Here is a 72089-nt window from a genome sequence, read left to right on the forward strand (position 1 = left end):
TCATTTCTCCTTTAAGATCTTTATCTCTTTACTTTGGAATTATTCAAAAGGTAAAAATCAGTGGTTTTACAGACCTATTGTTAATATTTCCACTTACAAAAACTGAAACGAATTTCTTCCCATTCTTACCCCAACTCTTAAACTTGCAATTAGGTTGGTTGAACTTAGTTTCCTGTCGATGGAGGAGCACTTCAGAGTCACAAAGCATAAATTAACTTTTATTTTAGCAAGAGCTTTGTGACGGTATGCATAATTAATCAGGGTATGGCTGTCATATTTTGATGATAGATTGTGCAGCTTTGCGAGCAGGAGACCGAGTAAGTACAATGACAATTTCTGTAATGATCTTTAGTGCAAAGACTAAATTACCATAACGCTGTGCAGTGAACTATATCCAGGTCTGAATAATCTGCAGAGAAAGAGCAATCAAGATTCAGCTCCCAGTGAAAATTTTAATGTTCTTTCATTACACATTTCAGACCGGTATCGTTCTTGAAATTGACAGTTTGCAGTGAGTGCCAGTCTCACCAATATATGATGCTGTATTACATGGGACTGTGATTGCACCATTGAAAAGGTGAACTGTGTCAAAGAGTTCAGAATCTGCTCGTTAATTAACAAGTAATGCAAATTTCACTTTAGCAAATTCCTTCAAAAAAATCATCTTGTAATTTAATTCACATATTCATGCAATTTCATCTTCCTGTAGGTGATTATGGGCTGATCTAATTGGGATGTTAAGATGATTAAAGTTCACAGGTTAAACAAAGAAATCACTTTCTCTGGAGATCGGGATATAGGAACATAATCTCACAAATTGAGTCGAGCTGTTGGGTGGTGACATCGAAAGCATTCTTCCTCTAGGAATTTGGAACTGTCTCCGACGAAAATCATTTGCAAGATGGAAGTCTATTGAACATTTCAAAACTGAGTTAGATGGAAGTTTTTTTTTGGGGGGGGAAACAAGTGTATTAATTGTTAGAACACCAAAAAGCAACAGATCTAAATGAATGATAGAACAGCTACTTACTTTTATGTTCCTGTGTTCAATGACTAGACCGTGAATAACGTGAAGCATTAGTGAAGATGATATCTAGGTCTATTTAAAATTACACCAACCATATTGCTCAATCGTTACATGCCAAGTCGTATGACGGAGGCCATCACGGTCTTCCCATGATTGTCCTTGGCAAATTTTTCTACAGAAGTGGTTTGCCATTGCCTTCTTCTGGGCAGTGTCTTTACAAGACGGGTGACCCCAACCATCATCAATATTCTTCAGAGATTGTCTGCCTGGTGCCAGTGGTCACATAACCAGACTTGTGATGTGCACCAGCTGCTTGAACAACCAACCACCTCCTGCCCCCCGTGGCTTCATGTGACCCTAATCGGGAGCTAAGCAGGTGCCACACCTTGTCCAAGGGTGACCTGCAGGCTAACAGAGGAAAAGATTGCTTTTCACGAACACACCAGCATGACTTTTATTTCAAATCAAAAGTGTATTGTCATCAATATTAAAACATAATACAGGTATAGCAAATGCCTGTGGCTGGGAGCTTGGCCAGGACACAGAAACAACACCTTAACTGCAAAGGTTTAAAAGTTCATGCTAAACTGGAGACTGAATTCCGTAACCTAAAAATGGGATATCAACAGCCTTGTATTTAAAACAAAACTTAGCAGAATACAGCCAAGTCTCCGAATGGGGCCATCAAGACTTCTCTCAAGAAAAAGAGTATTTTGAGTCTTATGGCATGAAAACCTACGAAACACAAAAAATTCAGCACAAAAATTCAATTTATCAGAGTGTAGAAATTTTTCTTGCTGCCTTAGTATATACATATGAAAAAATGCCATGGCTTATTTTAATGAAAACAAATTATTTTTCCTGGATAAGGTGTCTGTGGAAAGAACCAATTACTTACCTAAATGCAGGTACTTCTGGGCATTGATTCTTCAACAACGGTGACAATTATTTTTTTTGTCACATAGAATGTAGTTATCCTATTCCTAACTGAAAAGATGATAGTGATATATGCACATTCATTCAATTGAATATTTTAACTCTGAACAAACACTTAAATTGATCTTGGTAATTTGCTCTGTGGGTGGTGATAATGAACTGCCATGTAAGAATATTATCTATATTATGATATGGTGCAGTGATCTTGATGTTTTGAGTACATTTGTAAAGATAGTTAATGTTTGCAAATATATCATGCTACACCGTTCTGCATTTCTAATTGGGACTTAATTCTACATTCTACATTCCAGGCAATCACCATGTTTTCTCCACAGATATTTCGGTAATATATATATCTCCCTCCCTCCCTCTCTCTCTCTCTCTCTCCCTCCCTCTCTCTCTCTCTCCCTCCCTCCCCTCTCTCCATCTCTCTCTCTCCCTCCCTCCCCTCCTCTCTACCCCCCCCCCCCCGCTCTTTGTCTTACCTAAGCAATTTGGGTCTGCACCCTGTTACAATCATTAATATGTTTTGTCACTTCCTCAAAGGATATAATCAGGCCCGCGAGGCACATCCTGCCCTTCATGAAGCTATGTTGACTATTCATAGCATGAGTACACTTCTACAAATACTTCCAAATCCTGTCTCAGAGAATTCTCTCCAATCTGTAGAAATCTGTAGAAATTTGCTAAAGTTATTGGTCTTACTGCTCTTTTCCTCATCATCGTTACATCTTTAAGCAGAAGATACTCGATGGGCCAAATGGCCTTATTATGCTCCTATGTCTTATGGTCTTTATGGACATTCTACCCCTCCTCCATTCACAATTTAAGACACACTTGCCTTCTTACTATTTCCTGGTTCTGATGTAGAGTCCTTGACCTGAAATGTTGACCCTGCTTCCCTCCTCATGGATATTGTTTGACTTCTGAGGAATTCCAGAATTTCCTATTTTTGTTCCGGAATTCCAGCATCTGGAGTTTTTGTGCTTCAACAGCGCTTCTACCGTTCATCTTGTTACAGGATCCAAAATATTTGATGATCAATTAAACTCAAGTTCCCTCTTTAAGTATTTAGGTGCGTTCACTACATCTAGGATTTCAAATTCAACACAGTAACAAACTGATATTATCCGGATGTGGTCGACTCCTGATAAGTAACCCTAAAAAGCTGTTCTTCTAAACCTCATTTCTCAAGTTATTTATTCATCAGTATATGGAATGAAGTAGAACTTAAATCATCAACTGTTACTTCTGGTAATAACATTTTAGTAGAAGTACGTTCACACCAACAATTGACATTAAAGTATGATTACGCTATAGTTGGTTCTTACAGATCTTCTTTAATGCCGAAATAGGTTGGGCGCCAGAGTTTGATCACTTAAGGCCAAACGCTTGATCTCAGTCAAATTGCATTTCACACATTCGGGTATTGGAGGCTAGGTGGACTGAATACTGTACCACTATGAGGGCAACCTCGGTAGTCGCCACAAACCTGACGATGGACTTAGATCCTTGTAAACAAGATGAACGTACAGATAGCAAAACCCTCTCCAGTTTACGGGCATCGCAGCAATATGCGAGAGCTTAGAAACGCACAGTAAACCTCATGCATCTTCTGAGAGTGGGAAGAATCTGGGGCAACAAAAATATGCAGGTGTCAGTGAAATCAAAAGGTCTCTGAAAGTGGTGATGAGTTCATGCATGGCGTCCCCAGTTACAGAATGGTCACATTTACAAATTTGGCTTTGACGAGAAGTCTGGCATGTCACAGAATCTTGCTGGAAGTGGAAAAATAAACTGTTTCATGCACCAGTTAAAATCACGGAATCGCTAATGCTCGGCAGTAGACTGCAAGAAGTCCATGCTGGCTCCCTACACTAGCAAGTTAGTCAGTCTCTTTCTCCAGCTTTGTTTGTATGCATCTCCGATCATTTTTCTCGAGTATCTATCCAGTTCCCTTTGTGAGCAGTGACTGGTTGTGATGCCACTACTTTTCTTTTCAAAATCATAACAAGACATGGAACATAGATCAGTGAAGCAAAGGAGCAGACTCTTTGATCCGTGATGTCAGTGCTGAGCATTATGGCAATTTAAACCCGTCGCATCTGTATCCCAGACAAGAGAAACTCTGCGGATGCTGGAAATCCAGAGCAACACACACCAACTGCTGAAGGAGCTCAGCAGGCCAGGCAGCCGCTATAGAAAATAGTACAGTCGGCGTTTCAGGCCGACTGCCCTTCATTTCCTGTTCGTCATGTGCCGGTCAGAATGCCTCTTAATCGTTGTCCCCTGCGAGCGCATTACAGGCTCTTCCCACTCCCTGTGTAAAGCAAAATGCCTCATAAACCTCCTTTAAACTTTTCCCCTCACATCCTCAATCTACGTCAACTATACTTGACATTTCTACCCTGGGAAAAAGACTCTGTCTACCCTATCAGATTACAACAGCTTTAAATCTATGTCCGATGGTTCTCAGCTACTGTATCAATGGAAACAATTTAGCTTTTTTTCACCCTGATAAGGTCCTTCATGATTTTGATCTCTTGATCATATCAGCTTTCAACTCCTGCTCCAGGAAGAACAATCCCAGATTCCCTGGTCTACCCATATAGCAGCACAGGCTCGTCCCTGGCAATATTCTATTACACAAACAGCAAAAATCGACAGAAGCTTTAAGTGTTGAATAAATCCAGAGAATGCTAGAATTACTTAATGTGTGAGGAAATATTTTAGGAAAAGCCCAGTCTTCAGTTGAGGGTTTCTCCCAGGAATGGGAGATGGTGGAGAGTATCCCTTCCTGGCAGTGGAACTTTGTGACTCACAGGAAGATCAACTCAATCAGAATAATGCAGTTTTGTTCAATATATCACTTCAAGGTATTGGACAAATACCACCAATGCAATTTCTTCAACATCCTCCTCTGGAAAAACAGGCAAACTAGCATCTCCAGTCCTAATTACACTCAGTCAGCCTCACTTGGAGGCCACATAACTCACATGCCGACATCATTCTCACAAACCAGACATTCCAGTCCCCGCTCTGTCATGGGAAAATGTTTATCATGCAAGCAGGGGAAAGGATTCGAGGGTGTATTCAAACCATCTTTGAAGAAATGCAGCCTCCATTGACTCCAACACATGAGGGTCCAAAGTGAGTAAGGCGCTTTCGAGATTATATTGAGTACCTTGAGGCCATACATCAGGAATTTACAGAGGCCTTGCAACAGCAGATCATCTCACAAACTATCCCTAAGATATCCTGCTGAGCTGCTAAAAGCTTTAATATAATCATTAAGAGGTCCTCATGAAATCGAACAACAAAATTGCTGTTTGCCTGATCTCCAAATTGATGCACGTTCTGCAGTCAAAAAATATTTTCAAGAAAACTCATTCCTCTATTCAAATTATCTTTAGAATACACAAGTGAAGAAAGTTTGAAAGCCTCTACCTTGAATTACGCTGGGGTGCCCCAGTCTTCTAAAGTGAACGGTGAGATAGACTAGAGTATAGAGTACCCAGAGTAAAATTGTGTTACTATGAGTTAACACCATATCTCTACAAAATAATCCGTATGAACCATTCCAACAGATTTAAAGATTCTATCTTATATTTTTACATTGAATGATTCTACATTTTAGTTCTCCCGGGGAGCCGGTATCAGTTCCCTCATCTTCTGCCATGTCTCCACCACCCCCACCACCACCCACTCATCCACCCACCACAAGTGCTGACACAATATTTCATTTAAGTCTGAAGCAGGAACTGAACTAAGTCACAATATTACATTATGCAGCATGCTGGTTGGCTTTAGCTTCTGTCAATGTACGCAATACATTACTAAGCTCATTTTAATACAACTGGATAAACAAAGAATTAAAGATGCAATTCAGTCATTTTTGTGCAGATCACATACAAACGCAATGTACCTTCAATACATTTCAGCTTAATGTTTAATGAAAAAGTATTAGAGTGTAGAGTGTCTTCCTACTAATGACACATGGAACACTAACTCCTAACCCTTGGAGACTTTCAACTATGATTAAAATAATTCATTCGCTCCTTAAATCATCGACATTTTTGATTTAGAAAATTATGTTTGTCTATCCTTAATACACAGAATAAAAGTTAATAAATAATTTTAATTCAGAAAGATTGATTTAATGTTTAGAAAGATAAGTTTTAACTTTTACAACACTACTTAAAAAAGTGAACACAGGAAACTACAATAACTAATTAGAACTTGTAATAACTGTGATCAGACAACTAATTATCTGCCCTGTAATTAAACTGATTTTAAAATCAACTATATTCTTTGCAGCTAATAGTTTGCTCAAATTGATCACCTTTCTGATTAAGAACAAATACAAAATTCCCTCATTTTAGTTACAAATGAAGCAAGCATGCAGCAGAAACTTTGGAATTCAATGTAAATAGGATACTTGGACAAGACGCTTTTGATCTCAGCAGTCTTAAGCAATTTTAAGGGTATAAGACTTCTATATTTTCAGGAGTAAATAAAATCTGAAAACACATGGATTAGGAACAGTGACGTATAAAATAGCCACATAGATACTAGTTCAAAATCATTCATATGTGATGTCACCGACATACTGCAGCTCAAAGCAGAATAGTTAAATGAAATAGTAATCTTGCAATTTGGTAGAATTCTTTGAGGAGTAACCTACAGTATATTAATTGATGTGACATTTCAGTTCCAAAATCCAAGATACTCAAAATGTAAAAACAATTCCACATTAGAGGTCAGACATTAAACTCAATAAAATCATTTTTTGAGGCTTGTGCTGCAGGACCAGCCACTTCTCAGTACAGATCCCCCATCCTGATAAACGCAGATACACTATCACCTCACCATGAAGTTAATCAGCTGTGATTTGTTTTATAACGGAGCCTGCCCAGCTCAATCTTACCTAAGCCCAAGAAGTTAGAATTGTTTTTTTCGAAGCCCACCCAATCCAAAACCACATATACAGTATAGTTGACTCTCATTGGGCTTGGTTGGGTAGATCCACTCTATAACCTACAATATACCCTCCAAGTAATACAATTTCCTGTTTTGGAACGATATCTGTCCTCCTCTATTACTGGGTCCAAGTCCCGGAACTCCATACCCTATGGCAACATCAGAGCACCTTCACCACATGGACCACAGTAGCTTAACCCAATATCAGGACTTTCCAAAGAATAATTAGAAGTACACAACAAACACTAGGCTTACCAGCAACACTCACGTCCTGTATCTAAATACAAATAAACTGATGATAATTTAAAGAGCTAGATTAGAGGAACCATTTAGAAATGGAAAATAGAACTTGCCAATAAATGTTTAATAAGAGGTCTAATCCTGCAACATAATTGGTAGTTACCATGAACTGTACTCTTTCCCCTCTTCCTGACTTCTTATTCTGACTTTTGCCCACTTCCTCCCCAGTCCTGATGACGAGCCTTGGCTGAAATGTCGACTGTGTATTCCCCTCCATAGATGTTGCCTGATCTACTGAATTCTTCCAGCATTCTGTGTATGTTTACCATGAATTTCTCCTGGTCCTCTATTGTGGAGAAATATTTCTTGTAACAGCTGAAAACATGATGAACCTCTTTGTTTTTATAGATACTTTATTGATCCCAAAATAAATTACAGTGTCACAGTAGCTTTACACGTGCACGGATACACAAATATTAGTAGAGAAGTAAGTAAGAATAAAAAATAAGTTACCTCATCACTTCCCCAGCTATAGGGTGACTCATTTTCAAGCCTAATGGCCAAGGGTAAGAATGATCTAATGTAGCGCCCTTTGGAGTAGCACAGTTGTCTTAGTCTATTACTAAAAGTGCTCCTCTGTTCAGCCAAGGTGGCATGCAGAGGGTGAGAAACATTGTCCAGAGTTGCCAGGATTTCCTGTTTGCTCTACCATAGCCTCCAATGTGTCCAGTTTGACTCTGATAACAGAGCCACCCTTTCTAATCAGTTTATTGAGCCTGTTGGCATCACCCGTGTTGATGCCATTGCCCCAGCACACCGGTGCATTGAAGATTGTACAGGTGACAACAGACTGGTAGAACATGTGAAGGAGAGGCCTGTATACTCCAAAGCACCTCAGTCTCCTCAGGAAGTAAAGGTGACTCTGGCCCTTCTTATCCACTCAAGTCTGTCAACCAGTTCTCCCCACCGCCCCCCCCCAGGTACTTGTAGGTCCTCACCACATCCATATCCTCACCATCAACAGTACCAGGGAGCAGTGCAGGCTTAATCTTCCTAAAGTCCATCACCATCTTCTTTGTCTTACTGATGTTGAGCTGCAGATGATTCAGCTTGCACCATTTGACAAAGTCCTCCACCAGGGCCCTGTATTCATCCTCCCATCCTCCCTTTATACACCTAACTATTGCTGAGCCACCAGAGAATTTCTGCAAATGACATGATTCAGTGTTGTATCTAAAGTCCAAGGTATACAGGGTAAACAGGAAGGGAGCCAATACAGTCCCCTGTGGGGCCCCAGTGCTGCTTATAGCCATGTCCAACATACAGCTCTGAAGCCACACAAGCTGTGCTGTGATGGTCAGGTATGCTGTGGACAAGGCAGAATATACGAGCGATGGTATGAAGAAATCTGTGATTAATTATGTATATTTTAGAGCTCAGAATTAGGCAATCTGGCCCAAATGTTCTGTTCTGTTGCTTGTAATACTCCAAACAAATTACCTTCAAAAAAACTCTCCCTCAAATCTTAATCAACATGCCCCTCATACAACATCTACAATACCGACGGAAAAAGAAAAATAATTTAACCACAGTTAAATATTTTTATAATTGCAGAGCCTAAAACTTCCAAACAAAATGAAGTCAGAGAAAACATAGTCCTATAACTTTTTCAAAAGCAATGCTTATTTTCTGGGTAGACTGAACGAAATCAGGAACATCCAAGTACTGTGACATCAAGCTGAGTTTCGCACATATGCTAATGGCAGCCATATAATCACAAAAGGTGATTTGAGAATTGGATAACAGATTAAATTAAATTATTTGTTATTTAATATATGTTGTTTAGAAGGCGGTAGAGGCAGAAACATTAGGGACATTTACGAGACTCTCAGATGGGCACATTGATGAAAGAACAATGGAGAGCTATGTGGGAAGGAGAGGTTAAGCTGATCTTGGAATCAGTTAAGAGGTCGGCACATCGCAGGCCATAGCACTGGTACTGTGCTGTACTTCTCTATTTTCTGTGTTCTATGATTGCAGACGTTTTGTATGTACTCATCCATAGATATAGCACAGCAATAAATACATGTTTTTCTGAGAACGCTCTCTGAATAAGAGTTGGCTTTATATTTCTGTTTACACTGACCTTTGAATTAAAATAGGCACTACATTTTTCTAGTGTTTCTGAGCAAATGTACTCTAATTACATCACCAACACAGCAATTGAGCAGTGAGGCACACTTAGTGTCTGACCACTGAATATTCTGACCACCGCATATTCCACTTAATAAGATCCAAAGGATACGAATAACAGCATCAACCTACACACTATCAATTTTCAAGAAGCTCTCCTGAAATACAACTAGCGAATCTTCACTTTGTGGCAATGTTCCATTATTTACATGGATATCAACATCTACTTTCACATTTTGCACCTTAAAGGTTAGCAATAAAATAATGGCATTAGTAAAAATGAGACTTTTTGTATTAGGTTTCATAAACATGGGGATTATTTAACATTTTTTGAATACTGCTTTAAAATAACAAAACTCTTGCTATTATTATAGGAAGTACATTTAACACATTCTCTCCACAATTCATTTATCAAACAGCTCACCATCATGCGTATTTGTGGGTAAATCATTTTTATATGAAAGCTTCATCGTCGTATTTCTGTACTTAGAAATTTCTAATATCATTTTCTTGTTAAATTGATGTTACTTAATTATAATAATTGGTTAACTTAAGTATATGTGCCTTTTTAAAGGAATTACAATTACTTGGTATTTCAATTTTTATGAGTAAGAAGAATTTTCTTTTATCACAAGGGTTAGATAAATTATAGCCGCAGATGAGACAATGATAAATATACTAAAATTATACAGAAAATGTAGCATAATGTAGGCTATATGGTTCAATCAATACAAGTTATGTTCAACTTTCACCCCAATGGTCCTGAACTAGCACTATCCATATGAAAATGTATTTTCATCAAAGTACATACAAAGTTAATTTATTTATTACCAAAGAATCTGCAAGCTAAACAACTTTGAGATTTGTTTGCTTACAGGTAGCCACAAAACAAGAAACCTGAAAGAACCCAATTAAAGAAAGAAATAAAAAACAAAAGTAAAAGACCAACACCCAGTGTGCAAGAGAAAGGAAAAAAACCCAAATCATGCAAGCAATTGAGGTGAACAACGACGTTCCGTACCAAAAATTGAGTCCTCAGATCTAACCCTGGAGCAGCCCAGAGTCGGCCCAAAGCCTCATTTATCAATTATTCATATTAGCAGGCATAGAGCATATGTTAAACTGTTATATTTTCTTTATTTGCTTACTTACTGCCTTTTACGTTGCTGGCATTTAGGGCAGCAATGAAAGTCCTCCATCTCCAGTGTTATTCAGGGCTTCCTTCTTCATGTCAGTAGTTTCCTCTCGGTTTTCACTACTGTCAGTCATGCAAGTCCCGAGTGGACACTCAGCTCAGCTGTAGAGGGATTCTTCTTTGCTGTTTCCATAACAATGTTATTTACCAGTCAGGGTTGCTAGCCCTGAGCTTAACCCCTGAACCTGGACCACTTTTAGTCTGATCTTTACCCTTTGACCTGTTTGGCGTGGGTGACCCGACCAAGAGCCAAAGCACCAAAGCCCTGACTCCTGCCAACATAGCTCTCCAGGTCATTGAGGCACACAGCTTCTAAACCATGGTTTGAACTTCCTGGAGGTTGCAGTCCTCTTGGAGGTACATATTCCTTAACTTCACATTAAATACATTCGTGTCATTCTGCTCACTCATTCTTGTGGAATTCCAAATTGTCATGAATATTTGGGTTAAGAAGTTGCTTCTGCATTCCTTATTTCATTCCTTGGTGATTATCTTACATTGGTGGCTTCTTACTTTTCTCTTCCCCGGAACTGGAAAAACAGGCACATTTAAATATTATTGGTGTTGGGTGCGGGGTTATAATGGCAAAGGTTCCACGTGACCAGAAAGCCAGCTCCAAGGCTCCGATTTTCCGGAGACAGAACAAGGGTTTGACAGGCAACTAACAGCCAGAAAAGTTTCTGACACTTTAAGTATACTGTATAAAGCTATATTGTAAGTCTTTGATTTTACTGACTTTTTTATTGCAGATTTCTGGATTTCCATGAATTTTGGAAATCTGAAGCAAAGTATATTTTATGAACTATGAAAAGTATTCCTTTTAGGCAAGGGAAATGCAGGTGTTTCTTCCACCAATCTTCTACATATTCACTAGACACTCCCATAGAAAGATCCTCAGGATTACAAATATGATTTCCTACACTTCATTCCAATTCTGCAATTCCCGCACCATTCAGACCCTTCGCCCTTAAGTTGCTGATTGATGTCAGTCTAGATTTGTGGATCTGCTTAACTAGGTTAAGTTAGGCCTTCATCCAAAAGAGAAGTGTAATAACATGATTAATAAAACATATTTAATTAAAAGAGCTAAGTTAACATCATTATCCACTCCCAATTGTCACAGGGAAGATTGTCATTTTCTTTAACCACTGCAAAGTGTAGGGCACCTATTCCCATAATGCTCTTACAGACATAAAATTCCCAGACCAGCACTACTTATTCTGACGTTCTGATGTTCTGGTCCATGGCTTTCTCTTGTGCCAAGATGAGGCCTCCGTCAGGGTGGAAGAGCAACACCTTATATTCCATCTGGGTAGTTTCCAAGCTGATGGCACAAATATCAATATCTCCTTCCAATAAACAAACTTTCCCCCCTCCCTTCTTCTTTTTACCACTTTGTCCTTTTGCCTCTTCTTACCTGCCTATCACTTTCCCTTGGGTCCCCTTCTCCTTCCTTTTCTCCTATGGTTCACTCTCCTCTCCTACCTGATTCCTTCTTCTCCAGCCCTTGACCTTTCCCATCCACGTGGTCAATGAATAAATTCTAACAAGAAAAAATTTCACAATAAAACTTACTATGCCCATTTTTAAAATGTACACAACTGATGCTAGTTGGAAATTGTTGCACCCCCCAGATTTTCATTTTCATTGTAGCATTCATGATGATTGCCAATAGCTTCAAATTCTTCATACTTCCCAACTTGCTGAAGGAGTGAAGTTGTTTCATTTTCACTCCCAGCTATTTCTCACACCTCCAAGCATGAATGCTTATACCCGCAGAGTTCTGAATTGTATTACAGTACTGCTTATTTCCCATCAACTATCTGTGACAAAAATCACTGCTTTTTAAACACAAGCACACGTAACTAATGCTATTTAAAAACTGTTCGCTCTAGGCATTGTGTAGTTAATAGCCACACAAATGCACCTGACTGACACTAGTTCAAAATGTTCAGCAAAGTCTCCTGTCCCAATTAAGAGGCATAGTGTCCCAAATAAAAGAAGGAAGTCCCGGCTACTCTCCTGATTAGTTTTTGTTCTTTAAGATTTGTCCCAAATAGGCAGTTGCCCTGATTAACTGATTACCCAATTAACCTGAATCCACTGTATTAAACATTTAAAAATACAATTGAAAACTATCATTTCAAAGTAGTCTTGTTATTGTACATAATAAATATGAATGGGAAATTATGTATAAGCTTTGGTACATATTCATAAAAGATCAAGGAAAGGAAAATAAACACATTTTACTCTCACTGAAACTTTTGCTGCAGTAATGGTGAAAAATATTTTATATCCAGCCTGAACTTTGTTGTCTTCAGAGCTATGCACACAGGACCAGTTTCATCAGTAATTCTACTCCTATAATTAGACTTGACCAAGATAATCACTGAAACCAGTAACTCACATGAATATTTAAATTAAAATACTGTTAATATTACAAGATCTTTCAGACAGTTAAAAGTTTCAGGAATGGAATTTCAGAGTTTCAGAATCTCTGATGCATCACCCAACATAACATGCTCCTTCAACAGTCTAACTGGTGTTGTAAAGGAAGTCATTCGCTGCTTCATTTGGCAATAAAGATAATCATTCTGTGTGTTCTATTATGGGTGGAGCTTGAAGAATGGAGGGGCAGCACTGTAAGCTGCACGGCAACAACATTTTTTGCATGCACCGTCTTGGGTTCGCATGCCAGGGATTCACCATTCCAAGGAAATCACTGTCAGGCCCTTGGGATGAGCATGTCACTGAGTTTTCGAGGGCTTATCATGTCCTTTCCCCTGTGTGCTGATGATCAAGTGGTACGGAGTGTCAAACAGCAAGTGGTCCATGTTGCCGCTGCATGGATCTGGGCTGTACCCTCCAAATATCCGGACCTGCCTCTCGGTTTTTTTGCACTACCTTACTTCCCATTTTTCTATTTTCTATTTATGATTTATAATTTAAATTTTTAATATTTACTAATTTTAACTATTTTTAATATTTATAATATTTAATATTTGTAATCCAGGTCATGTGAAGCGCAGAATCAAATATCGCTGTGATGATTGTACGTTCTAGTACCAATTGTTTGGCGACAATAAAGTATAAAGTATAAACACAGGCTAAAGTCACTGAGAAATTTCCAGAGACCAAGAGAATGAAATACTGCACTGAGGAGTGCAGTAGAACAGAGGGATCTGGGAATACAGATACAAAATTCCCTAAAAATGGCGTCACAAGTAGGTAGGGTCGTAAAGAGAGCATTTGGTACATTGGTCTTTATTAATCAAAGTATTCAGTATAAGAGCTGGAATGTTATGATGAGGTTGTATAAGGCATTGGTGAGGCCGAATCTGGAGTATTGTGTTCAGTTTTGGTCACCAAATTACGGGAAGGATATAAATAAGGTTGAAAGATTGCAGAGAAGGTTTACAAGGATGTTGCCGGGACTTGAGAAACTCAGTTACAGAGAAAGGTTGAATAGGTTAGGACTTTATTCCCTGGAGCATAGAAGAATGAGGGGAGATTTGATAGAGGTATACAAAATTATGATGGGTATAGATAGAGTGAATGCAAGCAGGCTTTTTCCACTGAGGCAAGGGGAGAAAAAAAACCAGAGGACATGGGTTAAGGGTGAGGGGGGAAAAGTTTAAAGGGAACATTGGGGGGGCTTCTTCACACAGAGAGTGGTGGGAGTATGGAATGAGCTGCCAGATGAGGTGGTAAATGCAGGTTCTTTTTTAACATTGAAGAATAAATTGGACAGATACATGGATGGGAGGTGTATGGAGGGATATGGTCCGTGTGCAGGTCAGTGGGACTAGGCAGAAAATGGTTCGGCACAGCCAAGAAGGGCCAAAAGGCCTGTTTCTGTGCTGTAGTTTCTATGGTTTCTATAAGAGTAAGTAAAACATTGGAGCATAACAACTTAAGGAGCATTCTGTATATGGCTGGAAAGAATAAATTGAACATATTGAAAATTATAGGCAGAAATTCAACTTGGAAAGTAAGAGTTATTCATCTTTTCTCAGGCAGAGCTAATGGAATTGGCATTGGTCACATGTACTGAAATCCATTGAGAAGCCTGTTTTTATCGTTCATACCTACCCTTTCATTACACAGTGCATTGATAAAGTACAAGATAAAACAATAACAGAATGCAGGATAAAGCGCCAAAACTGTAGAGAAAGTACAGGTAGACAATAAGGTACAAGACTGGAATGAAGTAGATTGTGAGGTTAATAGTTCGTCTTGTAGTACTAGGGAACCGTTAAATAGTCTTAGAATAGCAGGGTAGAAGCTGTCCTTCAGCCTAATGGTATGTGATTTCAGGCTTTTTTATCTTCTGCTCAGTGGGAGAGGGAACGGCTGAAGTGGATTGTGCTTCACTGAAGCAACGAGATATGTAGTAGAGTCCATGGAGGGGAGGTTGGTTTTCGCAGGCTGTGTCCAAAACTTTCCGCAGTTTCTTGCGGTCGCGGGCAGAGCAGTTCCCAAGCCAAGCTGCGACGCATCCTGATGGGTGCTTTCTGTGGTGCATCAATAAAAAGTGTTAAGGGTCAATGGGAACATACCAAATTTCTTTAGTCTACTGAGAAAGTGGGGGGCATTAGTGAGTACATCATCATCCAAATCGGAAATTGAATATAACAGGTTAAAAGTGTACAGAGAAGATAACGAGCAACTTGGAGATGAAAAGCTACTGAGGAACAATAATGAGAGAGTATGAGAGGTAAACCGGCAGAGGAATTGGTAAATGCTGGGTTTCAAAAACCGCAGAGATTAGTTAAACATGTAACAGTGGCAGAATGGTAATAATTAGGAAGTATAACAGACCCCACTGAAGTGAATAAGACTTCGATCTATTGTCAGGTCTAAATATAATTAACAATGCAGCAGTATCTGCCACTCAGTAACCACTAAACACCAGCAATTCTCCACACCACAAAATTAACCCATAAGGCAACAAAGCAGAGTTAAAATACACTCTATGTGATAGCCTAACACTGTATGAACATTTATCTATCCCCATTCATTATGTGATCAAGCTTAGAGTAGATTTTAAAATGAAATACATATCTACTAAGGTTAGAGATTTAGCTAAGACTGATTTACATTCATTGAGATACAGTGTGTTCAAGATATGCGGAGCAAACCCATTATTGGAATAAAAAGCAGGAGAGCTTTAGGATATCTTCAAAATAGAATTTAATGTAATACACGATCATTTATGTTAATGAGGGATAAGAACTCAAAAGCCACTCATGAATGATTAGAGGTAGCATAAAACTAAAAGACAAACAAAGGTGCACAATGGTACAGCTACCTTAGATCCTGAAGACTGGATGAATCACAAAGAATAGTTGAAAAGGACAAAACAGACTGTAAGAGATGACACCAGGATTGCGAGTGCCATGGGCAGCCAGGAAGGCTTTCAAAGGTTGCAACTTGCTCTGTCCCAGCTGGCAAAATAGCAGATAGAATTAAATGCAGTGTGAGATAATGCACTTTAGCAAGACAAACCAGAGTAGACGTGCACAGCAAATGGTAGGGCATTGAGATGTGTGGTAGGACAAAGGCATCTGGAAGTATAGTTCCATAATTCCTTGAAAGTAGAATCACAAATAGGATCATAAAGAGAGCTTTGGCACATTAGCCTTCGTAAATCAGAGCACTGAGTACAGGATTTGGGAAGCTATGTTGAAGATATATATAAGATGATGACCAAGCTGAATTTGGAGTATTGTATGCATTCTGGTCACCTATTTACAGCATAGATATCAATGAGCTTGACACGGTGCAGAGCGAAATTTACAAAGATGTTGCTGGAATTTGAGGACCTGAATTATAGGGAAAGGCCAGATAGGTTAAGGCTTTATTCCTTAGAGAGCAGGAGAATGAAGGGAGATCCTATAGAGGCATACAAAATTATGAGGGTAAATGCAAGCAGGCTTTTTCCACTGAGGCAGGTCAGTGGGACTAGGATAGGGTAAGAGTTCGGCACAGACTAGAAGGGCCAAGATGGCCTGTTTCCATGCTGTAATTGTTATATGGTTATATAGGTTGGGGGAGACTAGAACTAGAAGTCAAGGGTTAAGGATGAATGGTGAAATATTTAAGGGGAACATGAGGGGGATTTTCTTCACTCAGAGGTTGATGAGAGCGAGGATGAGCTGCCAGCAGAAGTGGCGACTGTGGGTTCAATTTCAACATTTAAGAGAAGTTTGGATAGGCAGATGGAAAGGAATGTGGAGGGTTTGGTCCAGGCTAGCACAGTCCACCTACCTGTAGTACCCTATCACTCTAAAAACTACAATACAGGTATATGGGAATCAAAACTTTGTCATGAATACATCAAGAATAACGTGATCCTGTAAAAAATGATAATGTGAATGTTGGAAATGATCAGAAGAGTTGTTGATCATGTTGAATAAATACTTTGAATCAGTATTTACAGTTAAGCAAGAGTAACCCATTTTAATTAGGGATGAAGACTCATCAAACTTAATACAAGCAAAATGTCACTAATGAAGGTAATAATGGCACTCATGAATACAGGTCCCAAGGACTATGGTGCTGCCATCTCTGGGCTTCAAAAATATTAAAGGAAAACTTTGCGGATATTCTTCTAGGGTTCTCTTGATTTAAATTTGACAAAAATATATGGTGTTGGGGCATTGAACCCCAGTTATGTCATTTAACATTGCAACAGACCAGTAATTCTAAATATACAATTCCTACTCTTATCCTCCTATATCTCAACTAAGTATGTTTTAATCATTGAAGGATATACTTGCTTCCTAGTTACAAATTACTTGGAACATAGGTTTTAGCATACATTTTCTAACAAGTAACACAAACGTGAATACCCGAAGCAAGTTGGAAAACTTTAACCATGTTTCTTCTATGAACTTCAAGATTCTGTTTTGTATTTTATCTCATCTGCTTCTACCATTACGCAATTCTATTTTTAATCTTAATAATTTCTTTCTGTCCCTTCTCCGTCTGTCTTCATCCAAGCTTGTTTCATTCTTCTCACAGTCTGGTTTGAATAACGACCTAACCCCAAGTTCTGTGTACTCTCCAGCCAATACACACAGCTCACTATTGCTAACCTATCATCCTTGGATCTCCAGGTTTAACCAAAATATTTCAACAGTTTGGATTTATAATTTACATTTACTGTCGTGGGCCAGAAACGCATTCAAGGGATCTACTGCTCAGTTATTTTTTATTTAAATTTTATTCAACGTTGTATGCAAGGTCCACAAAAAAAAAGCAACCACCTTACTTTCTCAAGCATGAACTTTCTATGGGAGTGAACAAGATAGGACCATCTATGATTGTGAATGCTTTGCATAACGTGAACTTATAAGGCAAAATCTCCTCACACTACCTCGTTCCATTATCTGTGTTTAGTGACGGAAGGAGCCTGATTTAATTCTGGGATAACAATTCTTAGCGACAATACGTCATCCGGAGAAGGATAAAAGTCTCCCAAACCGAACCTGAGACAGAAGCCGACCCCCAAAGGGAGAAAGGACGAGATACCGACAAGAAAACAGATGGGTGCTTACACGGCTTACTGTTGCGGACTCTTGCTTGTCCTCCTTGTCCAGGTCCATGCCAGACCCAGCCCACAGCAAAGCCTCCAGGTAAGAGAAACCACTCCAGCTGCCTGAATTTCTATAGAAATTATGGTTTCGCGTTGAGCCTGGCGCTTAGCTAAAACTAACATGCATGGTGAAACTACTGTTCATTGGCATTCAACTAACACCGGAACTCCTGTCTTATGTGATGGTTTTAGTATTAGCCAGATACTTAGAGGGATTACTTTGATTGTTATCTCATTGGTCAGTAGCCATGCCGCTGGTCTATTTACTGAATTCATCCTAATATTGAGCACATTAGGTACAAAACTTCTTTTCGCTCATCTTATTGAGATCAGTAAAAGGCGACCGTTCTCTTAGACGTTCATATTTAAGTATCCCAGCAGGTGCTTATCACTTCACTGTGGGACATAACCAACGGCCAACCAGGAAGTTTAGCCCTCAGCTGAAAACAAGAGCAACTCAATCTCGATTCACGACTAAACTTGAAAACCGAAGGATTTTGAGGCAATTTCGAAATGTAACGTTCCCTGTCGTCTTTAAAATTAAGCACCACGCGATAGCAAGAATGTGACATTTGGTGCAGAAACATTTCAACAGACCTGCCCTGCTTTATTTTGACGTTGTTCTGCATTCAATCCTATAATTTCTTTCCTTGCTCTTAATTCATGTTGCTTGAGAAATCCTTCCAGGGATATGAATTGACTCTCTCCCCACTTCCCCTAATTTGCAGGCTTTTACCAGACGGTTGGAGGAGGCTGAGCACTTTCTAGACAATGAAGAGCTGGACAACGAAGGGGAGGAAGCCTCGCCGGCTGACATCTTCGACCTTCCAAATGGCCAAACTGAAATGGAGCGTGGATTCGACGGGAACACGCAGGAACTCCAGAGCAGACCAAAAGGTTCTGATAATTTCTTGCTACGACTCCTCCAAGACATTACCATGGTCCCTCGGAGAGCCAGAACCCGAAGCAAGAAAGGGTCAGGAAGAGGCTGCTTTGGACTGAAGCTGGATAGAATCGGTACAATGAGCCGCCTGGGATGCTGATTGTGCTATTTAAGGTAGAATCCTAACTGCACAAGTAACACTATTCTTTTCCAACCACACTGGCTTTAGTCAAGTATGAAAGCAGCTGCTATATACACCCAGTTGGTGTAATTCAGGAAATATTGGGGAGGGAAAGTCACATTTACTAAGCAATATGTCTAATATGTGTGGCCAAGTGGTTAAGGCATTGGGCTAGCGACCTGAAGGTTGTGAGTTCGAGCCCCAGCCGAGGCAACGTGTTGTGTCCTTGAGCAAGGCACTTAATCACACATTGCTCTGCGACGACACTGGTGCCAAGCTGTATGGGGTCCTAATGCCCTTCCCTTGGACAACATCGGTGTCGTGGAGAGGGGAGACTTGCAGCATGGGCAACTGCTGGGCTTCCATACAACCTTGCCCAGGCCTGCGCCCTGGAGAGTGAAGACTTTCCAGGCGCAGATCCATGGTCTCGCAAGACTAATGGATGCCTTTACTATGTTTAATAAATTTGCCTAATCAGTTTATTAGTTCAGGGCCAACTGCTGGGAAGTCTAGAATAAAGGTAGGGATAACATTGAAGCAAAGACTGGATTTGTATCTCGCTGATAACTTGAACTTCTCCCTCTAACTTGAAGACTTCCTTAAAATGCAGAGGATGACCTTTGCTCAAGGAATTCCATTATTGAACAATTGTAGAAAATGAAAAAGTCGTGTAATACATTTTATGAAATGGATAGCAAAGGGACAGTCAAATCCAGATACCCGTACTCTGTATAAGAACCAAATCCATTCTGTTTCAATCAAGTCTAAAAACGATCCTTAAGTTTTCTCTGAAAATCTGACATATATCAAATTAACTTCCTCTTTTCCCCCTCAGGGCTTCGATGAAAGCGCAGGACAGAGAGAACAACCCGCTTTCAACACTTCAAAGTTTACTTCCACCAAAGATCTTTCGACTCGTTTTCCGTACAACTTCAATTGTTAAGCTCTAGTGACGCAGTAGAGCTGTTACACGTTACTGGTAGCTATGCTTATAGGATCGCGTAAATGTTATCAAATCTAATGATGTTTGTATGTGAAACTATTTATATTAATTTAAGAAAAATGTATTTATTTGTAAACTCATCTGTGAGGTTCGTCTGACTGCTGTAACGCGAAGTTGGTGCAATTGATCTGGAAGCTAAAATAAGTTCCTAGTTATAAATTAACATGGATACGCTAACAGCACATTATTTATTGTATTTGTAGTCTTCTAATTTTGTTCAGCACATATTCAGTGTTATAAGAAAGAATAAAACATCCTTTATTTACTTTTAACAATGCTTTGCCAATGAAAAGCCCTGTTGTCTGGCGAGGGTCTGGCTCGCCATGATTTCCATTCTCGGGTGAGCGTGCAATGGAAGCGCAAAGCGCGAGAAGAAATTGACAACTCGTCACCGGTATCACTGCAAACCACCTTATGAGGTAACTGACGTGTCGCTTCTTGTTTTGCATTATTTGTCTGTAAAACAATTAAAGTGCGGCAAAAAAAAAGTTCAGTATTTGAAATGATTGGTTCGTCAATACAACCGATGTACTTTAAATCAGAACTCGAACGTAGGAGCAGAATTGGGCTGTTGAGCCTGCTCCGCCATTCCTTCTAGGCTGATTTATGATCCCTCTCAATCCCGCCCTCCTGTCTTCTCCCCGTAGGCTTTGACTTCCTGATTAATCAAAAACCCATCAACCTCCGCTTTAAATATACCCAATGATTCGGCCTGCACAGCCGGCTGTAGTAATGAATTCCGCAGATTCACCATCCTCTGGCTGAAGAAAATATCCTCAGCTCTGTTCTAAATGGATCCCCTCAATTCGGAGACTGTGTCCTTTAGTCCCAGACCCCTCCCTCCACTATAAGAAATATCCTCTCCACATCCATTCTATCTAGGCCTTTCAGTATTCGATGTATTTCAATGGGATTCCCCCTCATTCTTTTAAACTCCAGAGATTACAGGACGAAAGTCGTCCAAAGCTCCTCATATTGGGACCCGTTCATTATTGGGATCATTGTGTAAAAATTCTCCGGTAACCGCCTTTAATGCACTGAGGTATTCAACTAATCACACATGTAGAGTACAGAAAAATTAAATTTTAAACCACCGTGACTGGCAAGGGAAGTCAAAGTCAGCATATAAAAGCAAAAGAGAGAGCATATAATTGTCGCAAAAGTTAATGGGAAGGTAGAGGGTTGGGAAGCTTTCAAAAAACATCTAAAAAGCCATAAAGACAGAAAGGGTGAAATCTGAAGGTAATCTGGCCAATAATATAAAAGAGGATACCAGAAGGTTTTATTCAGATTAATAAAAATTAATTAAAAATTTAGTAAAAGAGAGGCGAGAGCGGATATCCGACCATTGGAAAATGACGCAGGAGAGGTAGTAACGGGGGACAAAGAAATGGCGGACGAACTTAATAAGTATGTTGCGTCAGTCTCCACTGTTGAAGACAGTAGCAGAATGCTAGAAATGCGAGAGTGCCAGGGTGCAGAAGTGAGTGTTGTTGCTATTACTAAGGAGAAGTAAGGAAAAGTCTCATTTGCCAGCATTATTTTAGAACTTGTTTTTTGTTACAATGGCTAAATTTGGAGACCACATTTAAATCTTGAATTGAGGAGAAACCGGAAATACGCAGTATTCCCAAAGCGTCCGCCTTTGTCATCGCCATTCTCTAATGTTGCAATATTAGAGTCTTTGCAATATTAGAAATACTTGATGGAACGCGAATACAAAATGTGTCAATATTTCAGTTCATGTATAAAATGGTTCCTAAGGAGAAATAGACAATACAATAAACTACAATAGGGTCCAAGTCCCAATACAGTTACAGAATCAAGTCATTGGAACATTTTTATTGTTTCTGACCTATTTGCCGAGAAGAATTATATCCTACTATTATAAAACTCGAAGCAGATACGACGCTTAAATTCAGCTTTGCTTTTAATCTAAAACGTTTTCTTAGTCCAGTTAGGAGATGTTTGTCATTGTGACGAAAAAAAAGCTGCCTCGCCCATTGTACTGGGAATGGCAGGTGATGGTGGCCTTCTAAAATGACGATGCATTGAATGAGAAAGACACAACAAAGGCTATCAGTCTAAATCGTAGATAGGAACGGTTGATATTGCCATATTACATCCGTAATGTAATATCATTCGCTTTCAAACACTGCAATCGTCCCAGTGCCATAAAACACTGCGAGGGCAGTGTCAGTTAAGGCAAACATCGTATATACGGATAAACAGGTAAATTGTAACTCTAATCAGGCAGAACTTAAAAAGTAAGTACTCAGAACGCACACTTCCTCACCAAGCCCGTGATTCCACCTGTACCTCAGATAGGATTCTCGATCTCTTTGCTTACCAACGCTTCTCAGGCCAACATGTGAGTTCAGTAGTCGTGATGATAAAGCCGATCTAGGGCACATCTAGAATATCCAGCCTACATCAATCACGGTGCCCAAGCGGAAACTCCGGGTTTAGGACAGGAGATGCAGGGGTTGAGTTCTACAATAGCAAACAGGTTGCAACGCAGCAGCAGACTTTGCTTAGGCTTCAGTGTTGGAGACGTATGACATGGCCAAGCTGGTAACGCTCCACCCATACCTCTGTAGCGTGGTGCTGATCAAAGGGAATAACGTTAAATATCCGGGGTAGGGGTCGAATCAAATGCTCACTCTGTGTGTATGGGTGAGGGATAGATGTGGGGCAGAGAGGGGATGAATAGGACGGTGTGAAGGACGATCTGACTTCAAGAAGCATGTTGACGGAATTTTGGGCGAAATATTGGGACAAATCGGCAATCTAATAAGCGCCAGGTAGTCAGGAAGGAGCAGCGATGAATAACGAATACTCCAGCGCATTCCTCAAACTCGGCGAACTAAATCTAACTCTTTGGAAGCTTCCTGCTGTTAATGGCGTTGGTGCCTTTCAGAATCATTGAAATTTATGAGACAGGGGAAACCATTCAGTTGTTGCTTCCGTTCTATGGAAAAATCAGGTGTCACACCTAATTCCATAACCCAGCTCTCAGCGCACAGCCTACGAAGGGTATAGCACACCAAGAGCTCGATTAATCACTTTTGTGTAGCTAATAGTTTACTGCCCCTTCTGTCCACTTAAACACATAGTTCTAGGCTGCTGACATCCATTGGGTGGAAACGTTATCTTCCATTGACCTGAATCGGCGCATTTAATCGACTCTTCATGTTAGGAGAAAGACCTTTCCTGTTCACTGTATCTACGCTCCAAATCTTACACATCATGATTAAATATCTCCCTACCTTCCTCTGCTTTGGCCATTGGATCTGTAGCAGTTCGTCATGTGTCGTGCCGTATGACGTAGGCAATCATGGTCTTTCCACGAACATGATTGTTCTTGGCTTTTTTTTTACAGAAGAGATTTACCATTGTCTTTACAAGACGGGGGACCCCAGTCATTATCAATGTTCTTCAGAGATTGTCTGCCTGGTGTCAGTGGTCGGATAACCAGGACTTGTGATATGCACCAACTGCTCATACGACCATCCACCACCTGGTCCCATGGTTTCAGGTGACCCTGACCCGGGGTGGGGTGCTAAGCAGGTGCTATACCTTGTCCGAGGGTGACCTGCAGGCTAGCGGAGGGAAGGAGCGCCTTACACCTCCTTTGGTAGATACGTATCTCCACCCCGCCACCCAAACGCAGACGGCGAGGAAGAAATAAACCACAAATAGATGACTGGCTAAGTGGCGAGAAAATGGGAATTGAAATTAATACAAAGGAAATGAAAAGATACACGCGTTGTCGGAAAGAGTAAGAGTAATCGATACAAACTGGGCACCTTTGTAAAGCGTGCAAGTGGACACGCCGGCCTGAGCGTTTGCGAGATATTTTAGTGATGGAGTGGAGAGACCTGAGTTTGGTTGCGAGCAGAGAAGGTTGATAGGTGTATAGGGGTCATGATTGGTTTAGATAGCATAAACGAAGGGAAACTGTTCCTGTTAACCGTTGTTCAAAGATCAGGCAGCACACTGAAAATTTGAAAAGGATGCGAGGGAGATGGGACAGAAAACATCCCCTCCCCTTCCCTTTTAGCAAATCGTTAGGATGGTCGCCATGGTGCAACAATATCAACCAATGTGTACAAAGGAAATTGGATGGATGCTTAAGAAAGAACAATTTGCAAGGCTGTGGGAAAGGACTGTGGGGCTGTGGGACTGATGGGATTGCTTTAATAGGCGTTAGCACGGCCCAAGTGGACCAACTGGCCTCCGCTTGTGCTGTTAGAATATAACTACTTTATAAAGGGAGCAAATAGGCCTCCTGGATGTTTCATTACGGCAATTTTCCAGATTTCTGCATTTCTTCTATACTCTATTGCTACCTAGTGGTTAGGTTCCCGAGTCTATCACCCCCATGTGGCAACCTGACTGGATACAACACTGTCAGTACACAAAGTATACTGCATTACAGTATATGATTCTACTATGAGCTAGTTGCCTTTACATTTTATGCCTCGGTCAAAAAAAAGCATTTTATACACCAGTTTAATCGCCTAATCTACCGTCAAATCTCTTTTCATCTTCACTACCACCACATGCTTTCAATTTTCCTCTAGAATCTCAAAGGATTGCCAACCTTTTTTTATGCCATGGACCAATACCACTCGGCGAGAGGTCCTTGGACCCCAGATTGGGAGCCCCCGCTCTAGATGATATTCAGTTCTTTATCTCTGGTACTGATGACGTTCTAGTTCCATAGTGGCTTCCAATGGGAACAATATAATTGTGGCATTATGTTGTTTTGTAGCCATCGGATGGAACTGTGCAAACTAGAGAAGTCGTAACAGCCACAACTGTGCAAAATTGACTTTCCTGGATCCTCCTGGTCTGGGAACAACACTCAGTAACCACCCATCACTAGAGATGCTTCATGATGGATCTGGGGGTGAGGGTTATTTCCGGATTAAGAGGACTACTTTCCTCCCCTTACATTCAAACTTCTAAAGCCCCGTTGAAAGATTGGCGCTACTCCAGGTCTACGGAATGGCTTCCAATAAAAGGAAGAGATAAGCACCCTTTCTGTAGGTGCAGATACGCTTTTCTGAACCCTAGACTCGCTCGTTGGTTTCAGATGGTGTTTAGCGACAATATATACCTCTGCCTTGAGCTGAACGGTTGAGGACTGGCTGCAGAGAGCAATCCTAAAAATGAATGCCCAGAGATTTTAAGTGTGGTCTGTATCGGATGCCACCATTCTCCTCGACCACCCCCCCCCCCCACACCCCCCGCCACTTCCAAGTCTCAAACCTAAGGACATTTGGAGAAATAATTCAAAATTCGCTCACAGTTGCGACGCGTGTGAACACACAACAGCGAATTATAACATTTTAAATAATACGATTAGCTTATCCGGCCGCAAATCACACACAGGGGTAATTTTAGATCACCTGAGACCCGAAATGTGCGGCAACCGCTTTTTGCTATTTAACCACCCATTTCCGTTTCTAGGGCCCTACGTGGACTTAAAAAGTCCAAACTTCAGAAGTAGCCCATCTCGACCTTTCCTTGTTCTTATTTTCCAAGAAATGGGAAAGAAGAATTGTTAGCCAATACTCCTTGCCCAGGAGAGCCGATCACTGCTAGGTCATCCCGACTACTCAAAATGGGTCACTTTTTTTTTAAAAACAAAACATAAAACCCTAAAAAATCAGGTCATGATGTGCCCCGATCTGAGTGGTGTAAAGTTCCGATAGCTTTCGGACATGGTGAACCGAAAAGACGATAAGAAATGTGCCTTAAAGAAAGAACAATGTGCGAAATTGTATTGTTCCCATCGCTGCGCACACTCCTAAGGCTCTCCGATCGTCCAGTCATGCATCTTTCGTCCACATATTTGAAGTCCTGTACACTGTAAATCGGCGCAGACGTTATCCATTAAACGGTTCAGTTTGTCATTCTAATTGAATTGTTAAATAAAACACACTGACACTAATTAAGTAAAATTCATCCAACTTTTAAATAGCGTTTCTTTGAATGCAATGTTTGATAGTGGTTAACAGTAAAGGGAGATTTAGTTAACTGCTTTGAGCATCCAATTATCTCCTGCCAGATAGCTGTCACACTGCAATCTACCACGTTGTGATATAACTGCTGAAGCATTCCATGTAGTCAGACCTCCACCGTCAATTCTTTAAAAGGTTACGATGACTTTAAGGACTTCCGCTGTCAGAACTCAAAGCCATTCTACTTATGAAACTCCTGTAGTTTCGCCCTCTGTATATAATTTAATCATTTCTGGCGCATTACCACATCCTGATCCGTAGCTCAATCCTATCATCAGGTTATGATTTCACTAATAAACAGTGTTTAAATCGCTTTTCTGTTAACTGCTGGCGCAAAACGTCAGGTGTAACGCAGAGATTTGACACTGCGGTGAATCGTATGGAAAGAAAGACCGGCCCAATGATTTTCACAATCTCGGGAATATCCCAAAGCGTTTCAACGTGAGTTAAATGCCCTTTGTGTGTGTGTGTGTGTGTGTGTGTGTGTGTGTGTGTGTGTGTGTGTAGACGTTGTTTAGTAGACGTGGCACCTGTAAAAGCAGACATAAAAAAGAAAAAAATCATACCCAAAATTATTAAGCCAGCCACTGACCCCGTCAGGCCACGTGTTGAATGTGCCTGGCGACTGTATGTAGGACAGTATCGGGGTTAGGTTCCAATCATTCCCGAATGTCTTTTTTTAAAAAAAAGAATTGCAGTTCTCCTCCAACCATTTGAGGGAGTAAAAATTTCTGACAGGTCGAATTTCTTTGGCTTCTGTAGGAGCTGCTGTCACTATTCCATTAGATCGCGGAAAGTTTTCATTTTGAAACAGCCAAAGGTTGAGCATTGCTAATACTTGAACATACGCTGTGTCCGAAGACAGCCGGGATTGGAAGATTTCTAGTACAATGTTGCAATATAATGGAAGTTTACCGGGCCCATAAGTTACTTCAACTACTGCCTGTAATTTTTTATACTGTACAGACACGGTATTGTGAAAGCAGCTACTACACGGTTCAGTTATGTCGGATTAGTTCGACCCCCAAGGAATTAAATTGGCCTCAAAGTTTTAACTAACGAGGATCAGATCAGAATTGGAAAATGCAATGCATTCACATCAATTCTATTTCGCCAGGATAACTCGTCTACGATATTCCAAATGGATTTAAAATTCTGTTTAAAATGACAAAGCTCGCACCTCCAACGTCTTTGTGTCTGACATCGCCACGTTAACTCGCGTACTTATCCTAACAACTAGTGACAAATTGAATTTTCACCATATTTTCTATTCACTCTATCTCGGTGAAGTGGCGGAAGAAGATGGCTGTATTACTAACGAGGGTAATTCACGATGGGATGACGTCAGCCAGAAGGGCAATAAAAGGCGCCGAATCCGAGCACAGAAGCTAGAGAGAAAGAGGCAGCGAGTGAAGAGACCAACTCGGCGCGACCCGACAAATCAGAAGCTCAAAGATGAGCGGAAACACGAATTTCTACTGCGGACTCGTGGTCCTGCTCCTGCTGCAAGTTCAAGGCAGACCGAGATCTGATGACAGCCTGCAGGTAAGACATCCAAGAGTATCTAGGCAACAACAGAAGAAAGCAACTTCTGGCCGTTGAACCAGCCCAATGGCTGCAACAGCCTTGACCTCTCCGTAGTAGGAGATCCCGAAAGAGCGAGCTCAGTGACCGTCTTCGGCCCCGCTGACCATTGCTAATAACCAGGTAAAACTACATTTCCGTAACTGATAATGCGCGAGAGAATTTTCGGATATTCTAAATACTAGAGATTCCCGTAGATGCTGGAAATCCAGAGCAACACACACGCGCGCAAAATTCTGGAGGAACTCAGCAGGTCAGGCTGCATCTACGGAAAGGATTAACGAGACGATCTCTCGGGCTGAGATCATTGACCTTTCGGGCTGAGTCTTCAGTCTCGGCCCGAAATATTGACTCGATATTCCTTTCTATAGATGCTGCTTGACCTGCTGAATTTTCAGATATTTCCCTCCCAGTGAGCGGTACCGTCTCCTCTGAAGTAGCGACCGACCAACTAGTCTTTGAGGATGTGGTATTATAGGGGGTCTCTTCATTTCTGTATAGTCTTGGTTGACTTAATCGGCGTTTCCGTGAATTCCATTATTGACAACTTTCAGCCACGTCGCCCGGTGGGGATCAGCTTTGATCTAAGTTCCAACACTTGTCAATTGATTCAGGCATCTAAATCGTTCCTGTATCTCTTGTACCCAGGCTCTGACCAGACTACTGGAAGATGAATATGGACAGTATTTCACTTCGGAAGACCTGAACAATGAAGCACCAGAAATGTCGCCAGCCGCTTCCCTTCCTGACCTCAACAGCGAGCGGTCGGAGTCGGATCTCCCCTGGGACCGGGAATCCCGGGAGATCTCCAGCCGGCCCATCTTCGCGCGAATCCTGAAAGACCTCAACAACATCCCCCTCCGGTTTAGAGGCAGAAGCAAAAAAGGCCCATCTCGGGGCTGTTTCGGGGTGAAACTGGATAGAATCGGGGCCATGAGCGGCCTGGGCTGTTAGCGACTTGTTTAAAGGTAAGACCGGCACTGAGAGAAATTCTCTGCAGATATTTGCCCATTCAGATGGCTAATCTAGACTATTCAGAGGATCAGTTAGAAGATAACTGATCATTAGGGCTACAAAAGGAAGGAATTCTTTGAAATAATTAACTCGAATTGTCATAGGCAAATGTAAGAGCCAACATGGCTAGTAAACTGGGATTTCCGGCGCAGCAGAATGCTCTCCCACGGTATATTCCCCTTTTCACTGCCAAACAAATTCAATAAATGGATAACCGCCGCGTTTTCAATGGGGATCAACAATGCTTTTCAGTAAATAATCATTATTCATTTCCTACGCTTCCGAGAAAAATCGACAACGCAAACTTACCTCAGACTTTCGGTTCAGCACCCTGGACACGTCCTTTCAGTCCGTCCGAACTCCTTCCTTACCAAGCGTCAGTTATGCTGCCCACTTTCCTTATCCGCGTTACTCACATTCTCGTCCACGACCAATCAATCGTTCTCCAATTTCCCAACATCCTCTCCGGAACCACTCCTCTGTCACCCTGCCATGCCTTACTCTTCGTCCCAAATACTGACTAAATTCGTCTTTCTCTTTTCCCCAAATCTACTACTTGGTCTGCGGCGCGTTATCCCATTGGAAGATGGCAACAACAAATAGTCACGCTGTCCTTCCTGTTATTAGGTTGGATTATCTTAATAGTTTGTAAATTCCTAGCGCAACACTTTGAAGAGCGTTCCCTATCACCACCATGTGCCCGTGATATCTCACCTAAACTGACCAATTCTAATTTTAAAGTTCTATCTCGTCGTACTGGATTCCTCCTAATTGTTTCGTTCCTCTTATACCTTCGTGCTTCGTAATTATTTAAGTGTCCCAATTATATAATCATCTACATTAGATGGCCAGAACCCTTGTCTAAACAACCTTCCTTCAAATTTGCACCATCTTGTCCCCGGCACTATACCACGAGCTATCTGGGCCCTTTGTAACCCTGCCGTGAGCTTTCGGTCTCTCTACTCCTACAATCAGACCGCCCCCCCCACCCCCGCTACATAATGGTAACCCAGTTCCCCTTTCACCTAGTTCTCCTCATCAGCACTTGTAGGGATTTCTTAAAAATACCATCTTTAAAGAGCTTACTGCTTTGTTACACAAGAGTTCGTCCAAGTTCCGTGGAGATTTGATATTAGCTTATTTTCACAGGAATAATTACAAGGATGTCATGGTGTTTTTTAAGGTAAGGAAATAACATCCCAATGCTATCCTCAATTCCACCACCTTTAATATAAAGTTGTTTAATCAGGGTTAGATTGAGGGGCTTAGTTTCTATGGTGAATGTTGCACCAAAGTGATTGGCCCTCAGCTCACAGTTGTTTCTCCCTCCGTTCGCAGGGTCTGACTCCAGGAGCGACACTGCCGGCCGGCACCGCCTGCTCATCGACCTTCCCGCATACAGCTCACTCTTCCAAGTTTTTGCTCCACTCTCTCCGACCGATGGCGAGTAGCGTCCTACTTGTAGACAGTTTACAAGTTCGGAATAAATCCCTAATGTACATACCAATGTCAGCTGCTATTTAAACAATATTTAATTTTATTTATATTAATTATGAAATTATTTATTCGTAACGTGTTTGTTTTTCTGTTGCTATGACACCGACGGTTAGTCACTTGCTGTGAGCTCTGGTGCAGATTAAACAAAGCCATTAATTGAGTTGGTCGTTTTACCTTCAGTAAATGTTGACACGATGTGCGGAACCACTGCAGAATAAAATTTAATGGAAACTCTCTGGTGAATCGTTTGTAGATCTGTCATTTCAGGTGTTTCAACTGATAAGCAATCCCGGCTTTTTTCTGATATAGACTTTTATACAAATTGTGCCACTTATTCTATTTTAAAATGTAGTATTGGTATTAAATATATTGCTTGTTCAATTCACAACTCCAAATCACAATTAGACTCCACGCAGAAGCCAATGCGTCCCTGTCTCCAGCGCCGAACCACGGTGGCTGAAGGTTCACAAGGCGCAGCTGCTGGCTCCGTCGCCCCACGTATCACCTGCTGGTTACGACGACTGTCCCGGCAGCAGCGGCACGGTCCTACACAGGACGCTCCGGACCGGGCCCGGTAGTAGGAAGAAGTGGGTCGCTGCAGCGCGGCTCCTGCGGGGTGACAGGATGTTGGGGAATAGTTCTGATCCGGCTGCTGAGGAGCTGAGAGCGGCGGGGTGGAGAGCTCGGTCCAGGAAAGGCTCCGGACCTGCACCCGGGGAAGTGGGGCGGGCGGAGGACGGCCAACGGGAGGTGGGAGGGGGAGGGCTGAATAGAGGTTCTGGGCTAGCCCCAAGGGCTGGAGCTCTGGTTCGGTCGGAAGTATAAGAGGGAGGCGCTCCTCCGCACGCCGCTGAACACAGCGAGCGATGAGCGAGCAGACCAGCTCCAGCTTCACGGCCCGTCGCTTCCCAGCAAGTTCTGAAGTCTGGTCTCAAATCCCCGCCGTTACCGATGGCTCGTCCTGGTATGGACCCGGCTCCCAACTTAATAAATTCTCGGACTCGTGGCTCGGCCACCTTACACCAAATCTTCCGCTGCCGAAAGTGAATAATCAACGGGAACTAATCTACCGGAAAATAAGAGCTTCAAATTAATATATAAGCCCAGTTCCCCCCCCCCCCACCCTTTCTCCTCTGCTCCGAAGAAAAGGAATCCAGTCGCTTTGTCATAAGTGAAACAGGCTACCCTGGCGAATCCTTTCTGCGCCTTTTCTAGTGCAATCACATCAAGTCCTTCTATGGTGTGGTGACCAGAACGTGAAACATTCCAGGTATGGCGCCATGAATATTCTATGGCGCTGTGCCATACTTTTTCTGCTCTGACATTTTTGGCCCCAGCTAATGAAGGCAAACCTCGCATATGCCTCTTCAACTCCCTATCCACCTTGTTGGACGAGCAAACTAAGGTCCTCTGGTCCTCCTAATTCCTAAGACCCTCCCTAGTACTACAAAGAGCTAACAAGAGCAAATCTGCAGCTGCTGGAAATCCCAGCAACACACACGAAATGCTGGAGGAACTCAGCAGGCCAGGCAGCATCTAGGGACAAAAGTGCAGTCGACTGCCCGAAATGTCGACTGTACTTTTTTCCATAGATGCTGCCTGGCCTGCTGAGTTCCTCCAGGATTTTGTGCGTGTTGCTATAATGGGCCTTTGTTCTGCCAATTTTAACAAATGATCAATATCTTAATGTAACTAAGACTAGCCTTGTCCCCTATCAACAATACCACTCATCTTACGTCCTCTGTAAGCATACTAATTGTGCCTGCTACATTAATATCCAAATCATTAATGAATATGACAAACAATAATTAACAAGGGTAAATAGTTGACGTTTCGGGCCAGACCCTTCATGAGGGCTGGAAAAAAAACATGAGGAGTCAGAGTAAGAAGGTGGGGAGTGGAGGAAGGAGTACAAGGTGGTAGGAGATCAGTGAAACCAGGAGAGGGGGAGGAGGTGAAGTAAAGAGCTGGGAAGTTGATTGGTGAAAGAGATAAATGGCTGGAGGAGGGGTAATCTGATAGGAGAGGGTAGAACGGGAAGGAAGTGGAGCACCAGAAAGGAGGTGATGGGTAGGTAAGGAAAAAGGTGAGAGAGGGAAACGGGAATGGGGAATGGTGTGGGGGGCAATTAGTGGAAGTTTGAGAAAATGATATTCATGCCATCAGGTTGGAGGCCACCCAGACAGAATATGAGGTGTTGCTCCTCCAACCTGAGTGTGGCCTCATCGCGACGGTAGAGGAGGCTATGGACTGGCACGTCAGTATGGGAATGGGAAGTAGAATTGAAATAGATGGCTACTGGTCTTCTGTTCTCTTCTATCAGATTTTCCCTCTTCCAGCCCTTTATCTCTTTCACCAAACAACTTCCTAGCTCTTTACTTCACCCGCTCCCCCTTTCCCAGTTTCACCTATCACCTACCACCTAGTACTACTTCCTCCCCTCCCCCACCCTCCTCCTCTGACTTCTCATCTTTTTTCCCAGACCTGATGAATGGTCAATGCCCGAAATGTCGACTGTTTATTCCTTCCCATATACGCTGCCCAAACTGCTGAATTCCTCCAGCATTTTGTGTGCGTTGCCTTGGATTTCCAGCATCTGTAGATGCTCCCGTGTTTGATGTATACGACAAACCAATACTAATTCATGTAGTACACCACCGGTAACAAACTTCAAATCATAAAAACAATCTTCCATCACCAATGCCCTCTATCACCAAGCCAATTTCAGATCCAATTCACCAACCTGCCTTAAATTCCATGGCCTCTAACCTCCTGGAACAGTCTTCTATGACAGACCTTGCCAAAGGCCTGGTGAAGCCCATGTGACTACAATTGTACTGCCCTGATCAAGGCGTTTTGTTACCACTTCATAAAATTTATTCCAATTGATCATGGGATTCTGGATTAGTTCCTGAGGATTGGAGGGTGGCTAATGTAACCCGGCTTTTTAAAAAAGGAGGGAGAGAGAAACCGGGGAATTATAGACCGGTTAGCCTGACATTGGTGGTGGGGGAAATGCTAGAGTCAGTTATCAAAGATGTCATAACAGCACATTTGGAAAGCAGTGAAATCATCGGACAAAGCATGGATTTTTGAAAGGAAAATCATGTCTGATGAATCTCATAGAATTTTTTGAGGATGTAACTAGTAGAGTGGATAGGGGAGAACCAGTGGATGTGGTATATTTGGATCCTCAAAAGGCTTTTGACAAGGTCCCACACAGGAGATTAGTGTGCAAACTTAAAGCACACGGTATTGGGGGTATGGTATTGATGTGGATAGGGAATTGGTTGGCAGACAGGAAGCAAAGAGTGGGAATAAACGGGACCTTTTCAGAATGGCAGGCAGTGACTAGTGGGGTACCGCAAGGCTCAGTGCTGGGACCCCAGTTGTTTACAATATATATTAATGACTTAGACGAGGGAATTAAATGCAGCATCTCCAAGTTTGTGGATGACACGAAGCTGGGAAGCAGTGTTAGCAGTGAGGAGGATGCTAAGAGGATGCAGGGTGACTTGGGTAGATTAGGTGAGTGGGCAAATTTATGGCAGATGCAATTTAATGTGGATAAATGTGAGGTTATCCACTTCGGTGGCAAGAACAGGAAAACAGATTATTATCTGAATGGTGGCCGATTAGGAAAAGGGGAGGTGCAACGAGACCTGGGTGTCATTGTACACCAGTTATTGAAAGAGGGCATGCAGGTACAGCAGGCGGTGAAAAAGGCGAATGGTATGCTGGCATTCATAGCAAGAGGATTCGAGTACAGGAGCAGGGAGGTACTACTGCAGTTGTACAAGGCCTTGGTGAGACCACACCTGGAGTACTGTGTGCAGTTTTGGTGCCCTAATCTGAGGAAAGACATTCTTGCCATCGAGGGAGTACAAAGAAGGTTCACCAGATTGATTCCTGGGATGGCAGGACTTTCATATGATGAAAGACTGGATCGACTAGGCTTATACTCTCTGGAATTTAGAAGATCGAGGTGGGATCTGATTGAAACATATAAAATTCTAAAGGGATTGGACAGGCTAGATGCAGGAAGATTGTTCCCGATGTTGGGGAAGTCCAGAATGAGGGGTCACAGTTTGAGGATAAAGGGGAAGCCTTTTAGGACCGAGATGAGGAAAAACTTCTTCACACAGAGAGTGGTGAATCTGTGGAATTCTCTGCCACAGGAAACAGTTGAGGCCAGCTCATTGGCTATATTTAAGAGGGAGTTAGATATGGCCCTTGTGGCTAAAGGGATTGGGAGGTATGGAGAGAAGGCAAGTACAGGGTTCAGAGTTGGATGATCAGCCATGATCGTACTGAATGGCAGTGCAGGCTCAAAGGGCTGAATGGCCTACTCCTGCACCTATTTTCTATGTTTCTGTAAAGAATTTCTCCCTAAACAAAGCCCTTTGACTACCCTTGGTTAACCCCTGACTTTCCAAGTGTAGATAAATCCTCTCCCTTAGTAATTCTTTTCCAATAACTTTCATACCATTGATGTCAGACTAGTAGGTTACTATGCTTTATCCCTGCTGCCCATTTGAACCACTGCCCTCCAGTCAGCTGGTACCTCAGCAGTGGCTAGTGATAATTCAAAAATCTCTCAGGGTTCTAGATTTCTTCTCCTTCGCGATCCATTGCAGCCAAGAATACATTACATGCTGGGAAACTAGGACCTGGAAAGCTCAGAGTGAGTTCCTGTCTTTGTTCAGACTTCTCCACTGAGCTCACTACCACTGAGAAATCTCTCGACTGGGTTATGGAGGCAAACAAAGAGAGAGGGACCCAGTGACTTCATTTCATTCAACAGGAGGTGATGAAATGGACTGTGGGACTGGAGGGTGGGGGAGCCAGTACTGCAAATAATCCTTGCCCCAGCAATGGTCGGCACTCACTGTGCTGGTAGAGCAGAGTCCCGAGCCCCACATCTCATCAGCCCATAGCCGTAACCCTTATCCAAACCCACTCAATGTCAATGTTTGCAAGCGGCCTCTCTGCACTGAACCCTGCAGTGATTCATTGCTGCCTATGTGTCAGTGCAGGATAGAAATCTGCATCAACTTGCTACTACAACAGTGGGAATAGCAGGGATTTATGCCAGGTTCCCAGCTCATGATACAGTCCGAGAGGATGGCTTTTATCAGGATTATGTAATTGTGAATGTTCACCCTGGAAGACCTGGAGGATTATAAGCTTGGTGTGGTGTGGAGTGGTGCTAAACAGGGCACCACTGAGTTCAAAGTAGAAGGAACTGTGGGAGACTAAGCTTGTAACCAACATTTAACTCCATTCCATCTCCAGTCCCCCTCGTGTATCCCAGATGTGAAGTTTGAGAAGAGTTGGAGTTCAGAGAGATTTCCATGAGAGGAAACAGATCATGAGCAGTTGGGGGGCGGAGACAGTGATGTTTATTAGCAATCAAAGACTGGGACAAAATGTCGCTCTATTCAATCTTAATAAATTAGAATTATCACAACCAAATAGGAATAGTTGCTTTCCTTTATCCGATGGCCTGGTATCCAAAGACACTTCACATGAGCGATTTCTATCAAAATTCAGTAGTCACTGAAGGAGATATTGGACAGGAGACCAAAATCTGTGTCAAGAGCATAGATTTCAGGGAATATCCTCAGGGAGCAGAAAGTGAAAACCGCTTTGAATAGAATTCAGAATTTTAGGTCCTTCGTAGCTGAAGTTAGAGCTGCCAGGGATACTGAAATTAAGATCATGATGAAAAAGCTGGAATTGACTGAGCACAGGGATTAGGTTTGCAGGTTTCAGTGATAGATGCAATAAGTGAGAATTTGAAAACAAGATCAGGAAGTAATAAAATTGAGTCTGTGATATATTAGTGAGCACAGGAGTTACCTATTCAACATATATGCACAACTTCTTGAATTTTATTGCTGAATCTACATCCATCACTTATTTTCAATTTTCTATCTTAACAACTTGGTGAGTAAAAATAATACTATGCATATATGCATTTTTTTCTTAATCAGGGATCTTAAATCTGTTTCAACTGATTTCTGATTACCCCACCTATCTCCCCTCGAGAATTTAATTGAGGTTTTCAAAAATTATAAGGCAAATCATTTTGCATATTGGGAGAATCCCCAAAAATATATGACTCTAAATAGGATAAGGCCAGCTCGTCCATTGAGACATTTCCTCCATTCAGTTAAGCTATTCTTCTGTATCTTACCTTCATTTACTTAATTTGGTTCCACAACCCTACCTTCTCTTTATTCATTCAAGGAATTTAGTCTTTGCAGGCTGAGTGAAGCCTATATATAAACCAATACTGAATCATGTGCCTTGCAATTTTGAACATCTGCAGTCATATTTAAGGATAAAGGTTCCAGCTCCTCTTTATCTCCATGTAGCTATTTCCTACGAGTACTTTTGACACTTTATCAAATACTGCTGTATAGTCGATAAAACAAAGTTTTATCAACTACACAAAAAGCATTTGATAAAGTGAAGCACAATAATTTATTTGAAATATTACAGGAAACTCTAGATCTAGATTTGAAAGACCTCCGCCTAATCAGAAATCTGTACTGGGAACAAACTGCCGCTGTAAGAATAGATGGAGAAGTGAGTCAGTTTACGAAAATCAAGAGAGGCGTTAAGACAAGGGTGTGTTTTCTCCCCTGATTTGTTTAATTTGTACAGTGAAACAATATTACAAAAAATAAGAGACATCTTGGGAATCAAAGTTGGCGGTGAAAACATCAATAATTTCGGATATGCGGATGACACTGTGTTAATTGCAAGTGCGGAGGAAGAACTACAAAACTTAATTGATATAGTTGCTGAAGAAAGTGCAAAAATGGGTCTATTTATCAGTTGCAAAAAGACAGAATGTATGGTGATATCCAAAAAGAAGGAGAATCCTATCTGCAGGCTGAGAATAAACAGGGAAGACATAAAACAAGTACAGAACTCTTGCTACTTAGGAAGCTGGGCGACATCAGATGGCAGGTGTGACATGGACGTCAGAAGAATAGGGATGGCAAAAGACACATTTACAAGAATGAAGAGTATACTGACCAACACTAAACTAGGCATGACAACCTGCCTCACAGCACTGAAATGTTACATTTATCTAGTTATGTTATGTGGCTCAGAATGTTGGACAATATCTAGTAACATAAGGAAACAAATTGAAGCAGCAGAGATGTGGTTTTTGAGGAAGATGCAAAGAATATCATGGATGAAACGAATATCTAATGAGGATGTCATGAACAGAGCAAACACAAAAAGAGAAATAAAGTATGAGATCATGAAAAGGCAACATTACTTCGTTGGACGTGATTAGGAAAGAGGAGTTAGAATGCATGGTAATTATGGGAAAGATTGAAGGGAAGAAAGCAAGAGGAAGACAAAGACAAATGACGATGGAGACAGCAGCCAGGGAACTGGAAATGAATACCAATGAATTGATCCACTTGACCTGAAACAGGAGTGTGTGGGCCGTGGCAGTCAAAGCTCAAGCTGGGATGGTACCTGATGATGATGATGACTTTTGACACAGCTATGGATAACAAGGGTAAGATGTGTGAACTTTGGACTATAGGAAAACAAGAGTTTTAGGAGTCAGAGTCAGATGGCAAAGCTTGGGGATGAGCTGTAACCTTATTAAATGGTGGAAAAGGAATTGGAATTTGGTTATTATTTTCACATGTACTGAGATACAGGAAAAAGATTTTCTTGCATACTGTTCATACAGATTACACAGTGTATTGAGGTAGTACAAAGTAAAACAATAATAATGCAGAATAAAGCATAACAGCTACAGAGAAAGCACAGTGCAGGTAAACAATATAATGCAAGATCATAGCAAAGTAGATTGTGAAATCAAGAGTCAAATTTATCAAACTGGGAACCCTTTAATGGTTTTATAACAGCAGTATAGCTTATCTTGAACCTGGCAGTACATGCTTTTACGCTTTTGTATCTTCTGCCTGACGGAAGAGGAGAGAAGAGAGACATTTCCAAGATGGACGGCGTCTTTGATGATGCTAACAGTTTTACTGGGCCAGCTGGGAGTACAGCATCCATGGAAGGGAGGCTGGTTTCTGCAACGTGCTGAATTAGAGAGGTTGAATGCTTTGTAGATGGTAATTAGAACAGGGATAATGCAGGGAATTATTTTATTATTTAGAAATAAAATGCCAAACAGGCTCTTCCAGTCCAAAGAGCCGCAACACCCAACAACCCACCCTAGCCTTATCACAGTACAATTTACAATGGCCAATTAACCTAACCAGTTTTCTTTTGAATATGGGAGGAAACCAGAGCACCCTGAGGAAACCCATATGTTCACTGCGAGGACGTACAAACTCCTTACGGACAACATCAGAACTTCAATCCAAATTCTGATGCCTAGTGTAATGGTGTCATGCTAACCACTACACTACCATGCGCTGCATAAATATCACAGATCACATATTTGATAAAACTGCAGGAAAGGAATTTCAATGTGGACAAGAGTGAGGCCACCCACTTTTGACCCTTGGACAGTTGGACTATTTCCAGAGGATGAGGAAACGGAGAGAACTAAATAGATCTAAGTGTTCCACTACAAAGGTGTTCCTCAACCTTCACAATTTTACTATATCACAAACTTGTAACTAAACATTTTATAGCCTCAAGCAAACACCGGGGTTGTTTTGTTGCAATATTTTAATATATCGGTCTGATTTGATTTTAATTTGGTGCACTTTTATCAGTAAATTAGTTTAGTAGTATCACAGATCTGCTACATTCATGTTACCTAATTTTTTTTAAAATCTATGATTTATGCTGTTTAGTAGATACATGATGTAACTAATCAGGAACAAATGTGACATAGTTCAGAGCTCAATCTGCAAGGTCAATCTGAGTTTTCAGCTGCCCAAAAACTTTTAATTATCTACACCAATAAACCTCATCACAAGTTTGATTAACAGTAGCTAGTCTGAACTCATTTCTGAATTTAACAATTTCAGAAAATTAGTCCCACCGGCCTTGATTCCCACACTTCTGATAATTTCCAAGTTTGAAATACTTCTTTCTCTCGTGAAACCACTTTTAATGTTCACTAGCCTCCATCACCACTTGCTGAATGTAATTCAATCTTTCCTTATCCCCACCCTGTCACGTTTTCTTTAGTTTCTCGGTCTTTCCCCATTTCCTGTACCTTAAACTTTTTCCCAATTCTGATGAAAGACCGTCACTTGAAACATTTACCACACACAAAAGGCTGGAGGAGCTCAGCAGGCCTTCCAGCATTTTCTGAGTGTTGCTTCGATGCTGCCTGGCCTGCTGAATTACTCCCTGCATTTTGTGTGTGTTACTTGGATCTCCCAGCATTTGCAGATTTTCTCATTTGTAACTTGAAACATTTACTTTATTTCTCTATTCCACTCAAAGACCTACTGTATATATTCTGCTTTTACTTGGGATTTCCAGCATCTGTAGTGTTTTTGCTGGAGACAAAGTGAAACCATTAAGTGCTACAGCTAAACCACACGATATATATAGGAGTTGATGATCTTAATGTGTACGCTGAAGGCACTGTTCTCTCTAAGCTGCACGGGTGCACAGTCACACAGTAATTGAAATGTTCCCACCCACATAGCCTTTGTTGCCACGCAGCCAGAATTTTCTTTTATATGTTATTATAATGCTAATATAATTTTGAAATTATGCTAATATAATTGTGAATACCTTGTAATTATGTATTCATGAATATAATCCATAAAATTTCTAAACAATAAATGTACCACAACCTTTACTTTGAAACATTTTGGAGCTTCATCGTATTTACATTATCAGTGCTCCGAGTTAAAATACTGTTACAAATTCTAACAATAAACACAGAATGGAAGTTGGGAGCTCAATGTAATAAACTGCTGACCCACTGAACACCAACATTATCTAAGTTTAAAAGTTTACAAAACGTGAAAGATCTTCTTTGTTGCACTGCATTTCATTATACCCTTCAATTAAGAAAATCAAAATTGTGATTGTTCAATTTTCATTCTAAATATTCATAGGATGCATATTACAAAAAAAACATCTAAAGTGATGCACAGTTTTCAGGCCCTGTACAAATTTTCTGCTCAGAGCAATAGTTAGAGCATGCAGGTGTAAAGGAAAATTAGAGAAAACATTGACAGAATTCAGGTGTAATAGCTTGTAGATAATTATTCATCTATGACTTCCGCTGATTTCTTTTTGGAATGTTTTGTGTTTTTTTTGTGTATAAAGATGTTGCTTGGATCAAAGATCAACAAATGATTCACCAGCTTACTACTTGTGACAATTTGAGTTTTATTAAATTGTTATGCAGCTCATATAGGTACTGACCACCAAGCAGCTCTGCACAGCAAAATTAAACATAGTTCTCCCTACAACACACATAAAAGTTGCTGGTAAACGCAGCAGGCCAGGCAGCATCTCTAGGAAGAGGTACAGTCGACGTTTCGGGCCGAGACCCTGCGTCAGGACTAACTGAAAGAAGAAGAAAGAAGCTTCTTCTTTCAGTTAGCCCTGACGAAGGGTCTTGGCCCGAAACGTCGACTGTACCTCTTCCTAGAGATGCTGCCTGGCCTGCTGCGTTCACCAGCAACTTTTGTGTTTGTTGCTTGAAATTCCAGCATCTGCAGATTTCCTCATGTTTGCATAGTTCTCTCTAATTCAGTTGGCACAATGGGACACAGTAGGTAGTGCATCTTCCTTATGGTTACAAGAAGCTGGATTTGATCCAAGACTTTGGAAAGCTGTCTCCGTGAAACTCGCATATTCTTTTCATGACCACGTGGTTTACTCTTGCTGTTCTGGCTTCCTCTCACACCTGCTAGACATGCTTGTAGGTTAATTGGAAAAATAAAAGTACAAAGAATGGAGCTGATGGGCATGTGTGAAAGAATAAATTGCAGGGTTACAGAGAAATAAGGAACCAATGGGGTTATTCTGCTGGGGCTAACTGGTCCTTCTGTATCATCACAAGCTGTATCACAGCACTCACAGTAGGAAACATCAACCATTTACTACTGTCTTGCAAATTTCAAGGTCCAAAATATTACATAATTTATCTCACTTATTAAACAGTGTTCTCAAAGCATGATACATGTCCTTGAGAGGAATAGAACAAGTCAAGGGTTTGAGCCAGCTCCTCCATTTAATTTAATGATTCATTTGAACGTTAAATCCATTTTCTTCATTTGGTTCCATAGCCTTTTATACCCTAACCCAGGGGCTCCCAACCTGGGGTTCATGGACCCCATGGTTAATGGTAGGAGTTCATAGCATTAAAAAGGTTGGGAACTCCTGCTCTAGCCTAACTAAAATCTTTTCCAATCTGTTTTGTAATGTTCAGTTGATTGAACCCAAATAGAGGGAGAATTCCAACAGCTAAACTGCAAAGTAGATTTAAACGAATGCCTCAGGACCCTGTAGCATCATCTACTTCAAACACTTTTACTGATCCTTCATAGCATGCAAGAATCTCTCCTGGGACTATATTTAAAATACTATCAACATTATTTTCATAGAATCACATTTGAAACTTTCTCCTTATTTCTATGGGGCTCATATTCCTGACCTGGAGTGTAATGTGAGCAAGTTCTGAGTTTTAAAATTCTGTAAGAATCAACAGCAGTCACATAGATTAAAGTTGGAGAGGAGTGTAAATAATTAACAAAGTAACAATGAGGAGACACGAGTAATTCCTTCAAGAATTAATTTGTTTTATTTAAATCCTGATAGTCAAGAGATCAAAATAAAATGGGCTTTAGCAAGTTTTATCAATTTTTTGTTCCTAAAACTTCATTTTTTTTTTTACTTGGTTTTGAGAATCTTGTGCTTAATCCTCATGTTTGGGCAAAAGATGGAAAAATACAAGATTTGTGAGGACGCTGCCAATCAATGAAATACAAACTGCAAAATACCTTCAAACTGAGGCTAAGAAGTGATCAAATGGATTCATTTAAAGTTGAGAAATGGAACTGAGTACAGAGAAACACTCATTTCTGGCAGCTAATTGGTATCTGTTCCTTGGATGCAGACCAAATGAAATTCCAGATTTATGGCAAAGGTGATGAGATGATGATTCTATTTCCATCTTTAATATCGCTATTTTTCCCCTTCAGGATTCTTTCGAAGAACCTGATCTGGAGTTACACGCTGACGACGGTTCTTTGCGGGAATGGGACCCGCTCTCAGGGTTTCACAACTGGCCTTTGCTCAGCACGTCAAGGGCTCAGCCTAAGAGCTCCGCTCGCCTTCGGAGGACCGAGTTTTCGTGGCTCTGGAGATGGGGGGCGGGATGGCAGGGATCGGAGGTCGGTGTCGTGGGAGATGGAAGATCTAAGGCTGTGTGCCCAGAGACCCGAGATCTTTGGGCACAGAGCTCAGAAAAAGCAATGCAACTGACTTTTAACATCATAAACCAGCGAGTTGTTTGTTACATCTCCCCTCTCGCTGTGAAACGAAGACACCTCTTTCTCCCTTATTAGGGAGAGAGTGCGCCCGTGGTATGTCGAATGTCGGGTGAACAAGTAGTCCTTGGGTACTGCAAGTCTGTGTCTTTGCTGTTGTCTTGCTCATGCTTGAGTGCTCCGTGGCAGGTGCCAATGCTTTTTTTTGCCGGTGGGGGGAGGGGGGATTGTTGCTTGCTGTGCTTACACACGGGAGGGAGGGGAGCTGGGGGGGGGGATTTTGGGGTTCTAACATTTAACTGTCGTTTATTCTTTGGGGGCACTCCTCTGTTTTTGTGGATGGTTGCCAGGAAAAAGCATTTCAGGATGTATACATTTCTCTGACATTAAATGTACCTTTGAAATACTCATGCAGCAGATTGTCACAAACTGTAAGTCACTAAAGGAGTGTGTGAATGAAGCAAAGAATGCTCTACAGGCAGATTATAAAGAATTCATTAAAGAGATTAGAAGGCAGACATCCAATGGTAGTAATTTCTAGATTACTCCCTGGGTTATGCACCAGTGATTGTTTTAGATGTGAGAAGTTTGAGTTTGAATCCAGCCAGCTCCTTGCACACTTCCCATCCGTGCTGGGCTAAGTGTTGTAAAAAAAGTCAAGTGCTATGGAAACAGCAAAAATACCCGCCCGATGCGCCATGTGGCACGAAAAGAAGCAACAACAACTTATTGCCTTTGAATTGAGTGACTTGTAGAGCCACACAAGGGGATATTTAAGAGTCAACCACATTGAGCCAGATGCTGCACATGGGCCAGGCTGGATAAGGCTGTCACATTGCCTCCCAAAGGAAGTAAGTGAAACACTTGGGATTTTAAAAATTCTTCTAGTTTTGTAGATTTGTCTTTTTTAAAAATATTCCAGACTATTAACTGAATTTAGAGTGCACAGTTGCCATAGTTGGATTTGAACTAGGGTCTCTGATTCTCAATATAAGCATCTGTATTACCGGCCTGGCAATTAGCCAATTGTTAAGAAAAAGTGTTAAGAACATATGGGATCCTGGGCTTTATAAATGCAAGCAGAGTACAAGAAAAACAAAGTCAATGAGAACCTTTTGAAAATGGTTTGATCAGAACTGAAGTTGCACCCACAACCTTCTGAACTCAAGGGCAATTATATTCAGTTTATGCAATTTGCCAGATGCAAGGAATTTAAGAAGACAGAGAAATTGCCACAACATCCTCTTAATGCTTCAAAATTCTTCAGTGTGTGTAAAAGTAATCACAAACCGACAACCCAAACACCACAAATGGGAATATTTTATTTTAATGTAACCTAATCTTCAAAAAAATAAGTGGTTATAAGGTCAGAGCTTTTACAAACACGGAATAAAAAAATAAAATGAGAAGTACATTTGGCTTCAGAAGCACTCTGATGTGAAACAATTAATGTAAAAAATAATAAGTGCAAACGTGATAATGTGATCATCTTCTGGTTGCAGCAACTTAACATCCATCAATCTGACATTAAGACTTTGAAGATAATAATAACATAATTAGAGAATGGAACCCACATCAGCCCTGCTCACCTGGAGGTCCTTTTTTTTTCCACTGCCTTTAAATGTTACAGGGCTTAAGATTCAGAAACTGTTTTCAGTGGTTGAGAATGTCAGTTAATTAATAAAACCTAGATTTAACCATCACTTAATTCCAGTGTTCCATGCTATTGGAGATGGAGGGGAAGGTGGGTGATCAATGGGAGATGGTGCTACACTTAGATAATCCAAGACTGTGTCGTGCCTTTAGGTGTTATTTTTTGAGGATTGAGGGAATTATAGAGGATCATGTGGAATTTGGTGCTAGACAGACAGCCCAACTTAAACTTCTCAAAAGGGTATCCAAAATAAAAGTTGTTCTCTGGCTCAGAAATTAAGTTGAGATTCACCCAACTGACAACCTAGGTTCCAATTAGGACACTGATATTCTATATTGTCCTAACAGTGGAAAAAAAAAAGGATAGCTGCTTTATAATAAACAGATGTATCATCTGGGTCTAACTACTAACTGGGTGATATTTTGCTTCTTGCAGAATGTCCCAAGCTCATCACAAAGCATTTCTGAAACACAAAAACTGCTACAGTGACTTTACACATCCAGGGTACAGGTTCCGGTCCACTAGGGCTGTACAATAAGTGTGAATCAAAATGATGAAAACTTAAGGTGACAGGGAAGGCAGGTTAAGTGCAATGAACACACTGAAAACAAAAGCTAAGACTTGTACTAAAAACTTCAAGTCCCAAATTACTATTTTTTAATCTTAAAAATAATTAAAACTCTTAAAGACAAAAAAAAATTGGATACAGAATTTAAAGGGAATTAAGAACAATGGTCTCTGATTGGAGGCTCAGAATTTGAGTTTTTTTCCCTTTCATTTCATGATCCAGAGCTCTAGGGTTCCCTTTGTGTGGTTTAACCCTTCATAAGTACAGTACACTCCTCAAGTTTAACAACATGGTATTGCTTTTCCACTTACAGAAAAGAATGAAGAATAACTGTGCCCTCAATACACATGCAAATGTAATTTCCCTTAATTGAGAAGTCTCTGTAGGCCACAGCGCACACAGCAAAACAGTGTGGCAGTGGTGGCCAGCTCACTAGCTTCTACCTAATTTTGCACAATACTTCAACCAGCAACTCCCACTTCTCATCAATTCTAGCAATTTTAATTATATTCTTCAGCACACCAATCGCCTTAATATCTCTTCTTTTCCCTGGGCTGTTGCATTCATGGCAAAAGACAACTCTGTTACAATTATACCTACTTCAAAAAATAATTAACGGCTTCATTGGAGGACTTGTTACATTTTTCCCAATTCAATTTTGCTTTCAGATCTGCCACTCACTGATCACCGTCAAGCGGACAACTTTTGATGTCGTGGCGTCATGCAAGACATCACTTACACGGATTGTGTTACAACTTGAGATGTGCAGCTCCCCAAATTGTGTTACCATGGAAATAAGAGCAACTGTGACACGACAAGGTTCAGAGTGAACCAGTTAATAACTGCAACAGATTCCTCCCACGAGGATTATGAGAGATACTGAAATGGAACAAACTGTGGATACTGATAAACGAGTTCCTTCAACCAACCATGCAAAGATCCTGACCTTGCTCCATTCAGTTGGAAACTGTATTACTGCATTTTCTGGTCTGCAACTTTTAAAACCAAACTTCCAAATCTGTGCGCAGGAACAGATTTATCTGAATTACAATATCTAGTTAATCTGCAGATCTAGTGTTTAAACAAAACGCCAAAAAGAGCAGTCACCAATCTCTGAATAAATCCATTAGTAAGTTCCTCTATTTTCTGTCTCGTTAGTGTTTCATATTTGTGCCTTTCCCAGACTTGTCCTTTTGATATTGATTTACCATGAGAAAATTGCAGAGTCAGCCAATTTGCCATGCTCCATAAAATGCTTAGCCGACTGCCCTCACTGCAAAATTCTCTGACGTCTGGAGGTCCACTGAATCTCATAAAACAAACTACAACCTTTCACTGCTGCCCATTTCACTCGAGTACAAGCAACTTTAATTAGTTCCACAATTAACAAACTCAGCCACAGACTGAACAGACAAGTAATGAGGCAAACTAAAACTAAAACCCGGGGAGCTAAACCCTTCAGCGGCTATTTGCTTATCCAGTCTGGCAGGTGGATGTGGAGAAGACTGGCACCAAAGGATGTCCTGCCTTTTCAGATGGCTCCGAAAATCACCGTCATTGCAAATGTGAGGCAGAAGCATCTGGAATGTTGCACCATGAGGGAGGGAATCAAATTGTCATATTGTGGTGTCGTAGCTTCATCAATAGAAAATCGTGGCTCAGATTATGTCGTGTGATGATTCCGACAATCTAAACCAAAGGAAAAGTGAAAACAGATTCGGGTAAGATTTCTAACTGCAGAAGCGCACACAACAAAGTTGCAGAATCGCTGTCCCCAACTCACCTCTCCCACAGCATTGATGACCGGTAGGTGCCTCAATCCCATGGTACGGAATAGGTTGAATACTTGAGACACGTGTGTGTTTGGCGAGACTGTGTATGGGCAGGGATTCATGTAAGGTGTGATATCCTAATGCAGAGACAAGACAAACAGTTCAATAAACAGATGCATACCTGACAGTCAGGGACAGCCAGTTGTAAAGTTATCATCCTGTACATTACCAGCACGAGCACAAAAAGCTGCTCCTCTTTCTAAGAATGTTTTAACAGTCATCTTTTGACCTCTAAAAATGAATATTAATCAAAGTAGCTCAAGAAGGTGCCCCCTTGCCTGAGCTTAGAAGAGCAAGAGATCTGGGAATAAGCATAAAAGTAATTTAAGGATTAGTCATGATCTAACAGAACAGCTGCGATTATTCAAGAGGTCCACTGATGTGTTCAGGCACCTCCCCCACATCTTCCCCTGCAACTTATGAATCGTAAAGTTACAAGTTCAAGTTTTATTCATGACATCCAAACACACTTTGTAGGCCAATACCTATAGTGCAATCCAGAGAGTGTGCATAGCAGTTACAGATAATGTTTTTATTTCAGTGGAATTTGGGAATACAAATCCATAATTCTTTGAAAGTGGATTCACAGGTAGGTAGGGTCATAAAGAGAGCTTTTGGCACATTGGCTTTCATAAATCAAAGTATTTAGTACGGGAGCTGGGATGTAATGTTGAAGTTGTATAAAATATTGGTAAGGCCTAGTTTGGATTATTGTGTGCAATTCCAGTAACCTGTGTGCAGTTCCAGTTACTATCTGTAAGAAAGACATCAATAAACTTGAAAGAGTGCAGAGAAAATTTACTAGCAATTTGCAACAACTTGAGGACTTGATGTATAGGGGAAGATTGAATAGGTTCGGACTTTATTCCACATTGGAGAATGAGGGGAGATTTGATAGAGATATACAAAATTATGAGGGGTATAGATAGGGTAATTTCAACCAAGATTTTTCCATTGAGGTTGGATGAGACTAGAACTAGAGGTCATGGGTTAAGGGTGAAAGGTGAAATGTTTAAGGGGAGCATGAGGGGGAACTTCTTCAGAGAGTGGCGAGAGTATATAACAAGCTGCCAGTGGAAGTGGTCGATACAGGTTTAATTTCAACATTTAAGAGATATAGGTACATGGATGACAGGGTATGAAGGGCTGTGATCCAGGTTCAGATCAATGGGACTAGGCATATTAAGAGTTTGACCCAGACTGGATGGATCGAACGGTCCCATTCTGTAGCGTTCGATGACTATGTTAAAATGATGGCATTACTTCAACAATTGCAATGAAAAACCCAATGTCTCAAGGTTGTGAAGGTTTTACATGAATTCAGATCCTGTATATCAGCACCAGTGTTGGTTTGAATTGAAATAGTAACTACAGCTACTAGTGCCAATGGTGTCCTACCTACTCAGGTCACAAGGAGTATTAAAACTTTGGGCAGTATTTGCACAATTTAAGCAGGGACTGCAGTGACTGAAAAACACAACACAGGATTTGGGCTAATCCCTGCTCCTGAATAAGCAAATCAGCCCTATCAATGCATACTCGGTCTCAGAGAAAAAGCCACATCCCGAGCTCTTTGGTATTACTAGGCAGATTGCATCTGAACACTTCTATTGTTGATCAAACCACCCCTTCTTCCAGCTCTCTCTACAAGATCACAAGTAGGAGCTTTATAAACAGAGAGTTGAACTCCAAATGGAACATAGTTTACTATTAACATCCTTGATCGAAAATCAATTAATGAAAACCAGAAGTGAGTTTTATATTCATAGTGATAAATCGGGTAAATTATTAGCCAATCAATTGAAATCTACTTCGGTTAAAGGTCAAATTACTAAGATCCGTAAATATGATGATACTCTGACAGTTGATCACGACGAGATCAACAAAACCTTTCAAGAATTTTATACCTCTTTATATCATTCTGACTTTCCTCATGATTTTAACATCATGCATGATTTTCTAAGGAAATTGAATTTTCCGAGATTATCACCTGAAGACTGTTTAACATTAGAAACACCTATCACAGAGGATGAAATAACAGCGGTAATCTCATCAATGAATTCCAGTAAGGCACCTGGTCCGGATGGTTTTACAGTGGAATTTTTTAAGTCTTTTTCCTCTATTCTCTCTCCCTGGTTGTCTAGAATATTCAAAGAAGCAATCAGTTTAGGTAAATTACAACTGTTTTATGAAGCTTCTATTTCTTTACTTCTTAAAAAGAATAAAGATCCTACTGATTGTGCATCATATAGACCGATATCTCTTTTGAATGTAGATTCAAAAATTTTTTCAAAAATTTTAGCAACTAGGCTAGGGAAGGTATTACCTCAAATTATCTCTGTGAACCAAACAGGATTTATTAAAAACCATTATTCATCTTTTAATATCAGGAGGTTAATGAATATTGTTTATACCCCTCCACTTAACACTCCGGGACGTATTATTTCATTAGATGCTGAGAAAGCTTTTGATAGAGTTGAATGGCCATATTTATTTAGTGTGTTTGAGAAATTCAATTTTAGTTCGACATTTATATCCTGGATTAAATTGTTGTAGAACATAGAACAGTACAGCACAGTGCAGGCCCTTCGGCCCACAATGTTGTACCAACCCTCAAACCCTGCCTTCCATATAAGCCCCCACCTTAGATTCCTCCATATACCTATCCAGTAGTCTCTTAAACTTCACTAGTGTATCTGCCTCCACCACTGACTCAGGCAGTGCATTCCACGCACCAACCACTCTCTGAGTAAAAAACCTTCCTCTAATATCCCCCTTGAACTTCCCACCCCTTACCTTAAAGCCATGTCCTCTTGTATTGAGCAGTGGTGCCCTGGGGAAGAGGCGCTGGCTATCCACTCTATCTATTCCTCTTATTATCTTGTACACCTCTATCATGTCTCCTCTCACCCTCCTCTTCTCCAAAGAGTAAAGCCCTAGCTCCCTTAATCTCTGATCATAATGCATACTTTCTAAACCAGGCAGCATCCTGGTAAATCTCCTCTGTATTCTTTCCAATACTTCCACATCCTTCCTATAATGAGGTGACCAGAACTGGACACAGTACTCCAAGTGTGGCCTAACCAGAGTTTTATAGAGCTGCATCATTACAGCGCGACTCTTAAACTCTATCCCTCGACTTATGAAAGCTAACATCCCATAAGCTTTCTTAACTACCCTATCCACCTGTGAGGCAACTTTCAGGGATCTATGGACATGTACCCCGACATCCCTCTGCTCCTCCACACTACCAAGTATCCTGCCATTTACTTTGTACTCCGCCTTGGAGTTTGTCCTTCCAAAGTGTACCACCTCACACTTCTCCAGGTTGAACTCCATCTGCCACTTCTCAGCCCACTTCTGCATCCTATCAATGTCTCTCTGCAATCTTTGACAATCCTCTACACTATCTACAACACCACTAACCTTTGTGTCGTCTGCAAACTTGCCAACCCATCCTTCTACCCCCACATCCAGGTCGTTAATAAAAATCATGAAAAGTAGAGGTCCCAGAACAGATCCTTCTGGGACACCACTAGTCATAATCCTCCAATCTGAATGTACTCCCTCCACCACCACACTCTGCTTTCTGCAGGCAAGCCAATTCTGAATCCACCTGGCCAACTTCCCTGGATCCCATGCCTTCTAACTTTCTGAATAAGCCTACCGTGTGGAATCTTGTCAAATGCCTTACTAAAATCCATATAGATCACATCCACTGCACTACCCTCATCTATATGCCTGGTCACCTCCTCAAAGAACTCTATCAGGCTTGTTAGACATGATCTGCCCTTCACAAAGCCATGTTGACTGTCCCTGATCAGACCATGATTCTCTAAATGCCTATAGATCCTATCTCTAAGAATCTTTTCCAACAGCTTTCCCACAACAGACGTAAGGCTCACTGGTCTATAATTACCCGGACTATCCCTACTACCTTTTTTGAACAAGGGAACAACATTTGCCTCCCTCCAATCCTCCGGTACCATTCCCGTGGACAACCAGGACATAAAGATCCTAGCCAGAGGCTCAGCAATCTCTTCTCTCGCCTCGTGGAGCAGCCTGGGGAATATTACGTCAGGTCCCGGGGACTTATCTGTCCTAATGTATTTTAACAACTCCAACACCACCTCTCCCTTAATATCAACATGCTCCAGAACACCAACCTCACTCATATTGTCCTCACCATCATCAAGTTCCCTCTCATTGGTGAATACCGAAGAGAAGTATTCATTGAGGACCTCGCTCAGTTCCACAGCCTCCAGGCATATCTTCCCACCTTTATCTCTAATCGGTCCTATCTTCACTCCTGTCATCCTTTTTTTCTTCACATAATTGAAGAATGCCTTGGGGTTTTCCTTTACCCTACTTGCCAAGGCCTTCTCATGCCCCCTTCTTGCTCTTCTCAGCCCCTTCTTAAGCTCCTTTCTTGCTACCCTATATTCCTCAATAGACCCATCTGATCCTTGCTTCCTAAACCTCATGTATGCTGCCTTCTTCCACCTGACTAGATTTTCCACCTCACTTGTCACCCATGGTTCCTTCACCCTAGCATTCTTTATCTTCCTCACCAGGACAAATTTATCCCTTACATCCTGCAAGAGATCTCTAAACATCAACCACATGTCCATGGTACATTTCCCTGCAAAAACATCATCCTAATTCACACCCGCAAGTTCTAGCCTTATAGCCTCATAATTTGCCTTTCCCCAATTAAAAATTTTCCTGTCCTTTTTGATTCTATCCTTTTCCATGATAATTATAAAGGCCAGGGAGCGGTGGTCACTGTCCCCCAGATGCTCACCCACTGAGAGATCTGTGACCTGACCCGGTTCATTACCTAGTACTAGATCTAGTATGGGATTCCCCCTGGTTGGCCTGTCCACATACTGTGACAGGAATCCATCCTGGACACACTTAACAAACTCTGCCCCATCTAAATCCTTGGAACTAATCAGGTGCCAATCAATATTAGGGAAGTTAAAGTCACCCATGATAACAACCCTGTTATTCTGGCACCTTTCCAAAATCTGCCTCCCAATCTGCTCATCTGTATCTCTGCTGCTACCAGGGGGCCTATAGAAAACCCCCAGTAGAGTAACTGCTCCCTTCCTGTTCCTGACTTCCGCCCATATTGACTCAAAAGAGGATCCTGCTACATTACCCACCCTTTCTGTAGCTGTAATAGTATCCCTGACCAGTAATGCCACCCCTCCTCCCCTTTTTCCGCCCTCTCTATCCCTTTTAAAGCACTGAAATCCAGGAATATTGAGAATCCATTCCTGCCCTGGTGCCAGCCAAGTCTCTGTAATGGCCACTACATCATAATTCCATGTATGTATCCAAGCTCTCAGTTCATCACCTTTGTTCCTGATGCTTCTTGCATTGAGGTACACACATTTCAGCCCTTCTACCTTACTGTCTTGACACCGTTTATTCTGCTTCTCTTTCCTCAAAGCCTCTCTGTATGTTAGATCTGGCTTTACTCCATGCACTTCTTTCACTGCTCTATCGCTCTGGGTCCCATCCCCCTCACAAATTAGTTTAAACCCTCCCGAACCATGCTAGCAAACCTACCTGCAAGGATATTGCTCCCCCTCGAGTTCAGGTGCAACCCATCCAATCTGTCCAGGTCCCACCTTCCCCAGAAGAGATCCCAATGATCTAAAAATCTAAAACCCTGCTCCCTGCACCAACTCCTCAGCCACACATTCAACTGCCACCTCCTCCAATTCTTACCATCACTATCACGTAGCACTGGCAGCAATCCTGAGAACGTCACCCTTGAGGTCCTGTCCTTCAGCCTTCTGCCTAGTTCCCAAAACTCACACTTCAGGACCTCATCCCTCTTCCTGCCTATGTCGTTGGTCCCAACATGTATCACGACTTCTGGTTGCTTTCCCTCTCGTACTAGGATGTTGTGCACCCGGTCAGAGACATCCCGGACCCTGGCACCCGGGAGGCAACAAACTATGCGGGTGTCCTTCTCACGTCCACAAAACCTCCTGTCTGCTCCCCTGACTATAGAGTCTCCTATGACGACAGCTCTCCTCTTCTCTGTCCCACCCTTCTGCGCCACAGGGTCAGACTCAATGCCGGAGGCCCTACCACCATGGCTCACACCTGGTCGGTCGTCCCCACCAACAGTATCCAGGATGGTAAACTTATTATTCAGGGGAATGGCTACAGGGGCGCTCTGCACTACCTGTCCGCTCACCTTCGCTTTCCCCCCCGACTGTCACCCAACAACCTGCTTCCGACAGCCTGTAGCTTCAGTTTGTACTAATAATCAAAGTTCTCCCTTTTTTCGTTTATCTCGTGGTACTAGGCAAGGTTGCCTTCTTAGTCCTTTATTATTTAATATTGCACTTGAACCTTTAGCAATTGCTATCCGAGACTCGTGGAAATGAAATACATAAATTATCATTATGTGCAGATGATTTGTTATTATATATCTCCGATCAGGAGAATTCAATTCCTGTTATTTTATCTTTGTTGGCTCAATTTAGTAATTTTTCTTGAACCTTAATAGGAGTGAATTATTTCCCCTAAATAAGCAGGTTTCTATTTATGGATGTTTACCATTTAAATTGGTTACTGACTCTTTCGTATATTTAGGGGTTAAAATCACGAAAAAGCATAAATATTTATTTAAAGCTAATTTTTTACCTTTAATTGACCAGATTAAACTTTTGTTTACTAAATGGTCACCAACGTCTCTGTCACTGATGGGTCGGATCAATGCTATCAAGATGATTATTTTGCCTAAATTTTTTATATGTATTTCAATCAGAACCAATTTTTATTCCAAAATCTTTTTTTTGATAATGTTGATTCAAGAATGTCCTCATATATATGGCAGAACAAAAAATCCTAGGTTAGGTAAAAGGTATTTACAGAAATCTAAAAAAGGGGGGGGGGGCGGAGGGGTTAGCAATCCCGAATTTTAGATTTTACTATTGGGCAATTAACATTCGATACTTAAAATTTTGGTTATGGGACTTGGATGTAACTTCAAGTCTACATTGGGTGAATCTTGAATGCAATTCTTTACAAGGGTTTTCACTGGGTTCTGTTTTAGGGACTTTGCTTCCTTTTACTCTTTCTAAATTGTATAAACAAATGAATAACCCCATAGTTAAACATACTTTACATACATGGTTTCAATTTCAAAAATTTTTTGGGTTGAACCAATTTATTTTAGCAAGTCCTATTATAACTAATTTCTTTTTTCAACCTTCCACTATGGATCAAACTTATTTAGATTGGAAAATCAAAGGCATAGTACAATCTTGTGATTTATTTTTGGATAATTGTTTTATGTCCTTTGTACAACTATCTAATAAATATAATTTACCTAGATCTCACTTTTTTAGATATTTACAGGTTAGAAACTTTTTAATTACTGTTTCTCCTAATTTTCCACATTTATATCCAATGGATATTTTGGAAAAAATTTTAGATTTAAATCTTTTTCAGAAAGGTGTTGTAGCAATTATTTATAATATAATTATGAATTTATGTCCTGATATATCTAATAAAATTAAAACTGGGAAAGAGAACTGTATTACTGTACCAATTGAAAAATGGGATAAAATTCTTCAATTAGTTAACTCATCCTCTATATGTGCTAAATATGCGTTGATACAGTTTAAAGTAGTGCACAGGGGTCCAGATATTCAAATATTCTTATTTCTGTTTCTAATGAGCTTGCTACTCTGTTATTTATCATATATATTCCATTTAAAATAGCTTTGAATGAGCTCAATTGATTTTCATTTTCTGGCTAGAGGATGCAATAATTAATTGCATTCTGATAACAGAGATCTATGCGCCTAAGTATACAGTCTTGAACTCCGATCGAATAACATGAAAACCAAATGAACCACAAGCCACATTTGTCTGACCCAGGTTACATTAAATAATGCATCAGGAGAGGAGGTTTATAAATGCAGGACAGCTGTTTACGAAGGTAGGATGGACATCTCCCAAACCAAAAGATCTAAATTAAATAAAGGTTATGCTCTGTAATCAAATTTTCATTAATCATGGTGCCCTGGCTTGACTGACAGTAACAAGGTGGTCAGCCAAGACCCCACATCCATGGTTGACTTCAACCATTGGAGGGCCTCATTAACCAAGGAGATACCAGTTACTCAGCTTACTTACATAGAGTTTTCTATTTAATGATTTGAAAGATCCTACCATCAAGGTTACTGCCACTGGCAACAAATTAAAGCAGATCTCCCAGATTAAACCCACTTGTTTTCTGTCCTAGTCCATAAATAAAATCCTAATTTTAAAAAAATCTTAAGAACTGCAGTTACAAAGCACCCTTTATTTTTTAGAAGACTCAAGTACTTCCAGGAATTTGATTTTAAAAAAAATAACATTAGCCATTGGATCTAAAAGAAAAGGAGATTATGAACTTGACATAAAGTTAATGAGAATCTTAAATGAGAAGAGAAAAGTGAACAGGCTTAATTGAAATTCTAGAACTAAATAACTGAAGACAGTGACCAAAAGTGGGGCACCAAGAGCAGGGGTTCAAAAGAGAGCAAATGCAGAATTCCTGTTAGAATGAAGGAGGGTAGTGTTAAACAAAGACAGAGTGACCACCATAAACTTAGTTAGGAAAGCAGGCAGGAGAGGTTAATTGAACTCAGGTTTATGAAGGATAGGGGCCATCCTTGTAAAATGTCAACTGTTGATTAAAAATAGAGATCGGAACAGGTGGTTGTTTCGAAGCTAAGACAGGGGGTACCTTGGACCAATGGACTAAATGCAGAGAAGGCTGGGACATAGATATCCAGGTGGTTTCAATCTGTCTCAGCATTTTGCACATTGATGGATCTAAGGGAACAGGGGGTAAGGAGGAGGCTTTTAACATCATTGATGGATGTGAGAAGCTAAATATTAACTTTATATGTACTTCAAATAGTGTGGAAATTAGTCCCTAACAGTGAGATTTAGTCAGATCTGCCAATGACTAACTAAACCAATACAAATATTCAAGTAAGTAAAATGTACAGGAAAGTAAACTGAGCACACATTGACCAAAAGACTTTATGAAGCAACTAATCTAATTATGCTCCTGGCATTGCTGCATGAAGTAAATCTTCCAGGACACAGACAGATGCTGGTCACTGATTTATTTTGGAACTCCAACATGAGCAAACACTTACCACAATCATACGTGGATTGAGGAGGGTCAGATCGAGGTCATGAACATCAGGGTACCGAGGATAGTCTTCAGTCATCTCAGAGTACGATAACCGTGGCTGTGTTGAACTCTGAAAGGCGGAGTGAGGAAGATTGAGACAGTAACCAAGAAAATGAGTAAAGGAGAAGACTAAAACATTTAATTAGAGATGCAAAGGGCTTTTTGTATACTTTAGTCATCTTACTAGAACAAATCTCATTTCTACACTTTTGCTGCAGATATTAAGGCAGACACTGTATTTCTTTTCCCTTAATTGCTAGAGATAATTCTGTATAAATGGCTCAAGAGATGGGTCCAAAATTTACCTGTTTTCTCATTTATTGCTGACTGCTTGTAGAGCATTGGCTTATTACTGACTTTTAAGTTCCAAGTGCTAAACTATCTTATCCTCTTGGTTTACTTTGTAGATAGCTCTCTCCGAGGCACAAAACATTTCATACAGACCTGTGATCCCAGAGATGAGGCTTCATTTCATCAACCCTAGGAGAACATTGCACCATTTAATCAATTCACTTTTCCATTTTATTCTGTGCCATACAGTTAAACATTGCACATTCTGTTTGCTCCTCTACACTTGGATTTTATTGTTTTATTATTTCAGTACCACTCATAGAGTTTGTAGTCTTTAGGTATTTTCCTGCACTTTATTTTTATTTTATTTTAGAGATACAACACGGTAACAAGCCGTTCTGGCCCAAGAAGCGAGCACCACCCAATTACAACCATGTGGCCAATTAGCCCACTAACCTGCATGTCTTTGGAACGTGGAAGGACCCAGAGGAAACCCACACATTCCTGGGAGAACATACACATTCCTTACACACAGCGGCAGGAACTGAACCCAGTTCACTGACACTGCAATAGCATTAGGCTAACTGCTACGCTACTGAGCTGCCCATTTAAAGGGTTAATGTTAAGTGCATGCTTAATATTACCCCTTTAACATTGTACATTTGCCTTCTCCTTCCCCTTCACCAGTTAGCATACGATATTGCTCTTTAACGACCATCTTAATACAATTTCAACGCAATGCAAAATAACTATCAAACCTACTGCACATTAGTCCAATAAACTGGTCACTTCTAACTCACAGAGATGCTCCTGTGCACAAAACATTCTATGAAAGTATGAAATAGTTTAAATAGTAATTAAAATTCAAGTGTTTTATTAAACAGAAAGGCAACATTTTGCCCAGCACTTACTGAATGGGTCTCTGAGTAGCACACTCCACGTACTAGCAAGGTAACCAGCTGCGATCTCAGAATAAGGCCATGAAAAGTTAAAGGTCGAAAGCGCTCCTCCATTGTCCAGTCCTCACTGGGAGACTGGTCAGGGTAAAGATTTGGATAAGGAGCATGTCTGCGCAAACAGGAGGGCTGTCAGTAACTGAGTGAGCACACAAACAAGGTTGAACAGGACAATTACAAACCATTGAAAGACGTTCTGATAGTTGAACTAGATAATGGTTAAAAAGAATGTCACAGGGCATGGTGTGAAATTATCTGATTCATCTCAAACAAAGGAGCTCCAACATTCCAGAAATGTTTCCCTGTATCAAAAATTCCTGGTATGAAATTCCAAAATAGCCCATGGTGTGATCCAGAGTCCACTACTTAAAGAATGTCTCTCTTTAGATGGTCATGAACTACCAGACACTTCAGTTGATGTTAAAACATGGCATCACATTAGAGCAAAGGTGAAAGATGTCCACCTAGCACTTCTCACTTATATTATCACTCAATACTTCTGCATCTAGCAGAGCCAGGGACTGCAGCCCGGTAAAGGAACTAACCCCTGTGTGCACGTGCAAAGGCAAGGCTCAACCTCTGGTAGACACTTTAGAGTTGACAGCTTCCCCTAAACATCACCAGTGGCCTGCCACTCACCATAATTAAAATGTCATCCCGCTATAATTTTCTAAAACAGTTAAAAGATCATGTTTGTTTTCAACTTCCAAGATATATTACAGACATGCACTGCAGAAAGAAATTAATTCTCCAGATATCATAACTCTGTGCACTGAAGGAGTAGTATTGTCAGTAGTTGGCCAATGACCCAGAAATCTACTAATCTAAATATTTAAGTGATTTCATTTGACTATAGTGAGACAAGGCACACCAAAAGAAACGAATAGAAGAATGAACAACACCAACCTTCGCTCCAGCATTTGCTGCAGAATGTCCTCTCCATCCTCAGCAACCTCAGTATTCACCAGTTCATCACAAACATTCCTCAGCTCACTCGATGGGTAGGATTTCATCGACTGGCTCCGTTTGTATTGTTCTCCGGCTCGAGTCAGTATACTTGATTTCTGGAACGATGAAATAGACTGTGAGCCTCAAAACACACACACACATACTCACTCAAAGGAGCAGTCAGAAGTCTATAAACTGCTGACATAATGACACTACTTGTAGTTAACAGCCCTGATCCTTCCATAATGCCTTGTGATGCAGGAATCATAAATTAACCCAAAGACAGAGCAGTGCCAAGGCCAAATCCTCCTGGACCAGTTGAACAACCAGAACTTAGCCAGAGTTAGAGGGCCCACCTTGCTGAGCCAGAGATGGAGAGCTCACCTTGCTGACCTTCTGCATCTCAGTCAGGTGCCAAGCCCTCCAATGGCACTGCGAAGGGAAAAAAACCCTGCTTCCTAATAAAAATGTATTCTTTTGATGTCCCTAAACTCTGAAAACATTTAAAAACTATTAACATAAATGCAAATGATATAACAGAATAAAATTTTGAAAATAATTAAAAACACACTAGGAGGTAACTTAAGCCTCTTAATTCAAAAGCGGTGAATACTTATTGAAATGAACAGAATCTTCAATTCTTCTTGTCACAGAACGAGGGAAGTGATTTCCAGCACAATGCTGGGAAACCCAGTTAAGACTGGAAGTGGAGTGTTCAACACAACATTTCACATTTTGCATTAATTTTACATTTTAAGACACAAAAAAAAATCAAAAATAATTCCAAGCCAGAATAGGAGATATTCAGGCACATTATCATATGGGGCAGCTTTTAGGAGTACTTTAGGAATAAATCTTGTGTTTGATTGAAGACTTGGCAAATGACAAGTTACAGAAGACTGGGCATGGCAACTGGTAGAATCATCCTCTGGCCTTTTACCTCTTCTCATCTGCCTATCACTTCCCCCACGTCCCCTCCTCCTTCCCTTTCTCCTATGGTCCTTTTCCCTTTCCCATCAGACTCCTCCTTCTTCAGCCCTTGACCTTTCCCACCCACCTAGCTTCACCTACCACCTTCCAGTTAGCCTCCTTCCCCTCCCCCCACCATTTTATTCTGGCTTCTTCCCCTTTCTTCTCAGTCCTGAACTAGGGTCCTGGCCCAAAATGTCAACTGTTTGTTAATTTCCACAGATACTGCCTGACCTGCTGAGCTCCTCCAGCATTTTGTGTGTCTTGCAATTGACAGACTAATTAAATTCCCCTCCCCCATCTTCTTGTTTTGGCTTCTGCAGCCTTCCTTTTCAGTCCTGCTGAAAGATCTCAGTCCAAAACGGCAACTGTTTATACCCTTCCATAGATGCGGCCTGACTTGCATAATTCCTCCAACATCTTGTGTGTGTTATTTAAATTTGGAGGGGCTTAAGAGACCAAGATTAAAGAATCAGTATCTCAATGCTGTGGGAATTTACAGGACCCTGTCAAAATAAAGAAACAAGGATGTGCATGGAAGAATTTAAGCACAAACAAGGATAATTTTAACAGTACATGAGCCAATGCAAGCCTGTAAACTGAGGGGTGATGGCTGAACAACAACAGCAAGTGAATTACAAAGGGAATTTATAGTGTTTAAATAGGATCAGACTACTTTGCTTGGGCACTGCAACCCACGCAGCTCTTAAAACCTCTCTATCCTGGCAATGTTTTTGATTTCTATTGCATATAATCAACTCCTTCCTTTCCAAGGTCTTTGAGTGACCCATCTTTGAGATGCGTAAACAAGGACCTGGACACGCAGCAAGCTGCCTACAACTTATGCAGTCTCACTGGCTCCCCCCTCAACCTTGGACCACCTGGACAACAGCAAAACGTACGCCAGGCTGCTGCTCATTGATTACAAATCAGTGTTGAACACCATCATCCCCTCAGCACTAATCAATAAGCCTCAAAACCTGGGCCCCTGTGCCTCCCTCTGCAATCGGATCCTTGACCTTATCAGAGTCTCTGTGGAATGGAAATAACGTCACCTCCTCATTGACAATCAACACCAGTGTACCTCAAGGATGTGTGCTTAGCACCCTGCTCTGTGCTCCCTATAAACATGACTGTGTGGCTAGACACAGCTCGAACACCATCTATAAATTTGCAGATGACACAACCGTTGTTGGCAGAATCGCAGATGGTGACAAGGAGGCGTATTGGAGTGAGATCGATCAGCTGGTTGACCAAGGAATTAGTTGTGGACTTCAGGAAGGGGAAGTTGAGGGAACAGACTCCAGTCCTCTTCGAGGGGTCAGCAGTGGAAAGGGTGAGCAGTTTCAAGTTCCAATGCGTCAACATATCTGAAGATCTAACCTGGGCTCAAAATATTGATGTAATTACGAGGAAGGCAAGTCAGCTGTATATTTCATTCGGAATTTGAGATTTGATATGTCATCGAAGATGAGCAAATTTCTACAGATGTACCATGACTGGCATTCTAACTGGCTGCATCACCACCTGGTATGGCGAGGCCACTGCAGAGGATCAGAAGAAGTTGCAGAAGGTTGCAAACTCAGTCAGATCTATCATGGGCACTAGTCTCCAAAGCACTGAGGACATCTTCACAAGGTGATGCCTCAAAAAGGTGGCATCATTAAGAACCATGCCCCCCACTCCCGCCCCACCAAATCACCCAGGCATGTTCTCTTCTTATTACCACCATCAGCGAGGAGGTACAGGAGCCTGAAGGCACACCCACATTTTGGGAACAGCTCCTTCCCTTCCATCATCACATTTCCGAATGGAAGATGAACCAACCCATAAACGTTACCTATTTTGCTCTCTTTTCATACTATTTAATTGATTTTTTATATTTCTTATTTAATTTGTAATATTTTTATAGATTGCACTGTACTGCCACCACAAAACTACATATTTCATGAGATATGTCAGTGAGCTTCTTGGTTACCTTACCCAAAATCCTAAAGCTACATTTTCAACCATTAATCTTTGAACTTCTCTCACTACTGTTCTTGTTGATGTAAGAACTGAGATGTTCTAATATGCCATAGACATTCAAAGAAAAATAAGGGTATTTTAGATTTGCTTTTATCCAGTGGCTACAGTTTTAAATCCAGTTACATTATACAAGCAACTGGTAAAAACCTGCAGCCATGACTCCACGCCAACACACTTTACTGCCAAATCAAATGATTCCCAGGAACTTGGTGCACTACCCACACCAACTCTCCCAGTGTAGTACCGATATGCTCTCCTTCAGGTAAGCCCTCTCAAGTAGACAAACAATTCCAAAACCACTATTTAATGTAGAGGAATGTCTTCCTTGTGCTCGCCCCAATATTTATTCCTCAACCAGCACTGGATAGAGCAAACTTGTCTGCCACAACAAATAATGCAATAATGTAAGGAATGCATTTCAAAACTACTTAATAGAGCATTGAGTATTTTGTGACATTGAGATCATGAAAGACATATTAAAACTTCCTTTATCAAACATGTAATCTTCCAATTCAAGCAGCCTGTGGTGCAGAATTCGAATCTGGCTCCTTGCACGTTTTTCATCTGTGCTGGGTTGAGCATCGAGCTAGCAACTTGGCCTCCAGAGAAAGACAAATGCTAAAGAAACAACTGAAACTGCTACCTGATGTGCCACAAGATATGGAAAGGAACAACCACCTTCCCATCCACGCAGACTGTGATCTCCTGATATGGAAATCAAGGATCCATGATGTCTTATGATCGGCTCAGTACAAGTCTATGGGCTGCTTTTAAAAATACAATGAAATATTCAAGATCCCAGCAGGCCTTACAACACCAAGGTCATTCAGATCAAAGAGTCTGCTTGAAAGAGTATTTGTTTGAAACCGTAATTTGTTTTTGATAAGGATTTGCATAGATTACTGCAGTAGAAAGATTTTGAATTATAAAAAAGATTAGGTCACTTTGTAGAGCATGTAAATATATATTAAATAACTAAATAATGCATAATGAACACACAAATGGATGAAACAAAGAGCATGCTTCAAACAAACAACAGATAGAGAAAGCTGGGTTGGTACATGGTTTCTTGTGGGGGGTTTTTTTGGGCACATTACTCAATAAAATCACCAAAGGGATGTACTTTTGCGATAGATGGCAAGGACAATATGAGCTGAAAGTCACTGGGAAAAGGGGTTGGAAAAGAGGAAAAAACTGACAATTACAGAAAAAGATCAGAGAAAATAAAGTACTAGTTGACAAGAGGTCTCAGAACATGCAAGCATTTATTTGTACAAGTGAAATGAACTTCAGGAAAGTGAAAGGTGAGAAAAACTCAGGAGCGATATATCACAGGCGCACTCTGGTGGCTACCATCATAACTGCACAGCATTTACAGGTACAGGTTTCCCCCGCCATCTGAAGGTAGAGCGTTCCTATGAAACTGTTCGTAAGCTGGAATGTCGTAAAGCGAAGAAGCAATTACGATTTATTTATATGGGAAAATTTTGTGAGCGTTCGCAGACCCAAAAATAACCTACCAAATCATGCCAAGTAACACATAAAACCTAAAATTACAGTAACATATAGTAAAAGCAGGAATGATATGATAAATACACAGCCTATATAAAGTAGAAATACTTTTCCACAATCATTGCCGGCACTGTTCTCCGTAGCAAAAATCTCATGCAAGCGCTGTTGGCAAAAACACTCTCTCTAGTAACCTTTAAGCTATGAAGCTGCCAAATCATACCAAGTAACATGTAAAAATACACAGCCTATATAAAGTAGAAAGAATGTATGTACAGTGTAGTATCACTTATGGGAATCGGGAAGACAGCTTGCCGAGCACACTGATGATGGTGTGTTAGACTGAGTCATCGGAGTTTGGGTGGTACAGTGGCCCCCACCCTCCAGGCCGCCGACCGATACTGATCCGCGAAGCATGCAGGGGTACAGCGGTGGTCGGGACGCACCCAGCACACCTTTAAGAAGAAAGCTGAAATAAACAAGCTAATTAATTAGGTGCCGCCGACACGTAATTGTCGGTCCAGATCAGAGGCGACGCAAGCCGCAATCGTCTCTGATCTGGGCCAACAACTATGTGCCGGGCGGTACCTAATTAATTAATGTTTATTTTGGCTTTTTTCTTAAAGACGTGCTGTGTGCCTCCTGGCTATCACCGCATTCTCCACAAATCAGTATCTGTCCATGGCCTGGGTGTTGGGGTGGTGGGACGCTGGGGTGTCATCTCGTCGTCTGTTTCCATTAGGGCAGGCAGCTCATCTTCTCCTATGACTGCCCACCTCGATGTCGAAGGTCGAGGTTCATCAACTGCTGTGGCTGATGTGGAAGGCTTGCTTGACTGCTTAGCCTCGCACATTTTTCTATCATACAGTTCTTTGCAAGCACTCAAACCATCTTGCAAATACTGTATGCCCTAAACTGACGTATCCTTTCAAAATTAAAGTCGTACTTTATCATTGCAGCGAAAATCTCATGCAGTTGCTTCACGTTCAGTTCTTGTACGACTTCACTTTCGCTACTGAATTCCGTTTCGATTGTTATCCTTTCCTCTTCCAATTGCATCAGCTCTTCATCTATCAGTTCTTGGTTATGGGATGCCAAAACCTCCTCAACATCATGTTCGTCAGCTTCCACAAGCCAAACTCACTTTGTTCTTACTTCATTCACCACGATCAAAACGCTTAATTATGGCTAGTTTTACGCTAAGTGTAACACTCTTACGAGCTCTTTTAGGCTTTTCCGATACCTTAGAATTCACCTTACTAACGGTTGCTCACAGGCACGCGTTTAAGCAATGCCGGTGAGAATGCTGTTCTGAATCCGGGGGAGAGCGGCTGCTCGGGGCGTGCGCTGCCTCTTATCGGGCACTGCTTTTTTTTTCGCACACTGCCTTTCTTCTTAACACTGAAAACACCTTCTGTTAGCGAAAACAGGTAACTAATGTAGGTCTTTCGTAACAGTGAGGTTTCGTAAAGCGAACGTTCGAAAAGCAGGGGACACCTGTATGTAGAAATCACAGGTACAGAAGTTTGCTATTTGGCTCATTCTGTCTTTGTCAGACACAAAAGGTAACCAACCTATTCCTACTTCCACCCACCCCCCTGTATTTGTAGGCTTATAAATTTCACAATTTTTAAAAAATAAGAAGATGGCGCTAAATGGCAACTCCTTTGCTTGTATCTACAGAAACAGCTTTATTTCTATCTTTGATACCTCTTTTTTTTCCCCCCCTTTTCAGGGTATGGGGGTTTCTTCTGAAGACCCTGACCTGGAGTTACACTCTGACTTCTGTTCTTTGCAGGAATGGGACCTGCCTTCAGATTCTCATGACCAGCCACTTTTTGATATCCCAAGGACGCAGCCTGGAGGACGAGTGCACCTTCAAGGTTCCAGGATTTCGTAAATCAGTGAGTTGTTTCTTATGACTCCCCTGTCGCTATGAAATGGGGACACCTCTTTTTTCCCTTATAAGGGAAAGAGAGCCTGTGGTATGTCGAATTATGGGGTGAATGAGTAGTTTTTGGGGCACTGCAAGTCTGTGTCTTTATTGATGCTTTGCTGCATGCTTGAGTGCTCAGTGGAGGGTGCTGATGCTTTTTAGCTGGTGGGGGTGGGGAAGGGGATTGCTTGCTGCTGCTTGTCTGTGAGGGGGGGGAATTGAGGGGCTTTGTGGTTCTAATGTTTTAACTGTCATTCATTCTTTGCGGCACTCCTCTGTTTTCATGAATGTTGGTGAAAAAGAAGAATTTCAGGATGTATATTGTATACATTTCTCTGACATTAAGTGCACCTATTGAAAAGCGCTGGAATTACTCCGCAGGCCAGGCTACATCTATATGAGAAATAAGAATTAGTCTTACAGTCAGAACCCTCCGTTTCAGCAACTGTAGTTTAGTTTCTTCAAACTTTCATTCATTAAAATGACTTCTGTTTCCACCATCTTCTGGCGTTAAGTTCCAGAAAACACCATCTTCTGGTTGAAAAGCTACTAATAGTTTCCTACTAATCCTTTAACCAATTATTCAGTTATTGACTACTCTACCAATGGGGAACAATGTTCCCTCTAAGGTCTGAGTGCACACACATCTTTTGCTACTAGTGCACAAAGGAATTTAAACTGCACACAAAAGGTTGTCACCCTCTACCTCATTGGTATGTTAAGTGTATTTCACAATTGTACACAATCAAATTTCCTTTTCTGGTTTCTGATACAGATGGCGTTTACAACGTGGATGATTTGTCTGCAGATTTTTGAACTGGCTTATTTATATTGTTTTTATTGAAGAAATTATTCAGTGCACACACGTTGCTGTCACTGGGCAAAAAAATTGCACAGCACAAGATTTTTGCACACACTGGTCTTTGCAAATTAGAGGGAACATTGTTGAGGAAAAGGGTGAATATGAAAGTACCATGGCTTTGAGGTGGAGTTAGCTGCAAGGAGCAATATTCAGCTATTTTTGTCACATCACATCTCTGTGTAACTGATTCAGAAGTTTTATTTAGTGTTTATCAATTCCATTTTCTTTAAGTATGTTAAATCTATCTGCAGTATAGCCAAGACCACTTTTTCACTCCCTTCCCTCCCACCATTGTTACTGCTCTCACTTGCCCATTTCTCCAGTGCTCTCCTGTTCAACTACATCTGACTAAAGTTTTCCAGAATACGTTTTAGGAATTCTGCACCCTTTATGCTTTCCAAGTAAGTTCACATCCAGTCATGTTTGGGTAGCTAAAATCTAATTTTCCTGGCTTTGTACTTTTCAAAGATAAAATTGGTTCACTGTCTTGTTTGAGGATCTATGGTTAACACTCATTTTATTTCCCCTTGTTTGACAGTAAAGCAGCAATGGCTTAACTTTCTGGGAATAACTTTGGAATGGCTCATCCCAAAGAAGCAGCAGCATTCTAAAGGAAGAAAAAGACAATCATAGCTGAGAAGGGGAGAGGCATTAAAACAAAGGGGAGGGCATATAATATATATGAAAAAGTGGGAAGTTAAAGGATCAGGAAGCTTTTAAAAAGCAACAGAAGGTACTTAAAAAGGCAATAAGAGAAATGAAATACAAAGGTGGCCAATAATAAGAGGATACCAAATTTTTTTCAGATATGTAAAGGGTAGCAGAGGAGCAAGTGTGGAAATAATTCCTGGAAATGACACTGGAGAGATAGTAATGGGAAACAAAAATAAAAGGCAGACAAACTGAGTAAGTATTTTGTGCGCAAACACAAGGAAATCTGCAGATGCTGGAAATTCAAGCAACACACACAAAAAATGCTGGTGAACACAGCAGGCCAGGCAGCATCTATAGGACGAGGTACAGTCGACGTTTCGGGCCAAGACCCTTCGTCAGGACTAATTGAAAGAAGAGATAGTAAGAGATTTGGGAGGGGGAGGGGGAGATCTGAAATGATAGGAGAAGACAGGAGGGGGAGGGATGGAGCTAAGAGCTGGAAAGTTGATTGGCAAAAGGGATATGAGGCTGGAGAAGGGAGAGGATCATGGGACAGGAGGCCTAGGGAGAAAGAAAGGGGGAGGGAAGCCCAGAGGATGGGCAAGGAGTATAGTGAGAGGGACAGAGGGAGGAAAAAAAGAGAAAAAAAAATTTAATAATAATAATAATAAATAAATAAATAAATAACGTGCAGGGTATTGTGGAAGACACCAGCAACTTGCCAGAAATTTGAGTGTTTTAGGTGGCAGAATTAAGAGCAGTCACTATTTCTAAGGAGAATGTGCCTGGGAAACTGAACGGTCTGAAAGTAGACAGGTCACCTGGACCCAAATGGTTTACACCCCAGGGTTCTGATGAAAGAGCTGAGGAGACACTGATCTTTCAAAAAATCACTAGGTTCTGGAATGTTTCTGGAGGATTGGAAAATCACTAATATCACTCTACCCTTTAAGAATAGAGGGAGGCAAAAGACAGGAAATTATAGGCCAAGCAACACACATCAAAGTTGCTGGTGAACGCAGCAGGCCAGGCATCTCTAGGAAGAGGTGCAGTCGACGTTTCAGGCCGAGATCCTTCATCCTGACGTTCACCAGCAACTTTGATGTGTGTTGCTTGAATTTCCAGCATCTGCAGAATTCCTGTTGTTTGAAATTATAGGCCAATTAGCCTGACTTTAGATGTTAGCAAAATCTTAAGAGTCCATTATTAAGGATGAGGTTTTGGGATAGTTGGAGGCACATGATAAAAGAAGCTGAAGTCAGCATGGGGATATCTTGCCTGACAAATCTGTTAGAATTCTTTGAGGAAGTAGCTGGCAGAAGAGACGAAGGAGAGTTAATGGATTTTTTAAACATAAGATTTACAGAAGGTATTTGACAAGGTAGATCTGGATGATGAAATTGATGGCTTTGTGACCAAGTCTGCAGATGATACAAAGAAATGTGGAGGGGCAGGTAGTGTTAAGGAAGCAGGCAGCCTGCAGAAGGACTTGGACAGATTAGAATGGGCAAAGAAGTGGCAGATAGTATACGGCATAGGGAGGTGTATGGTCACTGACTTTGGGATAAAGAACATAGGTGTAGACTATTTTCTAAATGGTATCTAAGTCAGAAATCAGAGGTGCAAAGGGACTTGAAAGTCCTAGTGCAAGATACCATAGAGGTTAAGTTGCAAGTTAATTTCAAGCAATGTATATGACAAGGCTTTGCTCCCAAATGAGCTCAATGCCTTTTATGCTCGCACTGACCGAAAGAACATTGGGGCATTTTCACCAACTACCACTTCTCTTAAGAGAGGTGTGATCAACGCTGTGATTTCAGTCTCTGAGGCTGACCTGAGAGCATCCTTCAGGAGGATGTACTTACAGAAAACATTTGGCCCATTCGGTGTATCTGACTGAGTACTGAAGAGCTGAGATATCAACAGCCTGGAGTGTTTACTGATATCTTTAACCTCTTGCTTCGGAGTTTTTGCACACAGGTTGTTTGTTCATCATCGTCTGCAGTTTTTCATTGATTCTATTGCGTTTCTTTATAGCTGATGGCTCTGGGCCTAGGCTCGCTGGAGTTTAGAAGAATGGGGGTGATGTTACTGAAACCTTTTAAATATTAAAAGGCCTAGATAGAGTGAACATGGAGAGGATGTTTCCAGTAGTGGCAGAGTCTAGGACCAGACGGCACAGCTCTAGAATAAGCGATGCTGGAAAAATAATAGTGCTGGAAATACTCAACAGATCTGAGGAGCACAAAGTAACTGACCCAAAATGCCCACACTTTTTAAAACATCTCTTTATTGCTTTTACAGAGTGAAAAGAAAACACATTAGATCATCCATAGGTTTGAAAGTACAACAAAGTTAAAGGAAAAAGAAAAGAAATACAATACATAAGAAATCAAAAGGAAAAAACACACAAAAAAGCAAACACCCCACCATTAAAAAAAGCAGGCAACTCAATTCGTTACTTTCATCATCCTCAATATTGTTCTCCAGAAACTTGTAGAAAATGTCCCAAATTTGCCAAGTTTGTATTTTGTGATGTAGCTCATCTTTTCTAGAGCAAGGTAAGAAGTCATTCCTTTCAGCCATTGTGAGAGCTCATTGGTTTCTTTCATGAACAGGCTAAAGCAGCGTCAAATATTAAGCAGAGACCTTACATTTTTGGAGGTTACAAAGTCCTTTGGATAAATATTCAGAATACACAATTTAGGATCAAGGGGCACCTTTTTTCCAAAAATCTGACTAATCAAATCCAGCACCTTCTTCCAGAAGCAGTTTATCTGGGGGCACTCCCAGATACAATGGAACAGAGACCTCTTTTGGGGGTTACATTTAATGCATGTGTCTGGAATGTTGGGGTTAAAATGATGCAACCTGCTGGAGTAATGTACTGTCTGGTTATCCATTTGTATTGTAGTAATTTAGAATGAGTGTTCACTGATTGGGTTTGAACTAAGGAACAAGCTTCTGACCACTCTTTTTCTGACAGATTCTCCTGAAGATCAGTTCTCCATGTTTGTAGTATGTTGTTTGATGACTCTTTGCATTTACTTGCAAACAAATTGTATAATACAGACACATGTCCCCTAGCTTCAGATAATTTCAGTGATGTCTTCTAGGGTAGATAAAGGAGGGAGCTTCAAACTGTAACCTTGCCTGGACATAATAAAACTTCGCAACTGAAGGCATTTAAAAAAGTGTTTTGTTGGAATTCCATATGTGGCCTTGAGTTCTTCAAATGAGATAAACATATAAAGGTATCATTATAAAGATCAGATACCTTAGCTATGCCTCGGGTCGACCAAGCTTTAAAACCAGGGTCTGCTCTGCTGGGCCAGAAGCTATCATTACCAAAGATAGGAGTAAACTGGGATAACTGATCTCTCTCCCAAATACGCAAGAGCATCATACCAACCCATTATTGTATTTTTTAAGAAAGGGTTTTTAGTTTGTTTGACCAGTTTTTTCTTATCTGCTGAATACACATAAATTTGTAGAGGGATATTGATCGACTGGGATTCCATTGAGACCCAAGTAGGGGAGAGATCCTTAACAAAGTAAAACATTCCTGCTCTAACTTGGGCCGCCCAGAAATACCATATAAGATTTGGTAGCTGTATCCACCTCTATTATACAGCAGATATAACAGGGAAAGCCTGAGTCTTGGACATCTATCATTCCAGTTAAAATTAGAAAAAATTTTCTTCAATAAATAAAAGATGATGAAGGAGAAAGTGGGATAGATTGGAAAAGGTACAGGAACTTCAGTAAAATTGGCATTTTTAGAATGTTTATACGTCTAATCAAAGATAGGGGAAATTTCGTCCATCTGTTTCTAAGTTGAATAACAGAGTCTATGAGAGGGTTATAATAAGTTGGGATAATTTTATCAATAGTAGAAGGAATTTTAACATCCAAAATAAGTAAAACCCTATTCTGACACCATAAACGGAGTTTGAAGTGGGGGATTGAGTCTCTCATCTTTGACCATGAATAATATTGCAGTTTTTTTGTTGTTTATTTTATAGCCTGCAGAAGTACCAAAAGTACTTATTAGGTCACTTAAGGCAGGTAATGTTTGTTTCAAGTTGGAGCAAAACAAAATTACATCATCCACATGCAGGGCTATGCGATGTTCTATATCTCCTATAGTTATTCCTGCTATGTTAGCCTGTTTTCGAATTGCCATAGCAAGTGGCTCAATGACCAGGATAAACAGGAGGGGAGATAGGGGACAGTCCTGTCTTGCTCCCCGTTGGGAGTTTAAAAGGTGCCAAAAAGAGCCCATTAGTTAAAATTTCAGCCTGTGGGTTAGAATAAGGAAGCTGTATCCACCTTAGAAATGCTCCCCCTATACCAAATCTTTTTAAAACTTTAAATAGATATTGCCATTCCACTCTGTCGAAGGCTTTCTCGGCATCCAATGACAGAATAGCACTATCAAAGCTTCCAGATTTTTCATAAAGTATATTAAGCACTCTTCGAATGTTATGGAAGCCAGTAAATAGCCACTAGAACATTGTAAACGTAACTAAGTGTACTTCTCAAACTGAAGTACACCCATTCACCCCATGATGAACAGCTCCTGACAGCCCCGAAAGAGGGACTAATTATGGAGCTTAACTGGTCCTCCCGCGCCGTCGTCATGGTGAGGAACAGCATGGCTGACAGCCAGAAGAGTCCCAATGTTATCAGTAGTAGAGAATATTACAACCAAATTATACCCAGAGTCTTTATCAAATTTAACCTGATCGTAGTTACAGTGCCACTGAAGATAACGAGAACCGATGCAAATTCATTAGCATAAACAATGCAGTGGGTAACACATCGCTAACGTTTGTTAGCGTTCATTTATGTCCCTTAGGCACTATGAACATACCTATTCAACCAAAAGTCAAAAAAAACTGCTGTACTGTCTCACTTGCCCGCAGCCTCCAAGTTGTAGCCCTTCAGCTCCTGCACAAATTTCTCCGCTGCCGGTGCACTGTCAAAGGTGTGGCATTTTCTTTTGTAGGTCACCAGCAGTTTAGCGGGGTCCGTAGGTCCGGGATGGAGAGAGAGGCTAACTCTTTCTTCACTGGATCAAAAATTTTCTTTCGGCTGAGGAGTTCGGCAGAGACGTCGGGGAAAAACATGATTCTCTGATTGTCGAAAAGTACAGGTTCTTTCAGCCTGGCAGCCTTCATAACCTGGGTCTTTTCCACGTAGTTTAGGAACTTCATTATCACTACCCTGGGTCGCTTAGCCGACTGTGCTTCAACTTCGTTAGCCCTGCCAATTTTGTGCGCTCTCTCAATCAGCAGGGGCACAAAGAAAGTTTTCAGCACCAAGCACCTTGGGGATCCATTTTTCCAAAAAATAGACCATAACAACCCCTTCCGCCCTCTCCGGAAGACCCACCAGGCGAAGGTTAGAACGGCGGCTACGATTTTCCAAGTCGTCCATTTTAAACACTAACACCTCCACAGCTGCTTTCATGGTTGTATTCTGATTACGCAGAGGCGATATCATCTTGATTAGTGCTAATTCTATCTTCAGCTTCTGTAATGCACACTGTGACAGCTTTCAGATCAGCTTGTACTCCTTGTATAGCATTTAGTAGCCCATCAAATTTTGACACAAAGTCCTCTTTCATTGTTTGAATAGTGTTTTGGATTTGGTTTGGGCCTGCTGCCGTGCTAGCATCTGTTGCCTCTTCTTCACTAGCACTGTGGTTAGCTTGCACCGCATGGTTACAGATGGGGTCTAATTTCGAAGACTTTTGCATCTGCTTTGTTGGTTTCGGTGGCATTTAGGCTATCACTCTGTTTCCAATCAGACAAACTGGAGCTGTTCAGGTAATTCGAGGTTGTTTAGTTGCGTAATTTCAGAA

General features: G+C 41.1%; 2 protein-coding genes across 4 annotated transcripts in view; one reads left to right on the forward strand and one right to left on the reverse strand.

Moving 5' to 3' along the window:
- The first annotated feature begins 27645 nt into the window (after nucleotides 1-27645).
- LOC140188598 (C-type natriuretic peptide prohormone-like) lies at nucleotides 27646-30599 on the forward strand. Of its 2 annotated transcripts, none has more exons than XM_072245028.1 (3): nucleotides 27646-27815; nucleotides 28503-28822; nucleotides 30018-30187. In XM_072245028.1, the coding sequence occupies exons 1-2, from the start codon at nucleotides 27726-27728 to the stop codon at nucleotides 28806-28808; spliced, it is 396 nt and encodes a 131-aa protein (XP_072101129.1). In that variant the 5' UTR covers nucleotides 27646-27725; the 3' UTR covers nucleotides 28809-28822; nucleotides 30018-30187. The 2 variants fall into 2 exon arrangements, with proteins under 2 accessions (XP_072101129.1, XP_072101128.1); XM_072245027.1 differs by lacking the exon at nucleotides 30018-30187 and adding an exon at nucleotides 30207-30599 and having other exon boundaries at nucleotides 27647-27815.
- Nucleotides 30600-44092: 13493 nt separating this feature from the next.
- clcn6 (chloride channel 6) overlaps nucleotides 44093-72089 on the reverse strand; it is a 64593-nt gene continuing 36596 nt past the window's right edge. Inside the window, exons 19-23 of one of the 2 annotated variants that reach the window (XM_072244983.1) lie at nucleotides 58221-58378; nucleotides 57270-57426; nucleotides 56030-56137; nucleotides 46796-46921; nucleotides 44093-46701 (exon numbers count right to left, since the gene is read on the reverse strand). In XM_072244983.1, coding sequence (XP_072101084.1) covers nucleotides 46621-46701; nucleotides 46796-46921; nucleotides 56030-56137; nucleotides 57270-57426; nucleotides 58221-58378 — 630 coding nt within the window. In that variant the 3' untranslated portion in view covers nucleotides 44093-46620. Of the gene's footprint in view, nucleotides 46702-46795; nucleotides 46922-56029; nucleotides 56138-56511; nucleotides 56548-57269; nucleotides 57427-58220; nucleotides 58379-72089 lie in introns of those variants that run through there. The other variant, XM_072244984.1, reaches the window with a different exon arrangement.

This window comes from Mobula birostris, chromosome 27 (genome assembly GCF_030028105.1).
Source record: "Mobula birostris isolate sMobBir1 chromosome 27, sMobBir1.hap1, whole genome shotgun sequence".
Classification (NCBI taxonomy): domain Eukaryota; kingdom Metazoa; phylum Chordata; class Chondrichthyes; order Myliobatiformes; family Myliobatidae; genus Mobula; species Mobula birostris.

Bases quoted from the DNA above. Each gene is read 5' to 3' on its own strand.
- LOC140188598 (XM_072245028.1), top strand. From the start codon at position 27,726: ATGAGCGGAAACACGAATTTCTACTGCGGACTCGTGGTCCTGCTCCTG. The intron at 27,816-28,502 runs GTAAGACATCCA...TCTTGTACCCAG, and splicing joins GATCTGATGACAGCCTGCAG to GCTCTGACCAGACTACTGGA.